Genomic DNA, 71,283 nt, shown 5'->3' with positions numbered 1-71,283 from the left:
GAGATCATTCCAGAGGGCTGGAGCTGCAACAGAGAAGGCTCTCCCCCGGGGGGTCGCCAGCCGACATTGGCTGGCGGATGGAATCCGGAGGAGACCTAACCTGTAGTAGAAGGAGAAGCTGAGCCTGGAGGGCGGAGTCAAGTGAGTAATCAGCCTAGAGCAGGGGTTTCCAAACTTAGGAACTTTAAGACTTGTGGACTTCAACTCCCAGAATTCCCCAGCCTGGGGAATTCTAGGAGTTGAAGTCCACAAGTCTTAATGTTCCCAAGCTCTCACAAACAATAAAAGTCCCACCCTCTTGAATGCCATTGACCCTTAAGTGCTGCCCATTGGTTGGCTAGATTCTTGTGTATGGGCATGAGTAATAAAGCAGCTTATCTGTGTTGGATCTCATTCTTTGCACCCGATACCAGTTCATACTTTGAAAACCACTGATCTAGGATAAGTTCCCAATGGAAGTCATTGATACTGGCTTCAGTTTGAAGCCAGGAGCTTGGAGCTGGAGGGAATTGAATGTGAGATCAGGCGAGGATGTGTAAATATCTGCATTTATAGATATTGCATTGGTGGATAAACATAGGGTGAAAAAAAAACAGGGATGTAAGCAGCTGCCTCCCCCTCATCCCCTCCCCAGGTTTATTTTCTCCTTCCTTCCATCAAAAGGAATGCTATTCTATAAATAGAAATAACATAAAAAGCAAGACTCTTGGGGAATACTGTGATGCAGTTTTAATGAAAGGTGCCTCTGCTCTAGGCAATCACACCATGGATGAATTTTTAAGGTCCTTTCAGGTCACATCAAACATTCCCCAGAGCTTACAGGGGGTCTGTTGGGCTTCTGCTGGCCTAGTCAGTGGAGCAAGCTAGTTGTAGCTTCTTCAGGAAGACCTGGTTAAACAGCCTGCGGAGGTCACGGGAGTCCAGAGGAGGGCACATTGAGATCATCTGCACTTAAGATGACCTTTTTTTTTCTTTTTTTAAAAAAAAGCTTTTTATTTTTCCATTTTCATAACATATAAATCACATGTATACTATTACATAGCCAACATCCTATTTGTATTATTAAATGTTTATATCAATTCATCTTACCATCAACTCCCAAAAACAATTATTGGCTCTTCTGTTCTCCATACACCATATTTGTACCTTACCCATCACTTTCTTCTCCCTCTCTCCTCCCGCTCCCTACCTCCTTTCTTCCCTCTGTCATCCTTCTCTTCTCTACTTCCCCTTCCTCTCTCCTTCTCCTCTCTCCCCTTTCCACTCCTCCTTTCTCTCCTCCTCTTCCCCCCTCCTCTCTCCTATCCCTTTCTTCTTCCCTTACCTCTCTCCTCTACTTCACACTCTTCATCTCATTTACTTGGTGTATTTCAGCTTCTGAGCAAGCTCCATTTTATGTTGATGGTATTTATCATTCCTTTTCAACATACATATCTAATGTTGACATATATCTTCCTCCCCAAAGGTGCTTTTTTCAAAAGGCAGCTGGAATTTCTTTGGTTTTTCTTTGAAGGCGTTTCACTTCTCATCCAAGAAGTTTCAGAGCTGAAGAAGCTTCTTGGATGTGAAGCAAAACATCTTCAAGAGAAAAATCAGCAAGTCCAGTTGCCCCTTGTAAAAAAGTACCTTTGGGACTTAAGAGTGGGGTGTTTGAAGTGATGAAAGAAATGTCCTTCTGGGTTCGGCTCCAAGTGGGGAAAAAGACACTGGAGACATGGAGGCTGCTTGGAAAGATGGTTTATTGTTGGACAGGACCACATGGCTTGAGCCCTGACCAGAAAAGGTGATCAGATGCTTCATTGTTGGTGGAGAAGAAGAGAAGGGCTGAAGGAGGAGCTTGCTAGGCTTTTTATAACCTGTTTAGTCCCACCTCTCTGTTTCCTGTTCCTGTGTAAGAAATGTCTTCTGATTGGTTGTCAGACTCCCATAGGGCCATGCAGGGGCAACTCTCTGGGCTGTGTTTTGAATCCAGGTTTAGTTGAGTTCTCAGATGCCATGTGGTCAGTTGAGTAAAGGGCCAATATTATCATGCCTTTACTCCCATCCCCCCCTGGGGCTGCAGTGGAGAAGTCTTTATTATGTAAAAGGGACTAGCTTGGCCTTCTTAATGGCCCATTAACAGTGGGGATGGGCAGGAAGCTACAGGCAGCTATTCTGTCTTTTAAAACATGTTTCTTTCTTTTCATATCCAGAGAAATATTCTGCCTTTTCAATATTTCCTAGGATATTTCATTTTTCTGGGAGAGGGCTGGTGATAACTTCCCACAGAAGAAAGTGTTTTTTCTTTGCCCAGGGGAATAAGGTTTCTGCTGAGATTTGGAGGCACCTAACCTGTTGTCATTGCAAAGATTTTTTTTCTCTCCCAAGTCATGGGCTACTTGGGCTAGCCTGGTTGGAGCCCCCTCCTCTGGGTGTGAGATAACAACAGAGCAATAACAGAATAATAGAGTTGGAAGGGACCTTGGAGGTCTTCTAGTCCAACCCCCTACTCCATCAGGAGACCCTATACTATTACAGACAAATGGCTGTCACATCCTTTTCTTAAAAAAAATCCAGTGATGGAGCATTCACAACTTCCGAAAGCAACCCATTCCACTGGTGAATTGTTCTCACAGTCAGGAAGTTTCTATTTAGTTCTAGGTTGCTTCTCTCCTTGATTAGTTTCCATCCATGGTTTCTGGTCTTCTGGTGATTTGGAAAATAGGTTGACCTCCTCTTCTTTGGGGCAGCCCCTCAAATATTGGAACACTGCTACCATATCACCCCCTTTTCACTAGACTAAAGGTAAAGGTTCCCTTTGCATATATCTGCTACTCGTTCCCGACTCTAGAGGGCGATGCTCATCTCTGTTTCAAAGCCAAAGAGCCAGCGCTGTCCAAAGACGTCTCTGTGGTCATGTGACTGGCATGACTAAATGCCGAAGGTGCATGTAATGCACACAGAACACTGCTACCTTCCCACCAAAGGTGGTTCCTATTTTTCTACTTGCATTTTTACATGCTTTCGAACTGCTAGGTTGGCAGAAGCTGGGACAAGGAATGGAAGCTCACTCCTTTATGCGGCGCTAGGGATTCGAACCGCCGAACTGCCAACCTTTCTGGTCGACAAGTTCAGCGTCTTAGCCACTGAACCACGGCGTCCCTATTCACTAGACCAGTAGTTCCCACACTTGGCAACTTTAAGACTTGTGGACTTCAACTCCCAGCAGAGCTGGCTGGAGAATTCTGGGAGTTGAAGTCCACAAGTCTTAAAGTTGCCAAGTTTGGGAACCACTGCACTAGACTAAACATACCCAGTTCCTGCAACCTTTCTTCCTATGTTTTAGCCTCCAGGCCCCTAATCATCTTTGCTGCTCTTCTCTGCACTTAAAACATCTCCCAACTTCCAGGTTCTCTATCTTCTTTCTCTTTGTTTCGTTGGTCTGGATTAGAGGTTGTTTCCGGTCAGGGTGTCATTATATTCTCTGATGTATCCTGAGCCGCCTAGAGTCATTTTGAAGTCAGAACCCATCAAGTCAATAAGTGAAATCAAAGGACAAACATGGGGACATGTTGTCATCGTGGCTTGTACTGACAGCTTAAGTCTGAATCTCCTGGAGCTGTGTTTGTGATACTGCCTGTGCCTCCCGCTAAGCTGCGGTTTGCATAGGCAGGTACCGTATTTGTCGGATTATAAGACGCACCGGAGTATAAGACTCACCGGGGTTTCGAAGAGGTAAATTAAAAATAAAAAAGTCTTTGCGCTCTGCAGGCCTCCCAAACCCTCTGCACACCTCGTTTTTTGCAAAAGCTTTGGGAGGCTTGTAGAGTGCTCGTGGGGAGATCGGAGGGGCAAAAAACAAGCAAAACAACCCGTTTTTTGCTCATTTTTGCCCCTACCCAGCCCCCAGGAGCACTTTGCAAGCCTCCCAAATCCTCTGCACCAGTGGTGGGTTCCGGATCCTGTTGCAACCAGGCGTCCACCACAGAACATGTGCAGTACGCATGCACACATGTGCACATGCTTATTTACTGCCCGTGATGCTCCAGCTTCGCGGGGCATCGCGCAGGCACCGTATGCTCTGGCTGACTTAGGGCCAATTACCAGGAGACTGGGAGTTTTAGTTCCCCTTTAGGCATGAAAGCTATCTGGGTGACTTTGGGCCAATTACCAGGAGACTGGGAGTTCTAGTTCTGCTTTAGGTATGAAAGCCAACTGGGTGACTTTGGGCTAATTACCAGGAGACTGGGAGTTCTAGTTCTGCTTTAGGCATGAAAGCCAACTGGGTGACTTTGGGCCAATTACCAGGAGACTGAGAGTTCTAGTTCTGCTTTAGGCATTGAAGCCAACTGGGTGACTTTGGGCCAATTACCAGGAGACTGGGAGTTCTAGTTCTGCTTTAGGCATGAAAGCCATCTGGGTGACTTTGGGCCAATTACCAGGAGACTGGGAGTTCTAGTTCTGCTTTAGGCATGAAAGCCAACTGGGTGACTTTGGGCTGATTACCAGGAGACTGGGAATTTTAGTTCTGCTTTAGGCATTGAAAGCCATCTAGGTGACTTTGGGCCATGCGGAAGCCCCAAACAGCTTAAATACAGGTAAGGAGCGCAATTGGGCGGAGAACCGTAATGGAACAGTACCTGGTGCTTCCAGCAGGCACTGGGGCGTACCGGTTGTATCCCACCCCTGCTCTGCACGTCTAATTTTGCAAATGGGGGGGGTCAGTAGCCCAAAAATGCTGTCTTCAGTGTATAAGACACACCCAGATTTTTACCCTCTTTTTTTGGGGGGGGGGAAGGTGTGTCCTACTCCAAAAAATATGGTATTTTTTTGAATAAGTTGTATTAGACCGGTTTGCAGAACATGCTGAAATCTCGGTTTGCACACTGAATTACAATGACCGCTGTGCCACCAATGAGCTAAAGTCTTAGCAGGAAAGGACCAGAAGGCGCTTGGTGAAGATCAAACCTGGGAGATGCTGGAAAATGTCTTAAAAGGTTGGGGGAAATCAGAAAAGCAGGGTTTAAAATTCACAAATGTTTGCAGAGGGGACGGAGATGCAGCAGGCAGGCACCTCCGTGGTGGGAGAGAACATCCACCCATCTTAAAGTTCCCAAGTTTAAAAAAAAATACTGTTATCTTCAGGGTCCGCTTTTCAAATCATTGAACACCACTTTGCATAGTCAGCTGCATCTTCAGGGCTCAGGCCCGCAGTTTGCATGTCTTTGTTGACGGTGTCTCGCTATCTCTGTTTTGGGTGCTCACAAGGTCGTTGGCCATTGACTTCTAATTGGTATGCAGTCTTGGCCACGGTGGAAGGTGCTGCTCTCAGGACATATCCATACCAGCAGAGCTGGCCTTCTCTCATCTTCTCTGTAATTGGGGCCACCGCAAAATGCTGCCCAATGGTGCCATTTGTGATGTGGTCAACAAGGGAGATGCCCGGTATCCAATGGCGCATTTGCATTCCCATGGCATGGAGAAGAACTCTCACTCTCTGTTGTTGCTGCCCAGCATTCAGTGCCATGCAGTTTGACAGGGAGGATGGTTGCCTTGTAAAGCTTAGATTTAAGACGGGTTGGCATTCGTCTGTGTCAGGATTGGAAAATACTGGTATAACAAGGGAGCCAACTGTATTTTACAGATCACAATTAAGCAAATCATACTTCATCCTCATTAACACCTCCTTGGTATAGATCAGGGCTGTCCAAACTTGGCAACTTTAAGTCTTGTGGACTTCAACTCCCAGAATTCTTCAGCCAGCCAAAATCCTAATTTGTTTCCCCAACAGACTTCCCACTTCACAAAATGTTGCTGATCTGTTCCCACATTCTTTTACTCATCATTCTTTTACTTCAGACATCACGAAAAGTTAAGCCCAAGCTGGCTTGTAGCAATCTTTTCAAAACACATCCGATAGAGGTGTATGTTTTTGATTAATATCTTACGGTAAGTGCCACCTTCCTAATGTCTTAATTCATGTTTTTGGGATTTTCAAAACAGTGAATCTCTTCCTGACTGGGAAAATCGAGAGTGCGGTCCCTTCCTTAGGTAAGATAAATTTCCCTTTAATTATCATTTATGTTTCATAGTCTTCCTGGTGTGACTCGTAAGCCCGGATAAGTATCGTGTTAAGAAAAAGATGGGCCCTTTCCAAATAAGTGAAAACGTATCGCATAAAGAGCATGGATCAAAAGATAATGCTGAGATGTTCTCTGAAAGACTTTCAATGGTGGTATTCAGCCAGTTTGGACTGGTTCAGGAGAATTGGTAGTGGCGACCTGCCCACCCGCTTCGGCGCTATGCCGTCCTATTTAGTCACGTTTTCTAAGCCGCATTCAAGCGAGCGCGCCAGAGGTGGGTTCCTACCAGTTCGCACCTATTCAGTAGAACCGGTTCGTCAAATCTACCGAACCGGTTAGAAGAGGTTCCACCAGTGGACCCGGAAAGCAGGCCACACCTACAGAAGAGGTTCCAAAATTTTTTGAAACCCACCACTGGTCCTTGGATATGATTATTCTACACTATCATGCTCATATTTATAAAACTCAGTGCCTCTGTGAAAGGTAAGGATGACTCCTGCGTTTGTGGTACAATCAGAACATTGCGTGTGTTGAAGTTGTTTTAACGCAAACCCAAGATGCCTTTTAAAAAACAAGTTTACATCCTATTCTTATGCATGCCAGTGCTGTGTGGGAGGTAATTTAAGGTGGTTCTGACAAGTGTCGTCGGCATCTTCATATCCGGTCACATGGGCGGCAAGCCACTCCCATCCGGTCACATGGGCAGCAAGCCACTCCCACAAAGGAGGCCACACCCACAGAGTAGGTTCGAACAGTTTTTGAAACCCACCACTGGAGCGCGCTCACAAATTCGGTGTGCAGTGAACCAGTGGTAAAAGTATGTGAAAGCCACCTCTGATGACTTCCTTAACATTTCACTCATCATATGGTCAATCGCATCTTCTTATCCTGCCTGGGGTTCAGAAACAACAACTTCCCCTGCTTTCAAAACTTACTTTGGAAAGTAAAACGTGTGTCGGTTTAGGACAGTGTTTCTTAACCTTAGCAGCTTTAAGATGGGTGGACTTCAACTCCCAGAATTCCACAGCCAGCAAAGCTGGCTGTGGAATTCTGGGAGTTGCAGTCCACTCATCTTAAAGCTGCTAAGGTTAAGAAACATGGGTTTAGGAGGAAAGTGAAAAAAATCAATTGCCTCTTAGGATCAGCTGATCTCTCTCTCTCTCTTTTTTAATGGCACTTAGCTTTGCTTCTAAATTCTGCCTGACGATGAGGAAACTTCTTAACCGATGTTTTTGCACGTCATGTTCATTTCTTTGGCTCGCCTTGTGCAAAAAAACACACAAAAAAACCCTTTCCTTTTGGCAGACCTATTTAGGGTATTGATTGTGTCCTAGGAAAAAATCCTGTCCCAGCGCATTTCAGCCAGGCGAGTTTAGTAAAGTAGAAGGAACAGGAATTGATAAGGCAAAGACCAACCCCATGGTGTTTCTTCCCCGAATGGGCAAATGCTGTGGTTTTAACCGTCTGTTTCTGATGCTACCTCCCACAGCTGCTTGCAGTGGAAAACCAGAGCAGCACATGGAACGGCGCGGGGTCATATATAGTCCTTCCTGGCCACTCAACTATCTCCCGGCTATGAACTGCAGCTGGTACATCCAAGGAGATCGCGGCGATGTCATCACTATTAGGTGCGTTGTATGATTTCTTCTTTCTTTCTTTTTTTCTTTTTTTCTTTCTTTCTTTTTTCTTTCTTTCTATATCTCTATCTATCTATCTTTCTATTTTTCTATCTTTCTCTCTCTCTCTCTCTCTCTCTCTATCTATCATCTATCTATCTATCTATCTATCTATCTATCTATATCTATCTATCATCTATCTATCTATCTTTCTATCTATTATCTATCTATCTATCTATCTATCTATCTATCTATCTATCTATCTATCTATCTATCTATCTATCATCTACAGTATCTATCTATCTATATCTATCTATCATCTATCTATCTATCTATCTATCTATCTATCTATCTATCTATCTATCTTTCTATCTATTATCTATCTATCTATCTATCTATATCTATCTATCATCTATCTATCTATCTATCTTTCTATCTATTATCTATCTATCTATCTATCTATCTATCTATCTATCTATCTATATCTATCTATCATCTATCTATCTATCTATCTTTCTATCTATTATCTATCTATCTATCTATCATCTACAGTATCTATCTATCTATCTATCTATCTTTCTATCTATTATCTATCTATCTATCTATCTATCATCTACAGTATCTATCTATCTATCTATCTATCTATCTATCTATCTATCTATCTATCTATCTTTCTATCTATTATCTATCTATCTATCTATCTATCTATATCTATCTATCATCTATCTATCTATCTATCTATCTATCTATCTATCTATCTATCTATCTATCTATATCTATCTATCATCTATCTATCTATCTATCTATCTATCTATCTTTCTATCTATTATCTATCTATCTATCTATCTATCTATCTATCTATCTATCTATCTATCATCTACAGTATCTATCTATCTATCTATCTATCTATCTATCTATCTATCTATCTATCTATCTATCTATCTATCTATCTACTGTATTTTTGTAGTATAAGACGCACCAAGGTTTTGAAGAGGCAAATTTAAAAAAAAGTAGGTAGGTAGATAGAGAAATAGAGAGAGATAGAGAGATAGAGAAATACAGTAGGTAGGGAGGAAGAGGGAGTGTAGGTAGGTAGGTAGGTAGAGGGATAGAGAGAGAGAAAGAGAGAGAGAGAAATACAGTAGATAGGTAGGGAGAGAGAGAGAGTAGGTAGGTTGGTAGGTAGAGGGATAAAAAGAAAGAGAGGCAGAGAAATACTGTAGATAGATAGGGAGAGAGGGAGTAGGTAGTTGGTAGGTAGGTGGTTGTGTTCATGCAATTGGTTGTACTTAAAGAAGTGAACAAAACACACATCTCTGAAGTTCTTGAGAAGGTTAGGAGGCCAAGTGCCATCCCTTCCAAAGGTCACCAATCTCTGATGTTGCTTTTCCTTCATTTGTATGTCTTCTTTTTTTTTCTCCATCTTTTTGTCTTGATAGTTTTAAGAACTTTGATGTGGAGGACTCTCCCAAATGTTCCATAGACTGGTTGATGATGGGTCCTTCTTCCAAAGGGGAGGAGTACAAAGTCTGTGGATCTTTTATCCCTCCTTCGTTCATCTCTGCCAGGGACCACATCTGGATCTTTTTCCACTCAGATCCATCAAGTTCAGCGCAGGCTCAGGGATTTCGCCTTTCTTACATTCGAGGTAACATCTGCTCTGTTGGTTCATTTCATTTCTGGACATCATGTCTGTGTGAGAGATTAATTCCATGTCATCCTTGCAAAGATACTGGGCAGGCTTTCTGATGAGGAGCCAAGGTGGCGCAGTGGTTAGGGTGCAGTACTGCAGGCCACTTCAGCTGACTGTTATCTGCAGTTCAGCGGTTCTAATCTCACCAGCTCAAGGTTGACTCAGCCTACCATCCTTCCGAGGTGGGTGAAATGAGGACCCAGACTGTGGGGGTGATATGCTGACTCTGTAAACCGCTTAGAGAGGGCTGAAAGCCCTATGAAGCGGTATATAAGTCTAACTGCTATTGCTATTGCTATGAAGAGAGAACAACAAACTGGAATAAGCTAACACACCTTAGAGTAAACCAGACATAAACACACATCTCTTGGATCCATCGCCAACACAATTTTCACTGTGACCTAGTTCACACTGCGATGTACGTGTGTCTTGATTTCGGCTCAGCACATTGCATGAACATAGATAGCCAGGAAGGTTTGCGGACTACATTTAAAGTTCTTGTAGTACAAGTATAGCCTTTATTGTCATTGTACATCATGTATACAACGAAATTGGTCTTAGTCTCCCGGGTGAAATCCATGACAAAAAAAAAAAAAAATGAACAACATAAATAGTATAAAGAATAATCCCTATGCAAGTAATTAGAAAAGAAAAAGAAAGAAAAAGAAAAACTAGTCAGATAGAAATTATTTTTAAATAGTTTATTTATGGCTTGCTTCATTAAATAAACACATTTTTGTGCAACAAACAATATCGACCGACCATGGCTTAATGTGATGTGTGAACCCAGCCATACTCCTGTCATCTCTCGTGGCTTTTGTCAATTTCTGTGGGTGATGTTTCTGTATAACAAAACTATCAAGTGATTTATGAGTAGAGTTGGGTAGGCTAAGAGATAGAACCGTGGGGAGAATATTTTGCTTGGAGCAAGTTGGGAGCGGAAGGTTGCGCTTGGCAAGATAGAATTTCAGTGTTGTGTTATGTTGCTGTTTTAGTGAGTCTGATCCTCTTCATATGGATACTGCTAGTGGAGAGACCAGCATACAATATTGGGCTGCGGTTTAGTTGTGGAAGCTTTAAAAAAATGAAAGAAGGCAACAATAAACTTGTTTCGTTGGCAAGAAACCTGCCAAGATGGGTCTATCAAGTAGCACTGAGTTCAGTGAAACTTTTACCTTTAATATCAGGATAGCAACCAGAGATCACTCTATACTTACACTCCATACAGTTCATACACTCTATAGCTCTAATCCCACTTTAGGAATGCAAGCCATCTGGCTGACTTAGGGCCAATTACCAGGAGACTGGGAGTTTTAGTTCCACTTTAGGCATGAAAGCCATCTGGGTGACTTTGGGCCAATTAACAGGAGACTGGGAGTTTTAGTTCCGCTTTAGGCATGAAAGCCATCTGGCTGACTTAGGGCCAATTACCAGGAGACTGGGAGTTCTAGTTCTGCGTTAGGCATGAAAGCCAACTGGGTGACTTTGGGCCGATTACCAGGAGACTGGGAGTTTTAGTTCTGCTTTAGGCATTGAAAGTCATCTGGGTGACTTTGGGCCAATTACCATGAGACTGGGAGTTCTAGTTCTGCTTTAGGCATTGAAAGCCAGCTGGGTGACTTTGGGCCAATTACCAGGAGACTGGGAGTTCTAGTTCTGCTTTAGGCATGAAAGCCAACTGGGTGACTTTGGGCCGATTACCAGGAGACTGGGAGTTTTAGTTCTGCTTTAGGCATTGAAAGCCATCTGGCTGACTTAGGGCCGATTACCAGGAGACTGGGAGTTTTAGTTCTGCTTTAGGCATGGAAAGTCATCTGGGTGACTTTGGGCCAATTACCAGGAGACTGGGAGTTCTAGTTCTGCTTTAGGCATTGAAAGCCAGCTAAGTGACTTTGGGCCAATTGCGGGGCGACTGGGAGTTCTTGTCCTGTCTTAGTTATGAAAAACAACTGGGTGATTTTGGACCAGTCACCAGGAGACTGGGAGCTCTAGTTCTGCTTTAGGCATGAAACCCACCTGGGTGACTTTGGGCTTACAAAATAAGAAAGGCAGGTGGGAAAAAATGTCTAATGACTAATGATAAATGACTAATGCTTGCAGCAGAAGTTCCTAACTCTTCTCCCTTACTTCGCAGGAAAGGTTGGCCAAGCCAGCTGCCAATCGGACGAATTCCGCTGCCTCAATGGCAAATGCATCCCCATCACTTGGAAGTGCAATTCCATGGACGAATGTGGGGACAACTCCGACGAGAAAAACTGCAGCCTCCCCCCGACGGAGCCCCAGTCCAACATCTGCCCTTCGGGGACCTTCCAGTGCAACATTCCCCATTCCACCAAGTGCTTGTTGAACGAGCTGAAATGCAACGCCGTGAAAGACTGCAGCGACGGCTCCGATGAGGAAAATTGCCCCGATCTCTCCTGCGGCAAGAAACTCAGCAATTTCTACGGCTCGTTCGCCTCGCCGGATTTCTTCCGCCTGGACCGGAATCGGGCCGACCTCTGTTGCACGTGGAAAGTGGACACGCAAGATAACCGCCACGTTCTCCTGCAGCTCAGTTTGCAGCTGGGCTACAAGGATTACGTGAAGGTGTACGACGGCTTAGAGGAGAAAGCCGACAAGCTGATGGAGACGCTCTCGTATCGGAACAATAAGCACTCGGTCAGCCTGGAGTCCGCCAAGGGGCAGATGACCATCTTGTACTATGCCTGGTCGAAAAGCACCGGGCACGGGTTCAACGCGACCTATCAAGTCAAAGGGTATTGCCTTCCGTGGGAGCACCCGTGCGGGGACGAGGAAGAGTGTTACTCCGATAAGCAGCACTGTGACGGGTGGTGGCATTGCGCCAACGGTAAGGACGAGGAGAATTGTCCCGCCTGCCAGAAGAACGAGTACCCCTGCGAGGGGAATAGCGGGCTGTGCTACTCCTTGCTCGACCGTTGTAACAACCAGAAGAACTGCCCCAACGGGTCGGACGAGAAGAACTGTTTTGTGTGCCAGCCGGGGAACTTCCATTGCGGCACCAACCTCTGCATTTTTGAGACCTGGCGTTGTGACGGCCAGGAGGATTGCCAAGATGGCAGCGATGAGCACAACTGTTTGGTGATCGTGCCCCGGAAGGTCATCACGGCCGCGCTGATCGGGAGCCTGGTCTGTGGGCTGCTGCTGGTGATCGCCTTGGGTTGTGCCTTCAAGCTGTACTCCCTGAGGAGCAGGGAATACCGGTGAGGAGAAGAGGGCGCTGTTGGGACTGTGTTCTGACCCAGCTCCCCAAACACGACAAACCCTCTGAAGTTAACTTTATTAGGAGCGCCCTCAGCCCCGGCAAACAGTTTCTCTCTCACAGCAGGCTAACAAGTCCCTCTGGACGGAAGATGAATAGTTGTCTTCCACATCTATTCGTCTCCACCCCCTGCCTTTTATCCCAAGGGTGGGGCTTTGCTAGCAGTGATGGCTCTTCCGTCCCAAGGACCGGCCCATAGATTTCCACTGTTCTCCTCTCCTCTGCCTTCTGCGCATCTGCGTTTCAGGCACTGGACCCAGCTTTTTCTCCTCTTCCTCATCAGCCACCTCCAGACCTGGGGGCTGTTGACTCTCCAACTGAGGGTTGACAGATGGCCCAGACTCCGCCTCTGTCTCTCTCTCTCGTTCTCTGACAGCTTCATTCCCTCTTCCCCTCAGAGCTCTCAGGTTGCCTTGATTCTCCCACATCTCCTCCTCCTCTGATTTGGCTGCTGGAAGGGCTGGCTGCCAGCAGGCCACAACAGAATGTTTTTAGGGGGAGGCGAAGGCCAATCCCAGTGGGGTGAGAAGGTCCCTCAAGTAACCTGGACCCAGGCCGTGTGATCATGTGACCTTGGGGTGCTGCAAGAATTACAAATACATGCCTTCTGCCAGTTGCCTGATTTTTTTTATTGCGTCACTGTTGGGAATGCTATGACCGTCCCATGTGTGAGGACTAGTCATAAGTCAGGTGTTTTTTTAAGTGACCTTGTAACTTGGAATGCTCCCCAAGCCAGTGTTTCTCAACCTTGGCAACTTGAAGATGTCTGGACTTCAACTCCCAGAATTCCCCAGCCAGCATTCGCTGGCTGGGGAATTCTGGGAGTTGAAGTCCAGACATCTTCAAGTTGCCAAGGTTGAGAAACACTGCCCTAAGCAAATGGTTGTAAATCAAGGACTTCCTGTAGATGGAAAGAAGCAAGAAGCGATCCACTTCCCCACACTTGATGTTACCTGGTCAGTTTCTCTCCTCCGTCCCTCATTTTTCCTTTGATCCCATTTCCAGGGCATTTGAAACCCAGATGACTCGCTTGGAGGCGGAGTTCGTAAGGCGCGAAGCTCCTCCTTCTTACGGGCAACTGATCGCACAAGGCCTCATTCCACCCGTGGAAGACTTCCCTGTTTATAATGCATCCCAGGTAAGGCCTTCTAAGAATAGAGTAGAGCAGAGCAGAGCAGAGCAGAATAGAATAGAATAGAATAGAATAGAATAGAATAAAGAAAATAAGAATAAAGCTGGAAGAGACCTTGGAGTTCTTCTAGTCCAGCCCCCTACTCAAGCAGGAGAACCTATATCATCCCCAATAAGTGACTATCCAGTCTTTTTTTAAACCTCCATTGATGGAGCACCCCAGTGGTGGGTTTCAAAAATTTTTCAAACCTACTCTGTGGGTGTGGCCTCTTTTGTGGGAGTGGCTTGCCAGCCATGTGACCTGGTGGGAGTGGCTTGCCGGCCATGTGTTTTCTTTCTCTCTCTTTCTCTCTCTTTCCTTCCTTTTGTCTCTGTCCCTTTTTCTTTTTTATTTATTTCTTCCTTTCTTTTTCTTTTTCTCTCTGTGTGAGTCTGTGTGTGTGTGTGTGTGTGTGTGTGTGTGTGTGAGTGGTGGGTTTCAAAAATTTTTGGAACCTCTTCTATAGGTGTGGCCTGCTTTCCGGATCCATTGGTGGAACCTCTTCTAACCGGTTCGGTAGATTTGACGAACCGGTTCTACCGAATAGGTGTGAACTGGTAGGAATCCACCTCTGGAGCACCCACAATTTCTGGAGGCAAGCTGTTCCCTTGGTTAATTGTCCTTAACTCTTAGGAAGTTTCTCCTTAATTCCAGGTTGCTTCACTCTTTGATTAGTTTCCAACCATTATTTCTTGTCCTGTTCTCCGGTGCTTTGGAGAATAATTTGAGCCTCCTCTCTTTTGTGGCAGCCTCACTAATACTGGAATACTGCTATCATGTCACTCCCAGCACTTTTCTCTAGATTTGCAAGACCCAAAATCTGCAGTGGTTCCTCATATGTTTTAGTCTCCAGGCCTTTGATGATCTTAGTTGCTCTTCTCTGAACTGTTTCCAAATTCTCAACATCTTTTAAGTAGTACGGTGACCAAAACTGGTTGCGGTACTCCAGGTGTGGTCTTACTTGTCTCTGGCGTGGCACGACAAAACCGTGCTCGTCAAAATAGCGGTGATAAAACCGCGTCGCTAAAGCCGCGACGTCATCACCGGGCGTCATCACCACCGCGACAACAGCGTGGCGACAGAAGGGCACTTTAAAACAGCACGGTGGCAGAAAGCCGATTTAAATTAAGGTAAGGGTTAGGATTAGGTTTAGGGGTTTGCTTTAGGGTTAGGTTTAGGGTTAGGGTTAGGGTGCTGAGTGCTTTGGAAGGCGCGGATTTGCCCTCCGCGATTATGTCATCGCGGTAGGGTCGCGTTTTTCCTTAGCGCTTCGAACGGCGTGGATTTGCCCTCCGCACTTATGTCGGCGCGGATAAGGGCTTCGCGGTTTTGTGGTGGAACCATCTCTGGAGCTGTCCCTCCATTCCTTGCAATGTGAGTCCAGAGTGAAATTGATACGACCTTCCTTTTCTAACAACGGTACAGGTAGTCCTCGAGACTTAAACCCATTCGTTTGGCGACCATTCGAAGTTACTGTGACTTTACCAAATGTGACTTTTCTGTCCTTAAAAAAAAAAATCCCATTGCGACAGGATCAAAATTCAGATACTTGGCAACTGACTCATTCATGACGATCACGTGACTTCTTTTGCAACCTTCTGACGAGCAGAGACAATCCACTTAACGACCTTGTAACTTTAACAATCGCAGCAGTGGTGGATTTCCATTTTTTTTTACTACAGGTTTGCTTGTGCGCGTGCATGTGTGTGCGCTGGGCGGGTGGGCGGAGCCTCCCGCCGCCGCCATCACCAGTTTGGGGGCCGAACAGGGAGCAACCCGCCTCTGAGTTGCAGTGATTCACTTCACAAGAAAGATTATAAAAGGGGGCAAAACTCACAGCAGAAATTTGGGGCTCAATTGTGATTGTAAATTGAGGCCTGTCTGTAAATCAGAGGTTTGCAAAGCCTTAGATTAACAGATTAACAAATGAGTTGGAAGGGACTTTGTAGGTCATCTAGTCCAATCCCCCGCCCAAGCAGGAGACCCTACACCATTTCTGACAGATGGAAGTCCAGTCTTTTCTTTTTTTTATATATATAATTTTTTTTATTACATAGACAACACATACACATAACAATAATAATAAAAACAAAACAAAACACACACACACACACACAAAAACCATCATCACATACAGCATGTCGTTTGGTTACAGGTGTTTTAACATTTATCATTCTTATACATTTATTATTTCATTTAATAGGTTATAATATACAGTTTGGGTTGCTTTGTTTACCATCCCTTCCTCCTGTTGTAACACCACCTTATTTTCCCTTTTTTCTCCCTCCCTCCCTTCTCTACTTTCATCCTTCCTCCTCTCCTTTCCCTTTCTTCTTCCTGTACCTTTCTCCTACTCCTGCTCTTCCTCTTCCCCTTCCTACCCTCTCTCCTCCTCTTTCTCTCCTTTCCATCCTCCTCTCCTTACCTCTTTCTTTTCACCCTCTCTCCCTTCTCTACTTCCTTCCTTCCTTCTCTCCTTCCCCTTCCTTCTTCCCTTGCCTCTCCTTTGCTCCTGCTCTTCCTCTTTCCCTTCCTACCCTCTCTCCTTCCTTTTCTCTCCCTTCCATCTTCCTTTCCTTTCCCTTTCCTTTCTCCCCCTCTCCCTTCTCTACTTTCCTCCTTCCTCCTCTCCTTCCCCTTCCTTCTTCCTGTACCTTTCTCCTACTCCTGCTCTTCCTCTTCCCCTTCCTACCCCTCTGTCCTCCTCTTTCTCTCCTTTCCATCCTCCTCTCCTTACCTCTTTCTTTTCACCCTCTCTCCCTTCTCTACTTTTTTCCTTCCTCCTCTCCTTCCCCTTCCTTCTTCCCTTACCTCTCCTTTGCTCCTGCTCTTCCTCTTTCTCTTCCTACCCTCTCTCCCGAAGTCCAGTTTTTTCTTGAAAGCCTCCAGAGATGAAGCTCCCACAACTTCCGAACGCAACTTCTGTTCCATGGGTTGATTGTTCTCCCTGTCACAAAACTTCTCGTTGTTGTTTTTTTGAGAATTTTTTTTATTGTTTTAGTTAAACAAAAAGATAAAAAAATATCATCTTTCGTTACATCTTGTTGAAAGCGTATCGATTGGTTACAAATATATTCTGTGCGTTTCTCCCACAATCCTTACATATGCTTTATTCAAATCAGGTTGTACCTTTTAAGTCAAGAAAGAAAAGTTATGTATTTTACTATCCCTGTACCATAATTCTTATTTAATTACCATTTTTTAAACATGTTTTTATCAAGAATCATTTATATTAAAAGACACAACCACCTACTGGCATTCATTTGCAATTTCAATAGATCTCCAATAACATTGTACCTTTATAACATATTCTAAAATTAATTCGGTTAAGTAAGATATATAAGCGTTCCCTCCCCCCCCCCCGTAACACACCTGTATGTATCATTAAATATTGTCCATTAACATTTCATTGTTATTATTATAGTTAACTAAAAGTTATTTACTGTTTATCTCACCTCTCCTCTCCAGGCCAAAACTTCTCCTTATTTTGAGGTTGAATCAAAATTAGAGTTTTGACGAAACTCCCTAAGGAAAATATTTGATTTTTTTTTCTTTTTTAAAATCTTTGCAGGCTTCCGTGCTGCAGAACATCCGAACGGCCATGAGGCGGCAAATGAGGCGCCATTCCTCGAGGCGCGGCTCTTCCCGCCAACGTTTGGGTAGACTCTGGAACAGATTCTTTCACAGGCCGCGAGCGAGAGGCCAGGTTCCCCTCTTGCACACCGCCCGCACCTCCCAGACGGTCCTGGGGGACGGGATCCTGAACTGCACAGATGGGGCACCTGCGGAGAGCCTCCCAGCCTCTCCCGAAGAGGGTTGCGGCCCACCCGGAGGGGTTTCCGAACCTGGCAACAGCTCCTCAGCCTTGGAGGCAGAAGCAACGGAAGTCCCGTCCACCGAGAGTGTGCCTAGCCCTTGCCCAGTTGCTCTGCCAGATGCTGAGGGCCAGCACAGCTGCATGGCTGAAGATGCCCCGGAGGGAAGACTCGCACAAGCCGCTAAAGCTGATTCAGGAAGGACATTTAGGGACCCTCTGCTGGAAAGAGTGACAGAAATTCACCAATGGGGACGGGTGTCACGTGGCAGGACAGCTGGAGATGGCAGACATTCTCAGCTGCTGAGGGAAGAGCTGCGTCATTCAGTGCCATTAAAAAACTGGGAGTCCGGGTATCCGGAAAGCCACGGAGCCCTCCCTCTTCAGGGGGAACGCCAGCCCAATGGCGACCCACACTCCTGTCACGAAGAACCTTTTGGCATTCACCCTCCTCGTTGCCATTCCATGGAAGTGCCAATAGCCGCCTCCCCGCTCCGCGCCCCTGAAAGGACCCCCAGTGACGACGAGTCTTTGTTGGTGTGCTGAAGGGTCGTATTCGCAGGCAGACGCACCACCGCCAGGCAAATGGCGCAGGTCCCATTATCCACGTCCTAGGTGCAGTGACACCACAGGGCACGTCACCTTGCTAGCTCCCTGGTGCGCGTGCCACAGTAGGACTCCCCGCCCTGAGCTCGGGCGCACCACCGCCAGGCAAATGGCGCAGGTCCCATTATCCACGTCCTAGGTGCAGTGACACCACGGGGCACGTCACCTTGCTAGCTCCCTGGTGCGCGTGCCACAGTAGGAGTCCCCGCCCTGAGCTCGGGTGCACCACCACCAGGCAAATGGCGCAGGTCCCATTATTCATGTCCTAGATGCAGTGACACCACGGGGCACGTCGCCTTGCTAGCTCCCTGGCGCGCGTGCCACAGTAGGACTCCCCGCCCTCTGCCGACACCCCCCACTTCTCCTTTGTTTCTTTCTTTACAGCATGTCTGCCTTCGCAAAGAATAACTTAGATACAGCTGGAGGGAAAGATTCTTCACAGCCTTTCTCTCTCCCCCTCTTTCAGTTATAATTGTGCCAAGATGGATAGAGGATAGATACAATGGTTGTCTCGCTGTAAAAAAGTAAGGAGGATGACCTTGACAGAGGTAGGATAGATTTGTTACCAAAGCAACCAGAGGAGAAAGCATGGATTACCGTATTTTTTGGACTATAAGACGCACTGCAGTATAAGACACATCAAGATTTTGAAGAGGTAAATTTATGCAGATAGTTTGAGAGGCTGGCAAAGTGCTCCTGGAGGCTGGGGAGGGCAAAAAACGGGCTTGCAAAAAAATGGGGCGTGTAGAGAGTTTGGAAGGCCCGCAGAGTACTCCTGGGGGCCTGGGAGGGCAAAAACACCCCCGTTTTTTGTGAAAAATGGGCCCATTTTCACTTTTCACTCGTTTTTGTCCTCCCCAGCCAACAGCCAATAAATTGAAAGATGGCAAGCAACATGATTCCAGTAATAAGTTGGGAGAGATAGATTCTAGTAAGGAAGAGAAGAATAATAGTAATACAGTCTTAGTAAATTATTTGATAGTGTTGTGGAAATTAGTTGTTAAGCAGAGTGATGGCATTCGGGGAAAAACAGTCCTTGTGTCTAGTTGTTCTGGTGTGCAGTGCTCTATAGCGTCGCTTTGAGGGTAGGAGTGGAAACAATTTATGTCCAGGATGTGAGGGGTCTGTAAATATTTTCACAGCCCTCTTTTTGACTTGTGTACTATACAGATCCTCAATGGAAGGCAGGTTGGTATACACACACACACACACACACACACACACTCACACAAGCTTATTTGGTCTAATACTGATTTTAAAAAACTGCAATGTTATTTTCACAGGCTTTATGGCAAGGTTGTCTGAGCATTTAACTAGGCTAAGAGAATGGTCCCTTCTTTTAATTTGTACCTGCTCATCTTTAGAAGATGTAAGAGATGCACTGTGGATGCTAACTATTTTAGCAATATCAAGGATGGGTGGCAGTTGAGAAACACTTTGCAAGCCTCCCAAACCCTCTGCATGTTCATTTTTATGAAAAATGGGATGCGTGGGGGGCAGGGTTTGGGAAGACCAAAAATGCTGTATTAAGTGTATAAGATGCACTCAGATTTTCACCCTCTTTTTTGGGTTGAAAAGGTGCGTCTTATACTCTCAAAATACGGTAAGTCCAAAACAAGCAGGAAGAATGCCGAACCGGCGCAGACACTTTCCTAATTCTCCTGAGTATAAGAAGGAGGGTGGGGGAAGTCCAGCGCAATCAGACTTACAAGATTCCATTATTATAGCCAATCTCAATAAAAATACCATATTTTTCAGAGTATAAGACACACCTTTTTCCCTCAAAAAAGAGGCTGAAAATCTAGGTGCGTCTTATACACTGAATATGGCATTTCTTTGCCTCCAGAAATCCCGCTCCCTTCACCAAAATGGCTGTGCGTAGCCTTTAGGAGACTCTCAGAGTGATCCTGGGGGCTGGGGAGGGCAGAAATGAGCGAAAAACGGGCCACTTTTTGCTCAATTTCCCCCCCAGCCCCCAGGAGCACTGTAAACTTCCTAAAGGCTATGCATGGCCATTTTGGGGGTGGGGAAGGGCCCGTTTTCACAAAAAACGGGTCATTTTTCAGAGATCTGCAGAGTGCAAAAACTTTTTTAAAAATGTGCCTCTTCAAAATCTTGGTGCTATTCTCCGGTGCGTCTTATACTCGAAAAAAATACGGTAGCCTTAGCGTTGCTGTGGAGTTGATTCATGGTCTGTACTCCCTGATGGGTTGGACGCTGCCTGGGTAGTTCCATGTGCTGTGTGAAAGCTGTTGAGACCACAGCTTTGATGGCGTATCCTGTATGAACCTAGTCAGTTGTGGTTTATTCAATAGACCGTGCTTAACTCACAGCAGAAAGTCAGCTTTAGGAATTAGAGCTGGAAAGTTGACAATCCCACCTGTGCTCCTCTGGTTCATTTTACTACATATTTGTGGCTCAAGAGTGGACATGTCCAAAGTTTACTGAGGTCCTTTGGCCCTTTGGTTGTATTGAATGTAAGGCTGGGTTTGATACCCTCGGATAAGTAAGTCTATCCATGGGTAAAGAGGAACCATACGTGGCCCACTGTTAAGAAAGAGGTCATTTATGGTAGTAGTGAAGTCTTCAGGGATGTCAAACTCAAGGTGCTTAGATCTGGTCCACAGGACCGTCCTGGAAACAGCAAAAGACCAACCCGTGGTGTCTCTGCCAGCAAAAACGGAACTCACATGGCCCTCCTGAACTCTGTTTTTGGCTGCAATGGCTTCCTGCAGCCCTGTGCCAGTGAAAACAGAGCTCAGGAGGGCTGTGTGTGGCCCTCCCGAGCTCCATTTTCGGCTGCAATGGCCTCCTGCAGCCTCTGCCAGTGAAAACGGAGCTCGGGAGGTCTGCAGGACATTGAGATGGCCACGGCCACCCCACCATACCCACTGACCCCCCCAAGGTCAAACACAACCCTGATACGGCCCTTAATGAAATCGAGTTTGACACCCCTGTTCTAGATCATCAGAACGTAAGCGGTGTCTTGTTGGCTTGGACACCTGGTCCATCTATTTCAACAGTCTGTTGTCACGTTGACCAGCCAACTGCCGGCAAAGTCCACTAACTTCATAGAACAAGAGTCGGCAATCTTAAACACTCAAAGAGCCACAAAGGTCCTAACCGGAAGCCCCCCCCTCCATTCAATTCTGAAGCCGACCAGAATTCCGGTTTCCCCACCATAGAGTCTCTTCCTAGTGTGGCGTCCTTTTTCCTCTACCTGTCCTAACCGAAAGCCCTATCAATTGTGGAGCTGACCAGCGACAGGGAGCCGCAGCAGAGGGATGAAAGAGCCACATGCGGCTCCAGAGCCACAGGTTGGTGATCCCTGTCCTAGCAAATGGCCTTCAGAGATAGCCTCATTGCCATTAAGGCTAGAGAGCTGTTGATCCCCCAACACTTCCATGAATGGGTCCAACCCTTTTTGGAAGCCACCTGAGCATCACCATTTCTGACCGTTGCTGCAATTCTTCCACTATTTTCATTATTACCCGGGTGGGTGGGGACACACACACACACACTTTCCTTGTCCCTTGACTTTCCAAACTGCACCTGTTCTCCCGGGAAAAGAGGAACTCAGAGTGATTCCCCCCCAACTCTTGCAGGTTCACAGAAGTAATCCCAACTCAACACAGTTCCATCTGCCTTTGACCCCTGGATACATGGCTGCAAGGCGAAACCACTGCTGCGAATTAGTCCTGTCAATGGTTTGTACCTGTCTGTAAAATGGGTTCCCTCTGCTTCTAGAGATATAAACGTTTCTACGACCTAGTCAGAAGCTGTACGAGACATGGCTAGCTGAGAAGAGCCAGCACAGGGCCTGCGCTGTTATTACTTGGAACTGCTTAAGTGAAAAATCCAATTATTGCCAGTTTATAATATTGGTCGACACTGGGTAAACGATGGTATGGGGAAACCAAGCCCTTGGAGCTGCAATTCTTTTATTTCTTTAAAAAGAAAAAAAAAGTAATAAAGCTTCACCCACTTGCTTGTCTGTTCCTTTCGTGATAAAAGTCAAGAAAACGAACTGATTGTCTGATACATAAACGGCAGAGTATTGCTTTGATTAGCTGCTAGGCCACTATGATGATAAGCCAACTTTTGGGGATAGTGGGTTGGATCAAACGTGATGTTCAGTAACAATAGTAATGTTGGGTGTGACGCTTCAACTTTTCAATTTCGGCGTTTTAATCTTGTACCTTGCATCCCCTTTGATCTCTCTGGGGTTGTTTTTGTGTGTGAAAAGAGGCCAATTTAAAACATTGAGAAAGTTTGACCATTTCTGGTTTTGCATTTGAGTTCTGTCAACTGTTTATAGCAACATCACACCTATCCTCCGCGAGCTGCACTGGCTGCCCATTGGTCTCCAAACACGATTCAAGGTGCTGGTTATCACCTTTAAAGCCCTACATGGCCTAGGACCTGGGTACCTACGAGACCATCTCCTGCCACACACCTCCCTTAGACCTATAAGATCACACAGGATGGGCCTTCTCCGGGTGCCTTCAGCAGGACAATGCCGGCTGGCGCCGCCGAGGAGTAGGGCCTTCTCTGTTGCCGCTCCAGCCATATGGAATGAGCTGCCCCCGGAGATCCGGGCCCTCCCCACTCTCATGGCCTTTCACATAGCCATTAAAACCTGGCTTTTCCGGCAGGCCTTCTGATTGGGTGTTTGTTGCGTTCCTTTTTAACTTCTTGTGTCCTATTGTTTTTAAGTTCCTTTAATTTCTTTTATTCTGTAAGCTGCCCGGAGTCTTTCGGGATTGGGCGGCATAGAAATCAAATCAATTCAATTCAACAGCATTTAGACTTATATACCGCTTCACAGTGCTTTTACAGCCCTCTCTAAGCGGTTTACAGAGTTACCCCCTCAACAAGCTGGGTCCTCATATTACCCACCTCGGAAGGATGGAAGGCTGAGTCAACCTTGAGCCTGGTGGGATTTGAACTGCTGGCAGCCGGCAGTTAGCAGAAGTAGCCTGCAGTACTGCATTCTAACCACTGCGCCACCGAGGCTCTTATGAGGTTTTTCTGATGTTCATTGGAGGAAAAACTCAGCAAATGCAGGGGTACTGGTCTTTAAAGAATGGCCAAACTCTTGGTTCTATAAATTGGGTTACGTTAATCCTATAAATGTGTGCTTTCACTCTCTGACTTTAATGGACCAGTCACTTCTGCCTTCCTATCCAAGATACAAAATTGGAGGCTTCATTAGAGAAGAGGTAAAGTTTCCCCTTGCACATAAGTACTGGTCATTCCCAACTCTAGGGGGCAGTGCTCATCTCTGTTTCAAAGCTGAAGAGCCAGCGCTGTCCGAAGATGTTCCTGTGTCATGTGGCCGGCATGATTCAACGCCGAAGGCGCACGGAGCACTGTTACCTTCCCACTAAAGGTGGTCCCTATTTTTCTACTTGCATTTTACATGCTAGATTGGCAGAAGCCGGAGCAAGTAATGGGAGCTCACTCTGTTAAGCGGCACTAGGGATTCGAACCGCCGAACTGCCGACCTTTCTGATCGACAAGCTCAGATCTTAGCCACTGCGTCTCTATGCAGTAGAGTGTGTGTTAAAATCCTTGGATGCAATCCTCAGGGACCTTCAAATGTAATTTTGAAGAGATGGAGAAAATACTTTACACCAAAGGAGAGAGTTTAGCAATGTTTAGCAACGTTTTTCAGGTACTGGATATATTGTATGATTTTGCATGATGATGTGTGCCTATTATGTAATGATGATGATTGATGATGGTAATTTAAACATTGCCAGAATCTGGAAAGAGGGCAAACCGTCTAATCCTTCTCTTCATTAGATTAGGCATACCCAGTTTCTGCAACCATTCATCATATGATTTAGCCTCCAGGCTCCTCCTCCATCAATTTAGTGGCGCTTCTCTGCACTCTTTCTAAGTCTACTTATTTTTTTATCATGGTGATCAGAATTGGACACAATATTAACAGATTAACAGTGTTGGATGGGACCCTGTAGGTCATCTAATCCAACCCCCACTCCCAGCCTAAGCAGGAGACACTACACCATTACTGACAGATGGCAGTCCAGTCTCATCAAGTATGGTCTCACTAGTGCTGTGTAAAGCGGTATTTCGTACTGTGGTGTGAAGTTCTGCAGTGGGTCTTAATCCATTCAGTGGTCTGCAGACCCATGGAGGGGTGGGGGGGCAATGTCTTCACTGAGCTTTGTGAAGGTATTGTGGCCCGTCAGCAGAGTCAGACAGTGAGGAGGTTGGGGAGGAACATGGGCCAGTCCTGGAGTCTGGGGAAGGCTCTGAAGAGGGCTCTGTGTCGGAGGCAGAGATATGGCTAGGGCTGTCTGACGGTTATCAGCTGCCTTTGGAGTCAGTGAGGCAGAAGAACAGCTGGAGCCTGTTCCCAGTGTGTGCATGCACAGAGTTGCCAGATAAAGGGAACAGCTAAAGAACAGGGGTCGACTTGGGAGTAAGGCCACAGGTGGACGATGTATGACCCCTCCAGAGGAAATAAAAGAGGAGCGAAAGGGGAGTGGAGTTTGCAGGAGACAATTAACTCTGTCTGAAAGATATTGGCCTGGCTACTTTCCAAGCCTGATAAAAGTCGGTAATTGTGAACTATTTTGAAAAAGTCGGAAAGACTATGCTGGAGAAGAATTTATCATAAATTAAATAAAGGGTTTATCGGGATGACGACTCGGCTTCATGCTGCTGGGGAAGCCTAGGTCAGAACAGAAACCTTGAAAAAATGTTATGATTTAAGGTGTTTCGTGGCCATAGTCTGTGGCCACAAAATATATTTAAAGGGGTTCATGGTGAAAAAAAAGCTTGAGAACCACTGAAGTACTGTGTAAAGCAGGGGTAACCAACCTTTCGGATCTCAGGGACCACTAAATCCATAATTTTACATCCTGCAGACCACTAACATAATCTGCCTAATGACCGGCTGGTTGAGCGTGGAAATGGTCATGTGACTAGATGGGCGTGGCCAACTCGATGTCATGTCAAGGGGCGCCTTGCCAACCTCTTCATAACTCCTTGCCTGCCTCACCTGGGCTCCTTAGGGCCCCAACAGGAAGCAGTTGCTGGAGATAATCAGCCACCATGAGAAAGAGTTGGCAAAACAGCTCAGTTCAAATTGGATCTGAACGAGAAGGAGGCTCAGCAGAAGCACATCACTGAGGACTACGAGCATAGGCTGTCCAAGCAGAGGGAAGACTTGTGGGAGTGCAAGGCCAGGTACCGGCACCTGGAGATGGACTGAAATGTGGGCTCAGTGGGCTGAGATGGTCAGCCAGTTCCAGGCCATGATGCAGTCTCACTGGAGCAAGGCCCTCTGGCTCTTCTCCACCAGCGGCGCTTCCCTCCAGCCTTCGCCCAAAGCCCCCCACCAGGAGGCTTAATCAGACCCCAAGTCGGAATTTCTGACCCCCCTCTGACCCCCACAAAAAGACCCCAAAGGGGGAGACTCTCTGCAGCAACACAAAGATTCATTGTACGTATCCGGACCAGGGGCCGTAGTTTGAAGACCCCCCGATTTAGTGCAATTTAAAAAATGCAAATAATTTTTCTGCAGACCACCAAAATTTTCTCGCGGACCACCAGTTGGTGACCGCTGGTGGAAAGGACAGTAATAACCAGCCATGGTGTTTCCTTAAAGATGTGTTCGATTTTCTGAGAAGATACAGAGCAAGAGGAGAGGCCCTCCTTTGGGAATTTTGCAGAAACTTTACAAAAGCTTTTATGCCTTTTATAAGAGGTGGCTGGTAACTTCAACTTGCATGTGGAATGGCATCATGGAAAAAAAAAACCCAACCCACTGAGCTCATTTTACTTTTATTTTCTTCCTTTTCAGGACAAAGAGCTAAACACTTAGGTGTCTCCTAGAGTGGGTCCTCGTTTCTTTAAAAAAGAAATTAAAAAAAAAAAGGCTCCCAAATCAAGATTCTTTCCTCTCCCGAGTCAAAAAAAAAATGCCATAATGTAAACAAAATCTACTTATTCTGTAAAAAGTATCATTGTTTTTTTTTTTAAGGTCTTTTGATTTCTTGAGAGGGATAATCGGTGAAAGGTAGATCGTCTTCAGGAGATCCCTTCTGAGGGTAGACAACAAAACAGATCTTCTGGCCCCAGTAGGTTAAAGATTCTGGAAAAAAAGATCAAAGAACTAGGTGATCATACTCATCTTGAGACTGGACCGGGCATGATTAACTGGGAAGGCATTTGAACTTAACGGAAGAATAAGAGCATGAGAGTTGGGAGGGACCTTGGAGGTCTTTGTGGCATGACAAAACCGCGCTAGTCAAAATCGCGGTGATAAAATCATCACCGCCGCGACAACAGCGCGGCAACAGAAGGGCGCTTTAAAACGGCGCCGTGGCAGAAAGCTGACTTCAATTAAGGTAAGGGTTAGGAATAGGTTTAGGGGGTTGTTTTAGGGTTAGGTTTAGGGTTAGGTTTAGGGTTAGGGTTAGGTTTAGGGTTAGGTTTAGGGTTAGGTTTAGGGTTAGGTTTAGGGTACTGAGTGCTTGGGAATGCGCGATTTTTGCCCTCCGCGATTATGTCATCGCGGTAGGGTTGCGTTTTTCCTTAGCGCTTAGAACGGTGCGAATTAGTCTTCGCGCTTATGTCTCCGCGGATAAGGGCTTCGCGGATTTGTGGTGGAACCGGAGGTCTTCTAGTCCAACCCCCTGCTCAAGAAGGAAACCCTATTCCATTTCAGACAAATGGTTGTCCAACCTCTTCTTAAAAGCTTCCAGCAATGGAGCATCCACAACTTTTGTGGGGAGGTTATCCCACTGATTAATTGTTCTTACTGTCGAGAAAGTCATTCCTAGTTTTAGGTTAGATCTCTCCTTGATTAATTTCCATCCAATGCTTCTAGTACTGCCTTCTGGTGCTTTGGACAATAAGTTGACCCCCTCGTCTTTGTGGCAGCCCCTCAAACATTGGAACACTGCTATCATATCACACCTTAGTCTTTCTTTTTCAACATCTGCTTTGCATACAGAAGACCCAAGAGTTCAGTCCTGTGCCTAGAACGTAACGTTAGACATTTGGGCCTGGCCCACATTTTAATCCAGCGGTTTGTTTTTTCCCAGATTCTTCTGGATTATGCAAACAATGGACACCCTTCCCTCTCTCTTCCACCATTCTCCTCAAAACTAGCTTTTGGCTAGATGTTACCATAAATGTGAACTATGAAGCCCCCCCCCCAAGTCTTGATAAGGAGATCGTTCATCAATTGAGAAACTTCTCTGATTAGGGTAACCAGAAAATGAGATGAATTTTTCCATTCTGACCTCGTCTAAGGCAGATTTCTGCACGTCTATAATAATATGAGTCACACGAGGAAGGACCTGGGCAGAGGTGGGTTCCTACCAGTTCGCACCAGTTCGGTAGAACTGGTTCGTCAAATCTACCGAACCGGTTAGAAGAGGTTCCACCAGTGGACCCGGAAAGCAGGTTCCAAAAATTTTTGAAACCCACCACTGACACACACAGACAGACAGACTCACACAGAGAGAGAAAGAGAAAGAAAGGAAGAAAGAAACAAATAAAAAAAGAAAAAAGAAAGAAAAAGAGAGAAAGATGAAAGAAAAAAAGGAAAAAGGGACAGAGAGACAAAAGGAAGGAAATAGAGAGAGAAAGAAAGAGAGAGAGAGAGAGAGAGAGAGAGAAAACACATGGCCAGCAAGCCACTCCCAACAGGTCACATGGCCAGCAAGCCACTCCCACAAAGGAGGCCACACCCACAGAGTAGGTTCGAAAATGTTTTGAAACCCACCACTGGATCTGGGCAACCAATCTTGAGTTAATGAGTCGATTATCTTGTAATCCATGGATAATACTGGATGCTGCCTCCAATGTTGTTTTTATTTTTTTTCTTACCTGTTACTCTATTTACACACTTTGGTTTGTTTTTCCAGTACACGCCAAGAAAAAACACTGGCACTCCAGTTAAGATGATAATCAGTCCAATGCCACAGACCACTGGCTCAGAATAAAAACTGAAGATTAAGAGAAAGGCCCAAAAGATCAGGTAAGTGATTGGAACCAGGAGGTTTACCTAAGAGGAAAGAAAATATTGGAACGGTACAGAGACACTTGTCGTTTTTGCCCTAAGTCCCTGATAGACAACATTGGACCATCACTCAGCTAGATTACCAAGAGCTTCTGCCTTGGCTAATCCAAATTCCACACTTATGGACAACACCACACCACATTGGTATCCATGATGGCCATGGGCATGTAGATCTGGAGATGGTGGAGACTGTAGTCCTAATTGTTTAAAGCTCACCAGGATCAGGAACATAAGTGTTATGGCCCACCAGCGGCCAGCAGAGCTGGCAGCAGAGTCGGACAGTGAGGAGGCTGGGTAGGAGCATGGGCCAGTCCTGGAGGCTGGGGAAGGTTCAGATGAGGGCTCTGCATTGGAGGCAGAGAGGGGGCTAAGGCCATCTGGCAGTGATCAGGAGCCTACGGAGCTAGACAGCAGTGAGGCAGAGGAACAGCTAGAGCCTGTTCCCAGAGTGCGCATGCGCAGAACTGCCAGAAGAAAAGAACAACTCGGAAATCAGGGTTGACTTGGGAGTAAAGCCACAAGTGGAAGGTGATTGGCCCCTCCCATAGGAAATAAAAGAGGAGCGAAAGGGCAGGGGGCTTTTGCAGGAAAACATTCCTTCATTCGGTCGTTAGATTCATTTCAGGAGTGTGAAGATCTGTCCATGAATCTCAAGAGACTCTGTGCCCAGTCTTTCTTTGCACAGCACCTCATTTGGAAAATATTTACATGGCAGCTTTCCAAGTTAGATAAGGTCTGTCATCATAATTACCCCTTTGAATGACTGTTTGCCAGGCCTTTGCTGAATGTGAATGAGAGGAATTCACGTTCATTTAATAAAAGGGGTTTTATCAGGACCAGGACTCTTGCCTCGTGCTTTTTGGGGAATCCTAGATCAGAAGAGTAAGCTCATCTCTATTGTTTCTTAATTCATGGGCATACCTAACTGTTCTGACCCCCCCCTCGTTCCACACTAAAGCACTCCAAGCCAAAGATACTTTACAGAATTTATTAATAGACAGACAGGTCCTTGGCAGCAAACCGGCACAGATAAGCCGTGGCAGCAATCTAGCCTGCCAAGCTCACAATACTGTTCTCCAACATTAGTTAATGCATTGACTTCTGCAAAAGGGGTGTGCACACAAGCATTCCTTTTATAGTCTGGAGAGGAGCCTAATTACCCCCAGCTGAGTGCAATTACCTCCTGTAACTGCGTAATTGTTCCTTACGCCTATTAGCTCTCCGGTGCCGAGCATTTAGGAACAACTCTCTTGGCTCCTCCCCACTGCTGACGTCCAGATCACACTCCCTTGTCTCCTCCCCACTGGTCCAAGGCTCAAGCGCCTCCTGATGGCCAACCAGCCTCTCTGTGCCCTGCTCGGAGTCGGAACCCTGTCCAGGGTCCTCCACATCCTCCAAAGCCGACTCATAGGGCCCCTCGCTGTCAGAATCTGGTGGCAGCTCCAACGGCTCCTGCTGGGCCACAACACCTAACAATCTGGCAAGTGAAGGTGGAGTAATTTGACATCAGAGCCTCCAAGCTGTTTTAACAAGGGAGGGTTATAAACGCAAGTCGTTTGTTTCAATGCCGTCCTAATGTCAAACGGTTGCTAAACGAATCTTTGTAAGCCGAGGACAACCAGTAGAGACCAAAGAGCAGAATTAAAATCAGACTGCCCCACTATTTGTCACCTTGATGGGTCTGAAGATCTGAGGCTTCTTCCATCGTAGCACAAGCAGGCCTATTATTGTCACTCCGTAGCAGAGGTAGTTGATGAAGGAGACGTAGTTAATTAACGTGTAGGTGTCTCCAACCAGCATGATGACCACAGTAGTTAGGCACTGGGAGTGGGGAGAGAAAAAGGACGTAGTGTATTCTTTAAGTTGAGAATTTCTGGAAGAAGCAAAGGCAAAAACTTCCTCCAGTTAAAAATGCAGACTTCAAAGGAGGAGTGGGCACACAATACAAGGAGTAGAGGACACGAAGAAGCTTATCCATTCAAATAGCTTAAGCCAGAATTTCCAATCTTGAGATTTGTGGACTTCCACTCCCAGAGTTACCCAGCCAGCCACTCTGGGTGTTGAAGTCCACAAGTCTTAGCAATAGCAATAGCAGTTAGACTTATATACCGCTTCATAGGGCTTTCAGCCCTCTCTAAGCAGTTTAAAGAGTCAGCATATCGCCCCCACAGTCTGGGTCCTCATTTCACCCACCTCGGAAGGATGGAAGGCTGAGTCAACCTTGAGCCGGTGAGATTTGAACCGCCGAACTGCAGATAGCAGTCAGCTGAAGTGGCCTGCAGTACTGCACTCTAATCACTGCGCCACCTCGGCTCTAAGTCTTAAAGTTGCCAAGGCTGGAAACCCCTGGCTTAAGCGGTTGCAAAGATGACAGAGCCACAGCTAGGATCAAACAGGCTAAGGAGACGCTACAAATGAAGAATGGTATATATAGAGTTTGTACTTTCCCATCCATCTGCAGATATATGCAGCCGAAGAGCCAGCGCTGTCCGAAGATGTCTCCGTGGTCATGGGGCCGGCATGACTAAATGCCGAAGGCGCACGGAACAAGATGGTTCCTATTTTTCTGCTTGCATTTTTACATGCTTTTGAACTGCTAGGTTGGCAGAAGTTGGGACAAGTAACGGGAGCTCAATCCGTTATGTGGCGTTTGGGATTTGAACTGCAGAACTGCCAACCTTTCTGATCGACAAGCTCAGTGTTTTAACCATTGGGTGACCACGTACCCTATATATGTATGTGTACACAGAAACACAGACACACACACACACAGAGGAGTTGGAAGTCAAATATTTCTCTTTTCTTTTTCCCCCTTTAACCTACACTTCTTTCTCTTCCCCTTCCCCATTTTCCCAACGAGTTGCACTTTTTTTTTTTTGTATTTTATATCTCGATGATGAAATTAATAAAAGAAACCAAAATGTGACTGGCATACTATAACAAATTGTTGTTTGTAAGATTAGCTGCCAATGGAGTCATACACTATTTCAACTATCGTTTACGTCAACTCTCTCTTCCCTTCTTTTCACATCTGCCTCGGGATCTCTCGGCTTCCAACATCTGCAACCTGAACCTGTCTCTTTATCTAGTGATTTTTGCTGCGCTAAAAGTAATACAGATATACTTTGGCTACCACTGAGCTCAGCATGCTGATATTCCAAAATGTATTTCATTGGTAGTCAGTTAAATCAGGGGTCGGCAACCTTAAACACTCGAAGAGCTACAAAAGCCCTAACCGAAAGTCCCCCATTCAATTCTGGAGCCAACCAGAAGTCTGGTTCCCCCCACCATAGAATCTCCTCCTAGCACGGCATCCTTTTTTCTCTGCCGACCGGAAGTCCAGTTCCCCCACCATAGTCTCCTCCTAGCATGGTGTCGTTTTTCCTCTACATATCCTAACCAAAATCCCTAACCCTAACCCTATCAATTGTGGAGCAGATTGGCAACAGTGAGCCGCAGCAGAGGGATGAAAGAGCCACATGCGGCTCCAGCTGACCCTTGAGTTAAACCAATAGTCTTTCCATTAACTATGTCAATCGATTCTACAGGAACAGAAACACCTACACAGACGAGGAGAGCTGGAATTGGGGTGCAATGTTTGACATGGATCATGGCCAGGAGACTCGGCAAGTGGCCTTCTCGGGCACCGGAGAAACACAGCCTAAAAAAAAAAGAGAAGAAGAAAACACTTCTGAGCCTATTTTATTTTAGCTCCTTTCAACAAACACAAAATTTAACTTCCTTCTGACGGCAGAAGATACAGAAACCCAATGGGGAATATTTAACACTTGAAGAAAAAAAAAGATTCAGTTTGTTACTTAAGAGTGGCAAGTGACAAAAATAGGTATTTCACACCTCCAGTGTTGTGTTTAGAGGGACAGTGTCTTCCCACATTCTGGTACTTTCCAGGTGTGATGGATTTCAGGTTTGGATGACCACTCCACTGATGGATAAAGTGGAAGAGGAGAACATAGATGTTGGCTATTGGGGTGAGTTAGGAGGAGAAGAAAAATCAACGATTTCTTAGATGCTTCTCAATGATGTGACATTTCTCCCAAGTTGTTGAATTTCTGGATCCCTTCCCCTGTCCTGCACAAACTCTCTGATGAAATAACTACTGAGAATGGTTAGTCCAAAATCCAGGATCCCCAAGAATGAATGGGATTTGAATGTCCAGTCCTGGGCATCTATTAAAAACCACTGTGATGTCATAGGATACGATTGAGATAAAGCCCACATAATTGGTGACATAATATGATGTACATGACATCACTCAGGCCTGATCTGGAAGCCCATAGTAGCAATAGCACTTAGACTTATATACCGCTTCACAGTGCTTTTACAACCCTCTCTAAGCGGTTTACAGAGTCAGCCTATTGCCCCCAACAATCTGGGTCCTCATTTTACCCACCTCGGAAGGATGGAAGGCTGAGTCAACCTTGAGCCGGTGAGATTTGAACTGCTGAACTGCAGCTAGCAGTCAGCTGAAGTAGCCTGCAGTACAGCACTCTAACCACTGTGCCACCTTGGCTCCATAAGATTAATATTCTGTTACACTAAGTATTTTCAAAAGAAGTGGATCCAGACCAAATTAACACCTAATTAAATATGTCTATGGGGACTCTCAGTCATCCAGGTCCTGGTTGTCCCAACGGTGCTTTTCTTGGAAGATCTTTCGCTTCTCATCCCAGAAGGAGGATTTAGACTCCTTGCAGACAGCTGGCCATTTGCATTCTAAAAGAAGAAACCCTTCCATTCCCCACCACCAGAGGTGGGTTCCTACCAGTTCGCACCTATTCGGTAGAACCGGTTCATCAAATCTACCGAACCGGTTTAGAAGAGGTTCCACCAGTGGACCCGGAAAGCAGGCCATACCTACAGAAGAGGTTCCAAAATTTTTTGAAACCCACAACTGACACACACACAGAGAGAGAGAGACAGATAGACTGACTGACAGACAGAGAGAGAGAGAGAAGGAGAAAGAAAGGAAGAAAGAAAGAAAGAAAGAAAGAAAGAAAGAAAGAAAAAAGAAAGAAAAAAGAAAGAAAAAGAGTGAGAGAGAGATGAAAGAAAAAAAGAAAAAAGGGACAGAGAGATAAAAGGAAGGAAAGAGAGAGAGAGAGAGAGAGAGAGAGAGAACACATGGCTGGCAAGCCACTCCCACCAGGTCACATGGCCGGCAAGCCACTCCCACAAAGGAGGCCACACCCACAGAGTGGGTTCCAAAAAATTTTGAAACCCACCATTGACACACACACACACACACACACACAAACACACAGACAGATAGACAGACAGACAGACAGACTGACACAGAGAGAGAGAGAGAAAGAGAAAGAAAGGAAGAAAGAAAGAAAGAAAAAAGAAAGAAAAAGAGTGAGAGAGAGATGAAAGGAAAAAAGAAAAAAGGGACAGAGAGACAAAAGGAAGGAGAGAGAGAGAGAGAGAGAGAGAGAGAGAGAGAGAGAGAGAGAGAGAGAGAGAGAAAACACATGGCCGGCAAGCCACTCCCACCAGGTCACATGGCCGGCAAGCCACTCCCACAAAGGAGGCCACACCCACAGAGTAGGTTCCAAAATTTTTTGAAACCCACCACTGCTCACCACCCAGTCAGAGTTGAAGAAGCTTCTTGGATGAGAAGTGAAACGTCTTCAAAGAAAAATCAGAAACTCCAGTTGCCTCTTGAAAAAGCACCTTTGAGACTAATCCAATGTGCTGATCCAACAGTGGCCCCCAAGTTTTTGCTCTGAACAGTTCACACAAACAGTATCACTGCCCTGATCAGGTTAACCCACTTACAGCCAACTGGTAATGTATATGATCTCTGATACGAAATATATAGCTATTCTCAACCGGCTTACACTGTGCTGATTACTTGTGGATGACAATCGTATCCTCTATAAATTTGTCAAATTTCTTTCTAAAACGGCTCAAAACTCCCTATGGGGACAGCACACCCAATCTTACATTCATATTGTCCATAACATCTTAATTGCAGAATTCGCTCCACAGAGATTCCTTGCAACTTCATGCCAGAACAGCTATTTGCATGGCTGGCTGCCATGGCCCAAAACTCTGTTCAGCATGAAACACACCAGAACACTCCCACTAGGAAAGCTGTTTTCCCCTCCCTCTTCCCAAAATAAAGAAACAAATTAAAAAATGCTCAGGAGAAATAAGCAAACAAAGAAATAAATCGTACTTTATCTAACCTTGAGGAGGTAAAAAGGTATCCATTTATTCCTCCAAATGTAGACAAGGCCACAGACACTGGCATAACCCAGGAAAAATAGCCCAGTAACTTCTCACCAAATGTCTAAAGCAACGAAAGTCAGGAGGAGGGATGGAAATGAAACATAAATTGCAACGCACCAAACAGAAAGCCAAAAAATAAAATAAAAATATGAATAATTTTTTCAATGAATCCCAAACTCAAGTCAAATTCCGGGGTACGTTTTACTTACTACCGCCACAGCATTGGAAGACAGGAGTTCTTGGGGTGACATGGCCGTGAAATAGGCAACATTGGTGAAGGTGTATACAAAGGTCACCAGGGGAATGGAGATAAATATGGCGCGGGGTAGATTCCTAATTTCCAAAACAAAAATGAGGGAAGGGGGGATTGGATAAGCATTGATAAGCAAGGCCCAAGAAACAATACCCAATATGGACATCAGAGGTGGCTTCCTACCAGTTCGCACCTATTCGGTAGAACCGGTTCGTCAAATCTACCGAACCGGTTAGAAGAGGTCCCACCAGTGGACCCGGAAAGCAGGCCACACCTACAGAAGAGGTTCCAAAAATTTTTGAAACCCACCACTGGTCCTTGGATATGATTATTCTACACTATCATGCTCATATTTATAAACCTCAGTGCCTCTGTGAAAGGTAAGGATGACTACTGCGTTTGTGGTGCAATCAGAACATTGCGTGTGTTGAAGTTGTTTTAACGCAAACCAAAGATGCCTTGTAAAAAACAAGTTTACCTCATATTCTTATGCATGCCAGTGCTGTGTGTGAGGTAATTTAAGATGGTTCTGACAAGTGTCGTCGGCATCTTCATATCCGGTCCCATGGGCGGCAAGCCACTCCCATCCGGTCACATGGGTGGCAAGCCATTCCCACAAAGGAGGCCACACTCACAGAGTAGGTTCGAACAATTTTTGAAACCCACCACTGATGGACATGGACTATGACCAACAAGCAAATTAGGTAGAATGTGATCACATCGTAGCCAACGGTAAGTTGCGTGAACGTTAGGCCAAATCACATCCACAAATGTACATGCAGAAAAAGGTGAATCACCAGAGCACAGGTTGGCATTCTTATAGAACAATTTCTATCTCTTCTTTCTAATGCTGCTGTAGATCAGTAGATGGCTAACAGTAGGTTAAATCAGTCAACATTTTACCATGGTTGATCATATTGCCTAGAAGCTTGAAAATTGGGCAGTTTTAAGATGCTACTCTCGTTAAGCATAATGAAGATTGAAAACCCAGATGCTGAACATTAGCCTTGGCAGAAGTTAGCAGGGAGTTGTTCTGAGCAGTGTAACTCCCTACACAACTAGTTTTCTAAGCTAGGGATGTCCAACCTTGGCAACTTTAAGAACAGTGGACTTCAACTCCCAGACTTTAATGTGGAAGTCGGCTTGTTCAACTCCCAACTTTTAAGACCTGTGGACTTCAACTCCCAGAATTTTCCAGCCAAGGTTGGACACCCCTGTTCTAAGCCTTTCCCCACCTTATCTAGCTTTCCTCTTTTTTCCTACTGGTATCACCTCATCTTCTTTCCTCAAACAATAAGGAAACCGATCACTGGGATCCAATGGACAGCAACTTGATCTTTCTCCAAACCTTGGCCAAAGTGCAGAGGAACACTTACCTGCGTGGATCAACCAGTTCTTCTGTCACGTAATTTAGGAAATTCCACCCACTGAATGCAAAGGAGCCTTGGAGAAAGGCTAGTGCCAAATGTCCCACGGACGGGGTCATCCAGAAGCTGAAGGCATTGCTTGGTATCAATGCTTCATAGTTTTCTACAAGGAGAGCAGACTTCAGTGAGGGCATCGTCAGTTCACACAAACACATCATGTACTGTAGGGTCAAAAAAAAGTCAAGATGGCAGCTGGTCCTGAGTGATTGAAATTCCATCCCTTTTTAGATTAGAATAACAGCGTTGGAAGGGACCGTGGAGGTCTTCTAGTCCAACTCATGGTTAGGCAGGAAACCTTACACTACTTCAGACAAATGGTTATCCAACATCTTCTTAAAAACTTCCAGTGTTGGAGCATTCACAACTTTTGGAGGCAAGTTGTTCCACTGATTAATTGTTCTCACCAGAGGTGGGTTCCTACCAGTTCGCACCTATTCGGTAGAACCGGTTCGTCAAATCTACCGAACCGGTTAGAAGAGGTTCCACCAGTGGACCCGGAAAGCAGGCCACACCTACAGAAGAGGTTCCAAATTTTTTTGAAACCCACCATTAGTCCTTGGATATCATTATTCTACACTTTCATGCTCATATTTATAAAACTCAGTGCCTCTGTGAAAGGTAAGGATGACTACTGCGTTTGTGGTGCAATCAGAACATTGTGTGTGTTAAGTGGTTAAATGCAGCACTGCAGGCTACTTCAGCTGACTGCAGTTCTGCAGTTCGGCTGTTCAAATCTCACCAGCTCAAGGTTGACTCAGCCTTCCATCCTTCCAAGGTGGGTGAAATGAGGACCCAGACTGTGGGGGCGATATGCTGACTCTGTAAACCGCTTAGAGAGGGCTGAAAGCCCTATGAAGCAGTATATAAGTCTAACTGCTATTGCTATTGCTATTCTCACTGAAGAGGTTTACTCACAGAACTGAAGTAGTGAAAGCTCTTCAAGGAAAAACAAAGTCCAGTTGACTTTCGAAAGAAGCACTTATGGGACATCTTCCCAAAAACTAATTTATCAAACGATGAGCTTTTCCATCACACAATTGTCCTGTCCCTTTTGTGGGAATGAAGGTAGAATGATCAACAGATGTGCATTGAGGACATAAATTGCTCCCAATAGTTGATTATATCTGACATTGACTGCCCAAGGTAGGCGTTGGAGCCCACCACGAAGCTTATCACAGATGTTTTCAAATATCGCTCACTGTTGTGGCCCGCCAGTGCACAGTGGAGCTGACAGTAGATTCAGACAGTGAGGAGGTTGGGGAGGAACATGGGCCAGTCCTGGAGTCTGGGGAAGACTCTGATGAGGGCTCTGCGTCAGAGGCAGAGAGGGGCCAGTTATCAGCTGCCTTCGGAGTCAGACATCAGTGAGGCAGACAAACAGCTGGAGCCTGTTCCCAGTGTGTGCATGCACAGAGTTGCCAGACAAAGGCAACAGCTAAGGAACAAGGGTCGACTTGGGAGTAAGGCCACAGGTGGACGGTGAATGGCCCCTCCCATAGGGAATAAAAGAGGAGCGAAAGGGGAGTGGAGTTTGCAGGAGGCAATTAGTTCATTCCTGCATTCTTGCCAAGTATTGCGGTGTCTGAAAGATATCGGCCGGCCATTCTCCAAGCCTGATAAAGGTCGGTAATTGTGAACTATCTTGAAAGTCTGTGGGCCGAGACTTTGCTGGAGATGAATTCACTGTAAATTAAATAAAAGGGATTTATCGCAACAAGGACTCAGCTTCGTGCTGCTGGGGAAACCTACATCAGAACACTCGCTTGAAAAACAGTGGGATGTGAGAGTTTTCTAAAAAGTATTGGGTTTCATGTAGACCATTTAAACACCGGGTTTTTTTTGGTATCAGTACCTTTGAAGATTTGCACAAAGCCAACAGTTATGATAAGACCCAAAGCCAAGAGTTTTCCTGCGGTGAAGATGTCCTGGATTCGTGTGGCCCACCGAACGCTGGAGCTGTTCACCCAAGTCAACAGTGCTAGAGATCAGAAAGCAGAGTTCAGTTCCTCAAAATGGAAAGCAAAAACAGGGATATCTGTAGGGAGGAGTAAAAAAAAGTCAAGATGGCAGCTGCAACTACACGGTTGAAAGCCTGCCCTTTAGGTAAATGCATGTAAATAAGGAGTGTGGTTTTGGTCCCACAGTCACAGTTGCCACCTTGATTTTTTTTTTCTTCCCTGCAAATACACTTCAGCAAAAGTCACATCTATGTGCAGGCTTGAGCATCCCTATGTACTTCTAATTATGATCTTAATACACTTCAGCAAAGGTCACATGAGCCAGGGTGGCACAGTAGTTAGAATGCAGTACTGCAAGCTACTTCTGCTGACTGCCTGAAATTTGGCAGTTCAAAGGGATAGGGAGGAGGGAATAGAGAAACAGAATACTTTCTCCTGGGAACCAAGAACATTCTCACAGGTGGCCAGGGAGAGGAAGAGCGATGTTGCCTGGCAACCGGATGGCACCTTGATTGGACCATGTGACTGACTGCTTGGAAAAGGGGGAAACTTTTACTTTTAATTAGGTGAAAACCGCGGGAATATTCAGAGCCAGTTTTCACCAGCTTATGCCAATATGACATGTCCAATAAAACAATTCTTTGAGGAACCTACTTGTCTCAGAACTCTGTTTATTATGGATGTATTACTTGGCGTGACCCGACAAATGAGCGCCCGACAACAGCGTGCCGTCAAAACCGCGGCAATACAACCGCGACATTGACAGCGTGCCCACAAAGGCGCGCCGACAAAAGAGCGCCGACGGAAGCGCGATTAGGTTTAAGGTAAGGGTTATGGTAAGGTGTTAGGTTTAGGTTTAGGTTTAGGGTTAGGTTTAGGGTTAGGGTTAGGTTCAGGGTTAGGTTCAGGGTTAGGTTCAGGGTTAGGTTTAGGGTTAGGTTTAGGGTTAGGTTTAGGGTTAGGTTTAGGGTTAGGTTTAGGGTTAGGTTTAGGATTAGGTTTAGAGCGTGCTTCTGCGGCGCGCTGTTGTCGACGTGCTTCTGTCGGCGCGCTGTTGTCGGCGCGCTTCTGCACTGATTCGTCGGTGCTATTTTGAACTCGCAGTTTTCCCACTGCGGTTTCGTCAGCGCGCTTTCGTCGAGCTCGCATTTGTTGGTGAACCATTACTTGGAACACTGACAATAAACCGACTCTGAGGCAAGTGAGTTCCTTTGATAGCTCTGAGCCCAATGATAGCCTTAGAAGATAAAGAAAACCAATGAGAAATCCATACTTACATAAACACACCATGGAGAGGACTCGTGAAGCTTTGTAGGGTGGGATGCAATTGGGAAATACTGGCTGTAGCACATAGTTGGAAAAGGTCAGTGCAATAACAGCCAGGCTGGTTGGGTACATGATAAGGACTGCACTCCATAGCAGGAGAAATCTGCAACCAATAGAAACATTTCAAGATATCTCGTTGAGACTAGATTGCTGGGCAGAACATCATGTACGGGGCCAAGTATTATAGAGAGAGACTGAGAGGAAAGGAGTAGAGGGGGATTCTGTTTCTCATTTGATTTCAACTCACTGTATGAAGAAGGGCAGTCAAAGCCAGGAGGCCGAGTTAAGTGAGTCATCAGCAGAGGTGGGTTCCTACCAGTTCACACCTATTCGGTAGAACCGGTTCGTCAAATCTACCAATCCGGTTAGAAGAGGTTCCACCAGTGGACCCGGAAAGCAGGTCACACACCTACAGAAGAGGTTCCAAATTTTTTTGAAACCCATCACTGGTCCTTGGATATGATTATTCTACACTATCGTGCTCATATTTATAAAACTCAGTGCCTCTGTGAAAGGTAAGGATGACTACTGCGTTTGTGGTGCAATCAGAACATTGCGTGTGTTGAAGTTGTTTTAACGCAAACCAAAGATGCCTTTTAAAAAACAAGTTTACATCATATTCTTATGCATGCCAGTGCTGTGTGTGAGGTAATTTAAGGTGGTTTTGACAAGTGTCGTCGGCATCTTCATATCTGGTCACATGGGCGGCAAGCCACTCCCATCCGGTCACATGGGCAGCAAGCCACTCCCACAAAGGAGGCCACACCCACAGAGTAGGTTCGAACAATTTTTGAAACCCACCACTGGTCATCAGCCTAGAGTCCTTATGCTCCCACAGTCAACATTCAACTCCTCTCGAATTCCCCTGATTCTTATCTAGCGTCAATTCAGTGCTGAATGTAGTCGACTAGATTTTTATGTACAGAATTGAGCAATAAATTCACTGCAACCTTGGCATCGCATTGTCCTGATTCTTCACACCTGGTGCTGTGTTTTCCACTGTTTAAATGGGGATTTTGAACACTCCATAAGGCTACTGAAAAACAACATGGCAGAGCAACCCGTGAGGGACATGTTCTCAAAAGGCATCAGAAAAGATCATTTGCTAGGACCGAGTAACAGGGGCTAACCCCTGGAGACCACTGGACTGGGAGGCCAATGGGAGAGGTAATGTAGTGTTGTAATTGTACACTCCACATCTGGTCATCTGACTGCAGTGGATTCTGCAGTGACCCCCTGACCTCCTTTTCCTCTGCCCGCTGTTGCAATTGGATCATTTCTCTAGATAGATCACATGCCTGTGGTTATTGATAAGAGATTCCTACGTTTCCAATTGTTGCCACATTTGCTCCTTGCAGTAATAAACAACGGTACCTCACTAAAATGTCTATGCCTTCCACCTTTGGAACTGCATCTGGACTCAAGGCGGCGGAAGTGATATTCCCTTATGTGTTTCAATCAACGAGAGCCGAGGTGGCGCAGTGGTTAGGGTGCAGTACTGCAGGCCACTTCAGCTGACTGTTATCTGCAGTTCAGCGGTTCTAATCTCACCGGCTCAAGGTTGACTCAGCCTTCCATCCTTCCGAGGTGGGTGAAATGAGGACCCTGACTGTAGGGGCGATATGCTGACTCTGTAAACCGCTTAGAGAGGGCTGAAAGCCCTATGAAGCGGTATATAAGTCTAACTGCTATTGCTATTGCTATTGCTCTAATGGTCAGCCGAAAGGTGGACCACAGTTAAACTATTCCTTCCATTGTCCATCACAGCAAAACAATATATACCAGCATTTCTCTTTGGGAATTTGCTATTGCAAGGTTTTCCGAAATGGTGTAGGGTTTCTTGCTTGGGCCGGGGGGGGGGGGGGGTTAGACTGGAAGACCTCCAAGGTCCCTTCTAACTCTGTTATTCTGCAGGAGTCAATCTGGGTCGGTCACCAGGACCAGCGGTTTTGTCTTCTGAGCTTTCGGGCTTGTGATGGAGCCCATCTTCACAGAATGTCTCTCCAGTGGCTAACAGAAGTTATCTGAGTATGGATTCCAGAATGAGTCTGAAAGCTCGGAAGACAAAACCTCTGGTCCCAGATTGGATCCTGTAACAATCCTGGGACTCATATATTAACCTTCATTCATGTGTTATTCTGTAAGATGTGATGGTGAAGGCCAGTAACAATAACATTTTTCAAAATGGCCATCAGATCATTAGTATTTCTTATACAGTAATTAACACGCTCTGATGCTAACGAGTTCTACTCCCCCTCCCCACCCAAAAAGAATTCTGTTCCAACTGCCAGTTGCCTTATATTAACACGCTCTGATGCTAAGGAGTTAGACATTCTACTTCCCCTCCCCATCTGAAAAGAACTCTGTTCCAACTGCCAGTTGCCTCACATTCCATTACCTCAGTTCAAACTGGTGGACAATCCACTCCTTCATTCAGGAGCGGTTTGGGGCTCCTTGCAGTAATAAACATCGGTATCTCACTAAAGTGTCTATGCCTTCCACCTTTGGAACTGCGTCTGGACTCAAGGCGGCGGGAGCGATATTCCCTTATGTGTTCCAATCAACAACCACCACTGAGCCAAGGGATTGTGTCCCAAATTCCTCCTGCATAGTCCGATCACATAGCCCGATCCAGCTAGTCTGTTAATATTAGTGGAACTTCCTTATTCAGAGGCAGTAACCCATGAATAATAAATAAACCACCAGGTTTTCCCATTTATTATTCCTGGAGCAAGTCGCCTAACATTAGCATAGTTGCCCCCAAGTTACACATTTTCTGAGCTCCGTTACAAATCAAATGGAAAAGTTTCCCCCCTTTTTATTAGAGCCCATGTTTCTCTGGACCACTTATTTCGAAGTTTGAAAAGATGATTTATATTTCTGAAGCGTTTAGAAACCCGCAAAGCCCATTTAACTGGGAGAAAATGCTCGTGTACCCTAAGAGCAACTACAGCTCTCGCCGAAAATAGATTTGAGTCTTGCACTGCAAGAAAAACACGGCCCTGTAAAGAAAAGCAAGATTAAGGGATCTCCCATTTGAATTATGTTTGGCTGAAGGGTGGAGTTAATTCCTCCATAAAGCTGAATTTTCAAATGCTGCAGATTTCAGGTTTTATATCTCCGTTTAATACCCTTGATTCGGTCCCTTCCTTTGCTGCAATAAACATTGATTTCTAGACAGGTCTGAGCTTTGGAATTTATCAGATGTTGCAGGAATAAAACCTTCCTTTTGGTTGCGTTTGTCATTTAATCCCGGAGCTTGCAAGCAATCTTCCCCAAAGGCAATTTGGCTTATTGTGCCCCTATAAATACAAGTTAGGTCCTGCTTATCTATCAGCACAGACCTGCCCTCCCTTCCTCTACAAATCCAATCTTTATGCAGATGTTTTCTGCTTGTCTGCACAAAACCAGCGCGCCGATTCTGCTGTAGCCATCTTTCACAGTCCATCAGATAGCAATTCAATATATGTTCTTGTTTTAAAGATGGATGCCAGGGGATGCTACTGAATTATGGGCCATAATAAGTTTGGTTGAAAGCTTGGGTTCTCAGCTGGAGAACTCTGATGCTGGCGTCCCTCAAAAATTGTGGTGAAATTGGAATTTAAGTTTGAAAGAAGAGAGGAATAGTTCATATACCACTGGTTCAAATGCCTCTTACAGATGCCTCTACTCAGAGTAAAGGTTAGTCAGTTTTTTTTTGCCATATAGTCACGTTAAATTGCAGCTCAGAAAATTTATTGCTCAAGCCTATACCCTAGAATCTAGTCAACTAAAGATCAATAGTAAATTTTTGCCAGATAAGGGTGAACGGAATTCAAGAGGAGTTGGAATTGGACCATTTGTGGGAACGTAACGATTCCAGGCTGATGATTCACTTAACTCCATCTCTCCCCACCTTTCCTACATATGGGAATCCTTTAAGAAAATCAACAGAGGATACAATATAAGACACTGCAATGTATTTATTTCATAATAATTGTGAATTTGGGGGGGGGGAGGTCTTCCTTAGTTTTGTTCCCATGTCAACAACCCCATGAAAGAGATGGCTTTTGGAGGAGATGTTTGAAGCCACCAGTGGGTTCCAAGGTCAAATGAGGACTCAATCCCAAATCAGTTCCTAGTTCTATATGAGAAATATTATGCTTCACAGGCATGTTGTGGCTCAGACCTGCTCAGTGAGAAGAACAAAGGAAATACAATGCGCAGCTGTGATTTTAAACCCTTGGGTGACAACATTGCTCTCCACCCTGATCCCGAAGACACACTTACCCAGCTAATCCACCGAAAATCTCAGTGACGTAGGAATAGTCGCCTCCTGATTTAGGGATGGTAACTCCTAATTCAGCGTAACAGAGGGACCCAAGTGCTGAGATCCCACCTCCAAGTATCCATATTATGAGAGCGAGTCCCACAGACCCAGAATGCTCAAGAACTCCTTTGGGTGAAATAAAGATGCCAGAACCAATAATATTACCTAAAAGAGACAAAAGGTGAAAAGATATCGTTAATATTTGCAGTCTGCACCAAGTAGACCTTGTTTGACCCCCAAAAAGCAGATCTTGTCTGACCAAGTAAAATCATTTACTTGGACAAGAGACCATCTTGGAAGATGTCAATGACATTGCAGCCAAGAAAACAATAACGGATGAAAAACAGCAGTTGCAGGAATTGGATATGTCTAATTCAGGGGTTGACAACCTTAAACACTCAAAGAGCCACAAAGGTCCTAACCGGAAGCCCCTCTTTCAATTCTGGAGCTGACCAGAAGTGCGGTTCCCCCACCATAGAGTCTCCTCCTAACGCGGTATCCTTTTACCTCAGGGACGTGCAGTCAGGGGAGGCAGGGGAGGCAGGGCCTCACCACTGTCATCATGAAAAGAAAAATTAAAAGGAAAAAGGCTGAGGTAGTTGCTGCCAGAGACACAGTGGATGACTCTGCTTGGTGCTTAACTGTTTAAAAAAGCCTCTAAAAAGTGTCCTCTACAGGAGGAGGTGGGAAAACCACGTGCCTCATTTAGTCTGACTTTATGATCACTCGAGCAGAGTTAAGCAAGGGTTAAAAGCCGAAAAATTCCTTATGTAGATGAGGCACGTAGTTCTCTCGCCTCCTCCTGTAGAGGGCACTTTTTAGAGGCTTTTTTTAAAACAGTTAAGCAGAGTCATCCATTGGGGACTCTGGCAGTAGCTAGCCCAGCCTGACCTCAGCAGCTCTTGCCTTTTTCCTTTTACCTTTTTACATTTTCATCATGGCAGACAAGAGCAGAGTTGAAATCCTCTGGGACACAGCTGGAAAAGGTATGTGGGTCGGAGGGAGGAGTTCAAAATTATTGTAATTTGTAAGTAATTTTTATTGTAAGTAATGTGTGTGTGTGTGTGTGTTTGTTTGTTTCTTTACTTCACTCAAACAAACACTCTCTCAATTTGAAAGCTGCACCGGGGCTTCGGGGGGCTTTTGGAAAGCCTCTCCCCCCCGAAGCCCCGCCGCTGGCAGACATAGGACAGCTTTTGCCCACTTGCCTCACCAGCCATAAACCTCACTGCACGTCACTGCCTGTCCTAACTGAAAGCCTTATCAATTGCGGATCCGACCAGTGCTGCAGGGAGCTGCAGCAGAGGGATGAAAAAGCCACATGCGGCTCCAGAGCTGTGGGTTGCTGGCCCCTCGTCTAGTTAAAGAAGGAGTAGAGGTGACATTATAGCAATGTTCCAATATTTGAAAGGCTGCCACAAAGAAGAGGGGGAAGGTCAACCTATTTTCCAAAGCAACAGAAGGCAAGGCAAGAAAGCGTGGATGGAAACTAATTAAGGAGAGAAGTAACTTAGAACTGAGGAGAAATTTCCCAACAGTGAGAATAATTAACCAGTTACAACTTGCCCTCAGAAGCTGTAACTACGCCACCACTGGAGGTTTTTAAAAACAGACTTGGCAGCCACTTCTCTGGCATGGCATAAGGTCTCCTGTTTGAGCAGGGGATTGGACTTGAAGACCTCCAAGGTCCCTTCCAATTCTTGCTACTCTGTTAAGTCTGTGTTGCATCCTGATTAGCACTTGAGTTTGACACAAGGAAGGCTTGACTTCCAATTTCATTTCTTTATAGGATTTTGTGGGCCAAATTCACATGTAACGGCAGGCCAGATTGGTTGAAAAAAAATCCTTCCACTCCCCCCCCCCCATGTGTCAAAAAGAAATAAACGCATGTGCCTACAACTATCAAAAGGTTGTCTGCCTCTTAGTGTAATGTGTAACCTATTATGTTTATCTCATTTCACGGCTGCGTCTGTTCTTGGTCATCATTTGTGCCAGCAACACCCTTCTAAAACTTGGCAAGTTCATATGCCTTAGACATTATCCTGAGCCAATAAAGGATTCTGCTCATTTGCTTGCAGGCTCCATGTAAGACCTTCAATTATATGCAAGTGTTAGACTGAATTATTTCCCCTTCAGCGTGTTAGAGATGAAAATAGGATTAGGTTGGCAACCTATTCGTCTTTTACTTAGGGCAAGTAAAAACCCGGTGTTTCCAAAAACCACTTTTTCTAAACTATTTGAAGAAGAATAAACAAATATCATACGGGATCACTAAGCCACCTCCCCCCCTAAAACCTGGATCCATGAAACTAAAATGTGTAAGAAATCCAAATTATTAAAGTAATAATTTTAAAAAACTCAAAACCCAAGACCACCGGTGGTGGCATTCTAGCAATAGCAATAGCAGTTAGACTTATATACCGCTTCATAGGGCTTTCAGCCCTCTCTAAGCGGTTTACAGAGTCAGCATATTGCCCCCAAAGTCTGGGTCCTCATTTCACCCACCTTGGAAGGATGGAAGGCTGAGTCAACCTTGAGCCGGTGAGATTAGAACCGCTGAACTGCAGATAACAGTCAGCTGAAGTGGCCTGCAGTACTGCACCCTAAGCACTGCGCCACCTCGGCTCATTCTACTGGTTCAGGCAAACTGGTCTGTAGTGGAAATTGCGGGTGGCCACGCCCACCACCCCAGCTCTACCGCATCCCATTTAGGCCCTTTTTTAGGCAAAGCAGATACACGGAAGGCGGAGCGCATGGGTGGATGCGCTCATATTTGTGAGCCAGTAGAGAAGGTAAGTGATTACCACCCCTGAGGAGCAGAGTTATTTAAATACAATTTAAGCCGTGGTGAGAACACTATTTAGAAATAAGCTGAGGGTTAGATCATTCTTCCAATCAAAACCTTTTAAAAACTGAGTTTCCAAGTCTTGCTTAAAAGCCAGAGTTAAGGAATGAAACGTCTTTGGAGCCACCATGGAAAAGACCCTGTCAATAATTCCCATAAATAGATTTGGGTAACAGATGTTACAGCTCAAGTTCATAAAAATATAAGATAAAGGTTCCCCTCGCACACATGTGCTAGTTGTTCCTAACTCCAGGGGGTGATGTTCACCTCCATTTCTAAGCCGAGGAGCCAGTGCTGTCTGAAGACATCTCAGTGATCATGTGGCCGGCATGACTAAACGCCAAAGGTACATGGTATGCTGTTACCTTCCCATCAAAGGTGGTCCCTATTTTTCTACTTGCATTTTTTACTTGCTTTCGAACTGCAAGGTTGGCAAAAGCTGGGACAAGTAACGGGAGCTCACTCCATTATGGATAGGGATTCGAACCGCTGAACTGCCATCCTTTCTGATCGACAAGCTCAGCGCCTTAGCCACTGAGCCACCACGTCCCTCATAAAAATATAAGTGACCCTTAAATGTATATATTCTTTATACCATTGTCTGTGAAGTACAATTGATGGCCATCGCAAACGACTGATAACCACTGATGCTTTTTGAAAGGAAATCCCAGGTCAGCAATAAATAAGAAAATACTCAACACAATCCACTATTCCTGCTCTCCCCCAAGGACAAAACAATGTACAATCAGAACTACATCAAGGAGACCATAAAAAAGGGTTCTAAAGAGAATTTTAATCTTGTAGCTAAATGACTTCTTTGACAAAGACATTAGGCCCGGCCAAAGGAGAGTCTAATTAACATTCAGAAGAACTTTCTCAAAGGAAGACGGTCACCTTGGTCAGAATGCTAAACTAGTCAGAGAAAACCTGACATTTCCAGAGCGTAGGGCAAGGGCAGCAATGCGGAATAAGTAGGATTCTGAAAACAGAAACAAGAGATGGACCAACTGGTTCGGATGTTTCTTTTCAAGGTCATGGGTTATTCAAGGAGATGCTAAGGAAGCATGGGAAGACTTGGCTAACCCAGTGGTCGGCATCCTTAAACACTCAAAGAGCCATTTGGACCCGTTTCCCGCAGAAAAGAAAACACCGGGAGCCACAAAACCTTTCCCGTGCCCGACTATTTCCTGAGCGCCCACAGAACTACTGTATGTATTTGAATTAAAAGTTCGGTTTTCTTTTGAAACTTTTCTTTTCTTGGATTTCTCCGTGGTTGGCCTACCAGGGGGGTCAAAAAACTCAATAAATCATGTGACGGCGGGTGTTGCACATTGGAGGTTGTGACACATATTTAGAGTGACAGGGAGCCGCAGCAGAGGGATGAAAGAGCCACATGCGGCTCCAGAGCCATGGGTTATTAACCCCTGGGCTAACCCAACAACGGTCTTTTAGTAAAATCGTATTATTGTTGAAGCTAAGTGAAAAATATGCAATCTCCTTTTCTAATTTTATTTGTATTCTGTTTGTTGCCCCTAGGGCAGCAACTCCTAATTGGAGGGGAAAAAAATCAGTTGAGAGTCACTCAACAGGAGAAAGTCAAACATCAAAGGCAGCAAGAAGATAAGCAGAAAAATTATGATGATTCTGAGCCTTCGCAATGAAAAGCTGGCAGGTTCACCATCTTTCATGTATTGCTAAAGAGAGAACGCTAGGTCAAAAGAATGAAGCATCTTTGACCATCTTCTAGTGGCTGGTTGACATGGTTTCATTAATTATGGTTATTGAAGAAACCACACTTGGTCTACATGCTTGCTAAGCCATTTATCATGGGTAGCAGAGGTGGGTTCCTACCAGTTCGCACCAGTTCGGTAGAATCAGTTCGTCAAATCTACCGAACCGGTTAGAGGAGGTTCCACCAGTGGACCCGGAAAGCAGGCCACACCTACAGAAGAGGTTCCAAAAATTTTTGAAACCCACCACTGACAGACATACAGACACACACACACACACACACAGAGAGAGAGACAGAGAGATAGACAGACAGAGTCACACAGAGAGAGAAAGAGGAAGAGAAAGAAAGGAAGAAATAAATAAAGAAAAAAGAAAAAAAGAAAAAAAGAAAGAAAAAGTGAGAGAGAGATGAAAGAAAAAAAGGAAAAATGGACAGAGAGCCAAAAGGAAGGAGAGGGAGAGGGAGAGGGAGAGGGAGAGAGAGAGAGAGAGAGAGAGAGAGAGAGAGAGAACACATGGCCGGCAAGCCATTCCCACCAGGTCACATGGCCGGCAAGCCACTCCCACAAAGGAGGCCACACCCACAGAGTAGGTTCGATAATTTTTTGAAACCCACCACTAATGGGTAACCACAAAGAAACTGTGCTATGGCTTAGCAGGATGCATGGCTATAGTACAATGAAAAGGTTAGTATTTTCCTGAGGAACATCAAGTTGAACAATGAAGCTTTTGAACAGCAGCAAGGAAACCCAATTGTTGTTGTTAATTGCAAAGTTGTGTCCGACCCATTGCGACCCCATGTCCTCTACCATCCTCTGAAGTCCATTTAAACTCACGCCAACTGCTTCGGTGACTCCATCCAGCCACCTCATTCTCTGCCATCCCTTTCTTCTTTTGCACTCAATCTTTCCCAGCATTAGGCCCTTCTCCAGTGAGTCCTTCCTTCTCATTAAGTGGCCCATATTCCACATGAAACAGAGATATTTGAGGCTAAGTTTCCATCTTCTAAATAAGATTGATTGATTATCAAAATGGTGTCAACTATTACCAACTATAAATAAGCCTGTCTATTCCTAAATATAATTCCTAGGAAAATGGAATCTAATGTTTGTTATGGCTTGATGTTGATAAAAAATTAGTTGACATAAGCTGCTAAGCTAGCACCCAAAATCATAGTATAATTGGAGTTTGCAAACTATGCTTGTCCTAAGCCACTCTTTGCCATGACAAACCATAGCTCCACCTTAGATATTGAAGAATTTTGAGCAGGCAAGAAATGTGTCAGACATTATAAAGCAGTGTTTCTCGACCTTGGCCACTTGAAGATGTCTGGACTTCAACTCCCAGAATTCCCCAGCCAGCATCTTCAAGTAGCCAAGGTTGAGAAACACTGTTATAAAGCCTATATAGCTTTAGACACATTTGTTCATTTGTTTTAATCAGAATTTAGCTTTGTATCCCCAACAGTCTCCGTTGTTGATTATAACTGACTGACCAACCAAAAATAAAGCAAAAATCTTTTCTTTCCTCAAAAATACTTCGCTAATGTTCTCCATGGCCAAGATAGGTGGGTATGGGTAGAACTGGCAAACACAGCAGTTGGACATATTTGATCTTAAAGAAAGCCCTTTTTGTTCCCAATGATTTTGAGAAACTCCATGGTAAATCATCCCAGACCCAGTCATTCATCTGACAGCATGACCCTCTGTAACACTGCCAAGGTGAAAAAGACCTTAGATAATCTCTCACATGCCCGATTGTCCTATACAGTATAGCCACTTACAATTAATATAATTAGAACTTTAGAAAAAACAATTGCTACCAACCTGCCTTCCATTGAGGACCTGTATACTGCACGAGTCAAAAAGAGGACTGTGACCCCCCCCCCCCATCCTGGGCATAAATGGTTTCAACTCCTACCCTCAAAACGAGGCTATAGGGCACTGCACACCAAGACAACTAGACACAAGGACAGTTTTTTCCTGAATGCCATCACTCTAGTTAACAACTAAATCCCACAACACTGTCAAACTGTTTACTAAGTCTACATTACTATCAGAGGTGGGTTCCTGCCACTTTGCACCAGTTCGGTAGAACCGGTTCGTCAAATCTACCGAACCGGTTAGAAGAGGTTCTACCAGTGGACCCGGAAAGCAGGCCACACCTACAGAAGAGGTTCCAAAAAATTTTTGAAACCCACCTCCCTCCCTCTCTCTCTCTCTCTCTCTCTCCCTCTCTCTCTCTCTCTCTCTCTCTCTCACACACACACACACACACACACAGATAGACAGACTCACACAGAGAGAAAGAGAAAGAAAGGAAGAAATAAAGAAAGAAAAAAAGAAAGAAAAGTGAGAGAGAGATGAAAGAAAAAAAGGAAAAAGGGACAGAGAGACAAAAGGAGGGGGAGAGAGAGAGGGGGGGGGAAGAAAACACATGGCGGGCAAGCCACTCCCACCAGGTCACATGGCCGGCAAGCCACTCCCACAAAGGAGGCCACACCCACAGAGTAGATTCGAAAAGTTTTTGAAACCCACCACTGATTACTATTAATCTTCTCATCGTTCCTATCACCCATTTCCTCCCACTTATGCCTGTAACTTTGTGGCTTGTATCCTTATGATTTATATTGATATTGCTTGTTTCCTAATTGCTTATTTGTACCCTGTGACTATCATTAAGTGTTGTACCTTATGATTCGTGATGAATGTATCTTTTCTTTTTATGGACACTGAGACCATCTGCACCAAATTCCTCGTGTGTCCAATCACACTTGGCCAATTCTAATAAGAGGTTTCAGCGAGTGATACTTGGTTGGGGAAAAGAGAACATAACTAGCTTTAGTTTAGTGGGTCTCATGCTCTTTAGTTTCATTGAATAAGCATGGGATATTTTTTTTAAATTAAGACATCCTTCAGCTACAGCTTGGAATGATGGCCTTCGCCCTGGTGAATTCTGAAGCATTTTCACCGCAGTATTTAAAATGTAACTTATACCATATCAGGCAGCTAAATAGTGTGTCTTTTCTGTCAGGAAAAAACAAACCTCACTGAGCAAACCTATTCACATGCTAAAGTTTGGGACACAGGACGATGGCAGAGAAGGGCGAGAATGTGTTCTTTGTGGCGATTCAACAATAACTAATACAGTGTTTCTCAACCTTGGCAACTTGAAGATGTCCGGACTTCAACTCCCAGAATTCCCCAGCCAGCATTCGCTGGCTGGGGAATTCTGGGAGTTGAAGTCCGGACATCTTCAAGTTGCCAAGGTTGAGAAACACTGAACTAATATTTGATAAGTACATTCAAACTTGCAGCCTGGTCCATTGTGAGGGAAGAGATGAATTGTAGTGCAGTAAATCTGGTAGACTGAATTTTCCTATTTCTACATCTATAAACTGCTTTGGAAAAATCGGTTCTGGTTGAGCTCCATCCAACCAGAACTTTGGTTCTGCTAATATCCAGTTTCTGTGCCCTTGAAAACCCAGACGAAACAAAAATCAACCCCAACAATCACAGCTGGATTTCTGTATCTTTTCTTTTATATACCCTCAAAATGATGTTATAGAGCATTGCACACCAAATCAACAAGACACAAGAACAGGTTTTCCCCAAACGCCATCCCTCTGCTTAAGAGCTAATTCTCATAACACTGTCAAATAATATACTATAGTCTTTACTAAGACTGTATTACTATTATTCTTCTCATCCTTCCTAGTACCTATCTCTTCCCATTTATGACTGTAACCATGTTGCTTGTATCTTTACAATTTAAATTGTTTTATTTGTTTCCTAGTACAATTTGATTGCTTATTCGTAACCTATGACTATCACTAAGTGTTGTATCTTATGATTCTTGATGAATGTATTCTATTTTATTTTTCTTTATGTACACTGAGAGCATATGCTCCAAAGACAAATTCCTTGTGTGTCCAATCACACTTGGCCAATAACGAATTCTATTCTATTCTATTCTATTCTATTCTATTCCATTCCTCTTCTCTTCTCTTCTCTTCTATTCTACACAGTTCTTAAATAACACCTTTCTTTTGCTATAGGTCATCGTTCATTCTTCTGTTAGAAACACGTATGTTCTGGGATGTGTGTTTGAAGCTTCTTCCGAATCCTCTGCCTTTTCTTCTGTTTCTGACATCCTGCTGCGCGCATCTTGCCAACATTGGGTGATGCGGCTTGCATTTTATTAGGAGGTTTTTTAAAAAAAAGTTGCACAGCCTAGTCAAGGCGGGATTCAGTCTGGACAGTTATGCAAGGGAGTTTCTTGAGTTCAACTGGAAAAAGCAATCACCCAGTCAGGTTTGGCAAACTAAAATAGAATTACCTTTCAGCTAGTCACAAATGAGAGTGAACAAATCTATTGTCAATGCCTCCCCCCCTTTTTAAAAAAACTTAAATCAGTGGTAATCTCCCTGGAATCTATCCTTCCCTGTTTTAATTATTTTGCAATTTATTTTAAAAACACTGCTCTTACGAAAAAGGACTCATGGTGTAAATACTGGGAAAAGAAGCATGACTACACAAAACAGAATCCTTCTTCCAGTGTTTTTAAAAAATTTAAAACTTAGCAAGGTATAAAAGAGGAGGCTGTAAGTCATCTTAAAAAAAAAATAGAACACTCTTGTTTAGCTTCTGGAAAATTACCAACCATGAACTGAAACATTACTCAGAGGACTTCTATGCTTGCTAAATTGGTAAACTAATCATCATCATATATATTTTTTAAAAGAATCAACACAGGTTCGAGGATCTCTAGCTACATACTTGAGCTGGAAGGAAATAGAGCAGAGAAGATCTGTGGAAACTGGGGAGTGGTAGGACAAGTTTAAAGTTCTCAAAGTGTTGCATGACAACTGCGGGCATCCTTCACTAGGGACTGCTGACAGTTGTAGGCCAGTAACATCTAAAAGGTTTGCCACTCCTGGTTTACGCTAAAGATGTGTTGCAGAGGTGGCATTCAGCAGGTTCAGACCAGTTCTGGAGAACCAGTAGCGGAAATATTGAGTAGTTCGGAGAACTGGTAAATACCACCTCTGACTGGCTCCGCCCCTATCTATTCTCTGCCTCCCGAGTCCCAGTTGATCGGGAGGGAATGGGGATTTTGCAGTCGTGACCCGACAAATGCGTGCCCGACAACAGTGCGCCAACAAAACCACGGTGATAAAACCGCGATGTCAACAGCGTGCCCACAAAGGCGCGCCGACAAAAGAGCACCAACATAAGCGCGATTAGGGTTAAGGTAAGGGTTAGGGTTAGAGTTAGGGTTAGGGTTAGGTTCAGGGTTAGGTTCAGGGTTAGGTTTAGGGTTAGGTTCAGGGTTATGTTCAGGGTTAGGGTTAGGTTTAGGTTTAGAGCACACTTTTGTCGGTGTGCTGTTGTCAGCGCGCTCTGCGCTCATTCGTCGGCGCGATTTCAAACTTGCGGTTTTCTCACCGCGGTTTCGTTGGCGCGCATTTGTCGGTGAACGCTTTACAGTAACCTTCCCTCGCCACCCCACCAAGACACGCCCACCAAGACACACCATGCCCACCAAGCCACGCCCACAGAACAGGTAGTAAATTTTTTTGAATCCCACCACTGATATGATGCCTCTTTAGGATATCAATAGCCTCGTGTAATATTGCAGAATATGGTGATGGGGAACTTGGGCAGGAGAAAAGGAGAAAGCAGTTGTGGAAGGGAGAAGAAGGAAGACAGCAGTAGCTTCCCCTAAAAGTGAAAGTGAAAGCAGGCCAAGGTGCTTTGCATGGGGCAGATGGTCAAAGAAGAACCCTTCCCATAAAGTCAACAACAGGCCCCATCTGTTGTCATCCTGTGGTCAGATGTTTTTATTTTATTTCATGTGAGGGATGCACTCACAACCATACCTTGAAAACTACGTTTTGTGGGCTAATGTAATGTGGTTTGTTCAGCAGAGACGGGTAAAAACAAAACCTGCCTAGTGTAATTAATCATTTTTAGGAAACTAATGATGCAAAATGTGGAACTAGAACTCACAATCTCCCAGTTTCTAGCCGAAGAAGTCCCAAACATTATCAGAGCAAAGATAGGGGAAAAATTAGTGCCGATAAAAGAGAATCTTTATAGCCCAGGATTAAACTGATCTCCTTGATGGTCTCTCAGCTTGGTGGTTTTCTTGCAGACGTTATATTACCCAGTTAGGTAAAATCCATGCACTGATGATGTTACCTAGTTTGGTAATGAAACGTCTGCAAGAAAATATCACGCTCAGAGAGCACTACAAATTAGTACCTTCAAAAATACACCCCCAAAGTGTGTCTATAGCGCCTTTTCCTCTGTACCTGCTTCAATTCCAATGGGCTCCCAAAGAAACACCCTTCTTCCAAAGACTTCAGGTCTTTGTTATTAGTTGTGAAGTCGTTGCTACCCCATCAACAACATCCCATCAGGCCTTCCTGTCTACCATCCTCTGGAGTCTATTAAAGCTCACGCCAACTGCTTCGGTGATTCCATCTAGCCACCTCCTTCTCTGTCATCCCCTTCTTCTTTTGCCCTCTACCTTTCCCAGCATGAGGCTCTTCTCCAGTGAGTCCTTCCTTCTCATTAGTTGGCCAAAGTATTGGAGTTTCCTCTTCAGGATCTGGCCTTCTAAAGAGCAGTCAGGGTTGATCTCCTCTAGGACTGACTGGTTTGATGGCCTTGCAGTCCAAGGGACGCGCAGGAGCCTTCTCCAGCACCAGAGTTCAAAGGCCTCCATTCTTTGGTGCTCAGCCTTCCTTATGGTCCAACTTTCACAGCCATCCATTGCAACTGGGAAAACCATAGCCTTGACTATACACACTTTTGTTGGCAGGGTGATGTCTCTGCTTTTTAGTCTGCTGTCTAGATTTGCCATAGCTTTCCTCCCCAGGAGCAAGCGTCTTTTAATTTCTTGGCTGCTGTCCCCATCTGCAATGATCTTGGAGTCCAGGAAAATAAAATCTGTCACTACCTCCATTTCTTCCCTTAGGTAGGAAGACCTCAGGTAGGAACTTGTAAAATCCTTGGCTTTATACAAGGATGTACAGTACTTGATGGTCTGATTTCTGAAATTCAAGTTCAACCTTCAAGCACTGAGCTAGAAAGCCAAAATACTGCCAGCTGCCGCTGTGCTTTTCAATCACATGGGCAACATGAGATTAATTAGTCTTAAGTCCAAATTTATTAATTTCCTCCAAGGCTTCACCTGGGGCCAGCTGGCTTTGATTCCTTCCAGTTGCAGGGGCATTTGAGGGTACTCAAAAGTGTTCTTTCCAAGGTCTTAATTTTTTTTTATAGGGCACCTAACCATTGGCGTGATTCAAATAATTTAACCACTGGTTCTCTGCCCTAGTGATTTCTTACAACAACCAGTTCACCAAACTGTTCAGAAAGTTAACAACTGGTTCTCCCAAAGTGGTGCAAATTGGCTGAATCCCACCACTATACCTAACCCAGTAACCAAGATCTGTAATGAGGCAGGGGGAAATTGTATATAATTTTCCCCAAGGTTTTTTATTTTTTATACAAATATTATAGGAACAAAAAGTTGTCCAGGTCTTTTCTTTTTCATCCTCTCATTTACATAGTCCTTTTTACATCATAGTTTCGTTTTCACTTTCAGCCAAATTATTCTCTTCCATTATTTTTCATCTTTGCCATTATTTTTTTCTTGGTACATAAACAATATCTTCAATTGCCCCTTCAAAGTTACACCACATTTTCATTTCTTATTTTATCCATTGGTATATTTTGCTGTAAACAGCATACATCCTCTTAATTCAATTTAAGCATAGAGAGCATTTCTTTCAATTTTTTTCTACAATTAACAATATACTATCATTTCTTTATTTCTTAACAAGTTATATAACAATAACAACCTTACTACTATTCTCTTTAGTCTACTAATGTAACTCTTTTACCCTTTCTTCCTGTTTTTAACCATTTTCTCTTGGGCTCTCAAAAAGTCCAGTTTTAATTCTTTTCCTTCTTCTGTAGCTATTGCATTTTCTAACAGTGTGCCTGGAACTTTTGTACCAGATATTTTCACCTAGAGGACAAACAAGCTGTTTCTACAAGAAGCCAAAGTGCTTAAGCCTGCCAGGTTATGAGCAAGATGACCCCTATGGATTCACACAAGACATATCACACTTTTCTAACTATAAGAAAGTCAGACCTTGAAATATACGATACGAGCTTTACGAATAGATTTCATGTTGGCTAGGAATTTGGAATGTGACCTTCTTTTACAGCCCTGGTTTGGGATGATGGTGGCGGCATTGCCAATAAATCCCTGGGCATGGCTAGAAGTATAGGTAGTCCTCGACGTACGACCACAATTGAGCCCAATAGTTATGTCGCTAAGTGAAGCATTTGTTTAAGTGAATTTTGGCACCTTTTATGACTTTTCTTGCCACTGTTGTTAAGTGAATCCCTGTTTGTTAAATTAGTCAAACTGTTGTTAAGGGGATCTGGCTTCCCCATTGACTTTGCTCATCAGAAGTTCGCAAAAGAGGACCACATGACCTTGGGACACTGCAACCATCATAAATATGAGTCAATTGCTTAAATATGAGTCAATTGCATAAATATGAGTCAATGCCATAAATATGAGTCAATTGCTTAAATATGAGTCAATTGCATAAGCATGAGTCAATTGCATAAACATGAGTCAATTGCCAAGCATCTGAATTTTGGCCACGTGGCCATGGGGGCGCTACAACAGTCATAAGTGTGAAAACTGGTCATGGGCCACCTTTTTCAGTGCTGTTGTAACTTTGAATGGTCACTAAACGAATTGTTATAAGTCGAGGACTACCTGCATGTGATTCTACCAAGCAATAAAGGACTCAGATTGTAAGGATCTGCTTGGAACTGAAAGATCTAATGCAGACATTCACCTGCTTCTGAAGCAGAGTGAAACTGAGAACGTGGCTATAACCAGCCTTTGTACTGTTTGCCAGAAGATCTGAGACAGAGATTTAAATGTCACAGATTCACCGTAGATGCTCCTAGATGTCAACAAACAGCTGGCAGGAGCCTCTCTGGGTGATCTTGTCTTCCCTGTTGTTTTCATTCTGTTGATGGACACCATCGTAAAGCTAGTTTGTTCGTCTCCGTGAAATTTCCCCCCCAATTTTTTTTAAAGGGGGGAATTTGAGCTGGATTGTGTCAGCAATAGATGCTGTGACTCTTTGCTTAAAGATAGGAATGCTAAAAGCATGAAAATGTGAACAGTTAAGAGCTCTAAGGCGGTGGTCACCAACTGGTGGTCTGCGAGAAAGTTTTGGTGGTCCGCAGAAAAATTATTTGCATTTTTATATTGCACTAAATCAGGAGTCCTCAAATTACGGCCCCTGGGCTGGATAGGTGCAATGAACATTTGTGTTGCTGCAGAGAGTCTCCCCCTTTGGGTTCCACCACAAATCCGCGGTAGACTAAAGCGCGCTCGACAAAAGCGCGTACGTGACGTCATCACAGCGTGACGAAAATGGCACGCTGTGAGCGGTAAATTTCAAATTAACGCGAAAACCTTACCTTAACCCCCCCAAACCTAACCCTAAACCTAACCCTAAACCTAACCCTAAACCTAACCCTAAACCTAACCCTAAGCCTAACCCTTAACCTAACGCTAAACCTAACCCTAACGCTTAACGTAACCCTAACCCTAACCCTAAACCTAACCCTTACCTTTATGTGAATCGGCTTGCTGTAATTTTATTTTAATTTTAATTTAATTTATTTTTAATTTTATTTGTCGCGCTGCTGATGACGTCACGTACGCGCTTTGATCGGGTGCGCTTTAGTGGACCGCGGTTTTGACGGGTCACACTCCTTTGGGGTCTTTTTGTGTGGATCGGAGGTTGGGGGGGGGAGAAATTCCAACTTGGGGTCTGTTTCAGCCTCCGGGTGTGGGGCTTTGGGTGAAGGCTGGAGGGAAGTGCCACTGGTGGCGAAGAGCCGGAGGACCTTGTTTTAGTGGGACAGCCTCATGGTCTGGAACTGGCTGACCATCTCAGTCCAGTAAGCCTCCAGGCCCTGGCACCTGGCCTTGCACTCCTGCAGGTCTTCCCTCTGCTTGGAAAGCCTATCCTGGTAAAGTCCTTCTGCTGAGCCTTCTTCTCGGTCAAATCCAATTTGAACTGAGCCAGCTGTTTTGCTAACTCATTCTCATGCTGGCTGCTTATCTCCAATAACTGCTTCCTGTTGGGGCCCTAAGGAGCCCGGGCAGGCAGTGGAGGAGTGGCTGGGAGGGGAGGGGCGAGAAGAGACCGGCGAGACACTCCTTGACATGAGTGACATCAAGCTGGCCACGCCCACCCAATCACGTGACCACCTAGCCATTCTCACCCAGCTGGTCATTAGGCAGATCGTATTACCGTGTTTCCCTGAAAATACAACATGTCCTCATAATACAGCCATGTCACATTTTTCTGGTGGGCAAAAATATAAGCCCCCCCCCACATATAAGCCCCCTGGAAAAAACCCCACCTCTGGCCAGGCAGAGGCTGCTCACCAACCTAGCAGTATCCCGAAGGTGCCAAGCTGCGTCAGCGCCTGTTCGCCGCCGCCTGGTTCCCGCGGCTTGGCGCCTTCCAAATGCCAGTGAATGGCGCTCTGCACAGCTGGAGAGGGGGGTTGCGCGAGCGGCTATTCCGCTCTCGCTCACCCGCCTCCCAGCTCACGATGCATGGCCCAGCTCTCATTACGGAGCCAGGGCACCTCTGCTGCCGCCGCCATCCCAGCCTGGCTTTTTCCGCGCCTTCCAAACCGAGTCTTTCAGCAGTGGCCACTCTGGGCGCACGCTCTATGGTTGTACGCTCTGCCAGCAGCTGGCCCACAACCATAGAGCTTGCGCCCAGAGCGGCCACTGCTGAAAGACTTGGTTTAGAAGGCACCGAAAAAGCCAGGCTGGGATGGCGGCGGTAGTGGAGATGCCCTGGCTCTGTATTGAGAGCTGGGCCATGCCTCGTGAGCTGGCAGGCGGGTGAGCCGCAGAATAGCCACTCATGCAACCCCCCTCTCCAGCCGTGCAGAGCGCCATTCACTGGCATTTGGAGGGCACTAAGCCGCGGGAGCCGGGCGGTGGCAAACAGGCGTTCACGTGGCTTGGCGATATCCCTAGGTCAGTGAATGGCACTGTGGCCAGCTGCAAAGGGGGTTTGCCGGGTGGCTGCTCGTGAGCGTGGTGTTTCATGGCTATTGTGTTGCGCTGCTGCGACAGCGCAACACAGCCATTCACCCATGAGGCTGTGCCCGGCTCTTTGAGAGCCCGCTCGCAAGGGAGCATCTGCCCGGCGACCCCAAAACAATAAACCCTCCCCCCATAATAAAGTCCAAGCCACATTTTGTACGTAAAAAGAAAATAAGACCCTGTCGTATTTTCGGGGAAACACGGTAGTAGTCTTTGGGATTTAAAATTATGAATTTAGTGGTCCCTGAGGTCTGAAAGTTTGGGGCCCCCAAACTTTGCACAGTCACATTGAGAAATCTGGGCCACAGTTCGATTTATTGTTCTAAATCTACCAGATCTGGTAGCGTTAAGTGCAATTTAAGGAAATAATAAGCATTCGAAGATGATGTTGAGGGACAACTGCACTTTTAAGAAAGTTCTCTTCCGCCATCAATATATTTTGCATCTTTACTCATGCATGCACATAAAAAAAAAAAGAACACAGACTTGTTCTGTAATTTGGCCAGTTCCATATCTTATGATAGGATCTGGATTTATCTTAAATGAACACAGATTTCAAACTAGTAGGTTCTTGAGAAAACCACAAGGCTCAAATTCGACATGCTTAAGGAAGTCAGCCGAAAGGCTAAGCTCTCATCTCTAAAAACACCCCTGCACAACAAATGATGATTCATCTGTTGTAACAATTTGGTGACAAAAAAAGGAAGGCTTTTAGAATTTAGAACCCTCGATGAATATTTTCAACAAGGTAGGAGTGGAAAAGAGGGCTTAAGATTAGTAATAAAGTAATAAGTAATTAGTAATTAGTAATAAAGGTAATGATCACACATATGTGCTAGTCATTCCTGACTCTAGGGGGCAGTGCTCATCTCCGTTTCAAAGCCGAAGAGCCAGCGCTGTCCGAAGACGTCTCGGTGGTCATGTGGCCGGCATGACTCAACACCAAAGGTGCATGGAACGCTGTTACCTTCCCACCAAAGGTGGTTCCTATTTTTCTACTTGCATTTTTACCTGCTTTCGAACTGCTAGGTTGGCAGAAGCTGGGACAAGTCACGGGAGCTCACTCCGTTACGCGGCACTAGGGATTCGAATCGCTGAACTGCCGACCTTTCGATCGTCAAGCTCAGTGTCTTAGCCATTGAGCCACGGTGTCTCTCAAGATTAGTAATAATAAAAAGCTTATGTTCTATTTCTTAGTGGAACATCCATCCAACTCAACAGATGTGGCTTTTGTAACATCTGTGCTTTAAAAAAACAACACTAAGAAGCATGAACCTGGCTGAAAATTCAGGGTGCGTTGGATTTTCTTTCATGTCTCGTTTCCTAGCTATTAAGGGGGTGATAGTTTTCTCTTTCAACTCACATGTATGTATCCTAAATCTATCGTGGGTGTATTTCAAGACACACCCAAGATGGCAATCCAGTAACAATAGCTAACAATGTAGGAATTGTGAGGTCCTCGGTGCTTTCCTAGCATGGTGGTTTTCTAGCAGACGTTTCATTAGCAAATTAGGAATGTCATCCGTGGTGTATCAGTGCACTGATGATGTTAACTAGTTTGGTAATGAAACGTCTGCAAGAAAGCCACCAAGCTCAGAGGGCACCAAGAGCCCAAAGTAAGACCCTGAGTGACAAATATTCTCTTCTAGTCTGCACACATGAGCTCTGTGAAACTTTTTCTACTTCCACCCCCCTCACCTTGCTTGTCAAAAGAGGCCCTCTGAAATGGCTTTCTGTCCATGTTTTATGATGTACTCTGCCTAGAGTCATTTCAAAATAGAGAGTCAAAGAAAAAATAATGATTAATAACAGTTGTATAATAGCCTTTGAACTATGGTACGGGAGAAGACTCCTGTGAGTCCCTTGGACTGCAAGGTGATCAAACCGGTCAGTCCTAGAGGAGATCAACCCTGACTGCTCTTTCGAAGGCCAGATCCTGAAGAGGAAACTCAAATCCTTTGGCCACCTAATGAGAAGGAAGGACTCACTGGAGAAGAGCCTCATGCTGGGAAATACTGAAGGCAAAAGAAGAAGGGGACAACAGTTTGTAGTTTGTAGTTTATTGGGATTTATATGCCGCCCTTTTCCCTGAGGGGACTCAGGGCGGCTTACAACCACAGGGGGGGGGGGAGGGGGGTGCAAGGTCAAAAACAAAACAATATGTGAACAAAGAAAAAATAGTAAAACACAACTTTCATTCAACAATCAAACACTCGGGCGGGTGAATTGGAAGCCTATCCCCAGGCCTGCTGGGAGAGCCAGATCTTGAGGGCTGCGCGGAAGGTCTGGATAGTGGTGAGGGTACGGATCTCCATGGGGAGCTCGTTCCACAGGGTCGGAGCAGCAACAGAAAAGGCTCTCCTCCGTGTGGTCAGAGAATGAGGTGGCTGGATGGAGTCACTGAAGCACTAGGAGTGAGCTTAAATGGACTCCAGAGGATGGTAGAGAACAGGAAGGCCTGGAGGAATATTGTCCATGGGGTTGCGATGGGTCGGACACGACTTTGCAACTAACAACAAAGACCAAATCAACTTGGAAAGCCTTGGGCTTCCATTCGGTAGGATATGACTAGCATCCCATTCCAGATCTGAAAAAAAAGGCTATTTCCCCCCCCCCCCCCATTGATTGAAAGAGGTTGTAACTAACATTCTCTAAACTAAACACTAGCCTACATTTCTCCACTTAAAACAAAGGGGAAAAAAAAACCACGAACGGTTCAATGCAAACTTTTCTTCTCCTTCAGGACTGGCAATGTTTTTACTCCCAAATATGTCATTGGGGCTCTGTGACTGCTTGTTTGGTATTTAGGGTCAAGATTTTTCTTGAATGGTAGGTGAAGATTAGCCATGGCAGGGAGACCTAGGAGTGGATTAACCAAATTGTTTTGTTTACCCTCAAGGGCTTAATTAGGAACACTGTGGTGTATATTGTTCCGTTCTCCTCTTTCCTTTGGCCAAGAAAATTCTAATTGGAGCTCATTATTATTTTTCACATGGACTTCAATTTTATTTTTGACCTTTTGGAACCTCACAGGTGACCTAGGGAAGAGACCTTAGAGCAGTGGTCTCCAACCTTGGCAACTTTAAGACCTGTGGACTTCAACTCCCAGAGTTCCTCAGCCAGCTTTGCAAAGCTGGCTGAGGAACTCTGGGAGTTGAAGTCCACAGGTCTTAAAGTTGCCAAGGTTGGAGACCACTGCCTTAAAGGACTGGAGATCTTTTGAAAGATGTGATACTTTGCAACCGACATCCAGTCAAGACCCGAGATAGCATCATCCTTCCCAAAAGGTAAGGTAAAAGTAAAGGTTCCCCTCACATATATGTGCTAGTTGTTCCTGACTCTAGGGGGCAGTGCTCATCTCTGTTTCAAGCCTGAAGAGCTGGCCCTGTCTGAAGACGTCTCCATGGTCATGTGGCTGGCATGACTCAATGCCAAAGGCGCACGGAACGCTGTTCCCTTCCCACCAAAGGTGGTTCCTATTTTTCTACTTGCATCTTAACTGCTAGGTTTGCAGAAGCTGGGACAAGTAACAGGACTAAAACTCCCAAGAGCACAAAATATCATGGTGTGGAAGATGACTCTGGATGATAGGACCTGCCCTTCAATGTACCTTGGGAGACAGGATGTGCTTAAAGGATCACTGCACATGTTGTGGCCCACCAGCTGCCAGTGGAGCTGCTGGCAGACTCGGATGATGAGGCGGTTGGGGAGGAACTTGGGCCAGTTCTGGAGTCTGGGGAAGGCTCTGATGGATGCTCTGCGTCGGAAGCCAGAGCCATCTGACATTTCCCAGCTACCTTCGGAGTCGGAGATAAGTGGGGAGGAAGAACAGCTGGGGCCTGTTCCAGATGGGCATTTTCATGGAGCTGTTAGGGGAGGAGAACAACTGAGGATAAGGAATCAACTCGAGAAGAAAGGCACATGTGGATGCTGAATGGTCCCACCTTGGCTGGGGAATAAATAGGAGGAAAGGAGAGTGGTGGTCATAGGAGACAACAGTTCGTATTTCTTTCAGATTTGCTTATCGTGGTTCAGAGACTGCTAGCCAGAACTTAATTTACAGCTTTTCAGCTGGAAGCTCCCTGCCTGGCAAGTTTCCCAAGGAATGGATAAGGTCTGTTACTGCAGTTAACCCTTTGAAGGATTATTGCCTGGACTTTTCGGTGTGTGAATGCCAGTAATTCACAGTAGATAAATAAAGAGGGCTTTTTTGGGACAAAGAGTCCGTTTCTTGGTTCTGCGAAGGCTGGGTCAGAACACACAGCCAGAGACCTAGGTTCAAATCACAAAGGAGCATGCTTCATAATCTGATCTTGGCGTCCACTCTCTTTCTCTCTGTCTCTTCCTCTTCTCCTAACCCACTGGAGAGGTTAGCAATAGCAGTTAGACTTATATACCGCTTCATAGGGCTTTCAGCCCTCTCTAAGCGGTTTACAGAGTCAGCATATCGCCCCCACAGTCTGGGTCTTCATTTCACCCACCTCGGAAGGATGGAAGGCTGAGTCAACCTTGAGCCGGTGAGATTTGAACTGCTGAACTGCAGATAACAGTCAGCTGAAGTGGCCAGCAGTACTGCACTCTAACCACTGTGCCACCTTGGCTCTTGTTGTTAGGTGGACAAGGCATAAAGAAGGAGAAGACGCACCCGGAGGTTTTTTGGGGGGAAAAGAGTAGGCTTCAGATTGACTCAATAAAAACTGCATCACAATGAATTCACAGGCACACATGTCTATTTATTTCCCTGAGGCTTAAAATAACAGCCTAGTTTTCTACAGGAGCTTACCCAAAGACAATGAAAACACCGTGTGTTGGTGGGCTGCCTTGGAAAAAGCCCTAAACTGCTGTCACAAAAATCCACACACACACACACACACACACACACACACACATCCAGGCTGGCAAAAACATTGTTGGTGGCATTTACATAATTGGAATGATCAATCAAAGCAGGGCTCTCTCCCAAAACTGTCCCTCTGAAAGAGCTGCCCGTTTTCCAGACGCCTCCCAAGATTTTTTTTTTTTAAAAAGCAAAACAAGTCTCAGATTCTTAGTTAATTTGCCCCCCTCCCCCCCGGAGACCGCCACAACCTTTTCACTCATTAGTGGTGCTCGTGTGATAGATTTAAAGAGGATTAACTGAAGTGGGGCTCACTCACTTTGCCAAACTTTCTGGCCTTCCACATCTAAATCCACTGGCTTGGTGTGCACAACAGGAGTGGCTAAAACGTGGTGGACAAACTGCAGTTCAGAGGGTTGTGTGAACACAGTTACTGCTTTGAGACCTTCTGTTTGCCTACCCCCCCCCCCCCATCCCAATATCTGTCTTCACAAATCGAAGCATTATTAATCCAGGAGTTTGCTAAATAAATAAATCTGCATTCATAAATAGGAAATATTAACAGGGCAAAAAGGCACTTGAGGATCTCCAAAAGCTACTTAAGCAGGATTGACTGCAGGAAGTTGTTAAGTGCCCCCCAAAACCCACTGGAGGACTGAGCCATGTGAGAAATGGCTCTTATCTCCAGGAACCAATGTGGCTGCCCATGGTTTGGATGGAATTTATTGGAACTCTTTCAACTCCTACCCTCAAAACGACGATATGGGGCACTGCACACCAAGACAACTAGACACAAGGATAGTTTTTTCCCCGAACGCCATCACTCTGCTAAACAAATAATTCCTTCATCACTGTCAAACCATTCACTAAGTCTGCATTACTATTACTATTAATCTTCTCATTGTTCCTATCACCCATCTCCTCCCACTTATGACTGTATGACTGCAACTTTATTGCTTGTATCCTTATGATTTATGTTGATATTTTTCCTGATTGCTTATTTGTACCCTATGACTATCATTAAGTGTTGTACCTTATTATTCTTGACAAATGTATCTTTTATTTTTATGTCCACTGAGAGCATCTGCACCAAAGACAAATTCCTTGTGTGTCCAATCACACTTGGCCAATAAAGAATTGAATTCTGTTCTGTTCTGTTCTGTTCTGTTCTGTTCTGTTCTATTCTATTCTATTCTATTCTATTCTATTCTATTCTATTCTATTCTAGGCTCAATTGTGGCCATAAGTTGAGGACTACCAGTATGCAAGCTGCCAAGAAACGGAAAGAAACGTAAAGGGAGGAGGAGTGGGGACCTGGCTTGGTAGCCAATATTCCCCCTTCCAAATTTGTCCCCCTGAAGAACGGTTACAGGAACTGGGCATGGCTAGTCCAGTGAAGAGAAGGACCAGGGGAGACATGATAGCATCCTTCCAATCTTTGAGGGTCTGCCACAGAGAGAAAGGGGTCAAGCTATTTTCCAAAGCACCTGAAGGCCAGACAAGGAACAATGGATGGAAACCGAACAAGGAGAGATTCAACCTGGAAATAAGGAGGAACTTTCTGACAGTGAGAACAATCAACCCATGGAACAGAAGTTGCCTTCAGAAGTTGTGGGGGCTTCGTCACTTGGGACTTTCAAGAAGACACTGGACTGCCATTTGTCAGAAATGCTGTAGGGTCTCCTGCTTGGGCAGGGGGAGGGGTTGGACTAGATGACCTACAAGGTCCCTTATAATTGTTCACAAATGTATCTTGTATTTTATGTACACTTGGGAGCATCTGCACCAAGGACAAATTCCTTGTGTGTCCAATCACATTTTTCCAATAAAGAATTCTATTCTATTCTATTCTATTCTAGTCTATTCTATTCTATTCTTCCAACTCTGTTAAAGTGTAAGAAGAGAAAAGAAGGAGGGGTTTTTTTCCTCCTCCAAGCAGCCTCGCCTCTCCCTTGTCCCCCTCCTCTTTTAAAGGACCGCGCACCACCAAGAGCAACTTTCCAAGCCGGGGGAGACCCCCCTCCCTAGGGGGTGATGTTAGGGGGGTCTCCCCCTCTACCCCCTCCTCACCTATGATGATGGCACAGGCGCTGACCAAGCCGATCTCCTTCTTGAGCGCCACTCGCTCCGTGTCGCCGCTGTCCGGGCTGGGCGCTTGCGGGGCGGTGGGGCTGTTGCCAGGCGGGGGCGACTGAGGAGCCGGCTGCTGAGCCGCGATGCTCTTCCGGAGAGTCCGCTGCTGGTTCTCCCCAGCCATCGCCTCCTGCCCGGCCGCTGGTGCGGATCTGGCGCTTGGGCTTCGCCGGGTTCAGCTGGAGAGCTGGGGGAGCGGAGGCGCATGCGCGGCTCTGGCCCCATCGTCCCGGCCAGGGACTTTACTGGACTTCGGGTGTGCTGGGAGGGGGGCGCCTTGAGGGAGGGGGGTTTCCGTCTCTGGGGCTGGGGAGCTTCGGGGACGAGAGGGGCTCGTGGAAGACGGGCGAGACCCCTCCTTTCCCTCCCAGGAAGCCGCCCCGCCGGTCGCAGCATCCTGCTACCCCCCCCCTTGCCAAGGGGGATGGCCCGCTGGCGTTGGGGATGTTCCGGTCCAAAAGGGGAGACGAGCTCCGGTCCCTCTCACTTCGACCGGGGAGGGGGGGGCGGTGTTTGCAGGGGAGTCGGGCAGCACTTGCTTCAGGATCGAGCCCAAAAGAATGGGCAAACTCTTCATGACTCATCCTTCCATCCTTCCGAGGTGGGTAAAATGAGGACCCAGATTGTTGGGGGCAATATGCTGACTCTGTAAACCGCTTAGAGAGGGCTGAAAGCCCTATGAAGCGGTATATAAGTCTACTGCTATTGCTATTGCTATCACGCGCGGAGAGGCAGAGAAGAAGAAGCAGCAAAAATGCCCTACATTAAACCAGGGATTTCTACCAAATTCATAATTCATTGTTTGTCTTTTCTTGGGGGGGGGAGGGGGGTGTAATTTCCTGGCTGATGATTGATGGAGATTGCAATCATCCAGGTTGTTCCAAAGGAGTTTTTTCTTTCCTTCCTTCCTTCCTTCCATCCTTCCTTCCTTCCTTCCTTCCTTCCTTCCTTCCTTCCTTCCTCCTTTCTTTTCTTTTCTTCTTTTCTTTTCTTTTCTTTTCTTCTCTCTCTCTCTTTTCTTTCTTTCTTTCTTTCTTTCTTTCTTTCTTTCTTTCTTTCTTTCTTTCTTTCTTTCCTTCCTTCCTTCCTTCCTTCTTTCTTTTCAAAAAGCAACTCGACTTCATTGGGGTTATTTCCTTCCTTTGAAAACTAAAACATGTTCAGTTCTTCAGAACAGAAGGAGCTTCTTGGATGAGAAGTGAAACATTTTCAACGAAAAAAACACCAAGAAGAAGGTCCAGTTGGAGGGGAAAGGCACCTTTGGGGCTTCCTGGCTGATGAAAGGTGGCGGGAGGAAGCTAATGCAATCCTAAATTGCATTAACAGAGGGATCAAATCAACATTAAGGAGGTACTAATACCACTCTATAAAGCATTAGTAAGACCACACCTAGAGTACTCCATCCAGTTTTGCTCACCACACTATAAAAAAGATGTTGAGACTCTAGAAAGAGCGCAGAGAAGAGCAGCAAAGATGATGAGAGGATTGGAGACCAAAACATACAAGGAATTGCAGGAACTGGGCATGGCTAGTCTAGTGAAGAGAAGGACCAGGGGAGACATGATAGCAGTCTTCCAATATTTGAGGGGCTGCCACAAAGAAGAGGGGGTCAACTTATTTTCCAAAGCACCTGAAGGCAGGACAAGAAACAAGGAGAGAAGCAATCTGGAATTAAAGAGAAACTCTATAGCACTGAGAACAATGAAAGTGGAACAGCTTGCAATCAGAAGGTTGTGTGGATGCTCCATCACTGGAGGTTTGGAAGAAGAGACTGGACAGTCACTTGTCTGAAGTGCTATGGGGGTCTCCTGCTTGAGCAGGGAGTCGGACTAGAACTTAGAAGACCCTGCAAAAGCTCCCTTCCAGCTCAGTTTCGATTGATTGAAAAGACCCAGAAACTGAACAGAGACAGATGCAGAGTTCTTCGCTGAAGGGGAAATAATCAAATGACCAGTTGGGATATCTGACTTCATAACAATACTTGCAACAAATAAAGAAATAAATCCTGAAATTGCAATGGATTCCAAGCTGAATATGGATCAGCATGAGCTGGCTGCTAAAACAAAAAAAAAATAAAAAAAAATGGGCATTTTTAGTTTGCAACTGTGAAAATAGAGTCCTCCAAATTTAGGGAGTCTTTATTCCCTTCTCTTCTGGGTCGGTCCAATGAATCTTGAATCCTGTGTTGTCTGGTTTGAACTTTAGGAAAAGGTGAGAGGAACTAGGAAAAAGCTCGAGCAAAGGGGCTTGGAAACTGAAGGAATTACGCATATTTTAAGGAGCCAAAGAAAAACATCTGATTTGCGAAGAGGGTGGTACAGGGCTACACCACTGAACAAATATAATCAAGCTGTGTGGGAGGGACAGTTAAAAAAGAGACAAGTCCTAATCGAGAAAAGTGTTTGATTCTGCTTTCATGGCTTCTATGAAAAATGGCTTCTTGAGCAGTGATGTGCGGTGAGGTTTATGGCTGGTGTGGCAAGCAGGCAAAAGCTGCCCTTTGTCGGACACAGTGGCAGGGCGTTCGGACGCCCCGGCGGCGTGTCCGCCATAGAGGAAAAACTTCCTTAGACCAACAGAAGGCTTTAAAAGCAGAGAGGACCTATGGAAAGCTTCAAAGAATCAATGCTGGATGGAACCAAAGCCGCCCTGCCACCCCGGCGCTAGAGGCAAAAGCTGCCCTGATGCTATGTCCAAAAGCCCTGCCGGCCTCTATGTCCGACATAAAAAATAAAGTGCCAGCCCGTGCGCCAGCAGAGGCGGGTAAAACACACACACACACAAATTACTTACAATAATACAATTACTTACAAATTACATTAATTTTGAATTCCTCCCCCTCCCTCCGACCCACATACCTTTTCCAGCTGTGTCCCAGAGGATTTCAACTCTCCTCTTGTCTGCCATGATGAAAATGTAAAAATGTAAAAGGAAAAAGGCAAGAGCTGCTGAGGTCAGGCTGGGCTAGCTGCTGCCAGAGTCCCCAATGGATGACTCTGCTTAACTGTTTAAAAAAAAGCCTCTAAAACAGTTCCCTCTACAGGAGGAGGCAAGAGAAGCAAGTGCCTCATCTACATAAGGAATTTTTCGCCTTTTAACCCTTGCTTAACTCTGCTCGAGTGATCATAAAGATAGACTAAAGCAGTGTTTTTCAACCTTTTTTGTGCAAAGGCACACTTTTTTCATGAAAAAAAACACGAGGCACACCACCATTAGAAAATGTTAAAAAAAATTAACTCTGTGCCTATATTGACTATATATAAAGTAATTTTCCCACGGCACACCTTACACTATGTCACGGCACACTAGTGTGCCGCGGCACAGTGGTTGAAAAACACTGTACTAAAGGAGGCACGTGGTTCTCCCGCCTCCTCCTGCAGAGGGCGCTTTTTCTTAGATGCTTTTTTAAACAGTTAAGCACTAAGCAGAGTCATCCACTGTGACTCTGCCAGCAACTACCTCAGCCTTTTTCCTTTTAATTTTCTTTTCTTTTCATGATAACAGTGGTGAGGCCCTGCCTCCCCTGCCTCCTCTGACTGCACGTCACTGTTCTTGAGATAATAATCAGAATAGAGCTGGAAGGGACCTTGGAGGTCTTCTAGTCCAACCCCCTGATCAAGCAGGAGATCCTGTAACATTTCAGACAAATGAATATCCGGTCTCTTCTTAAAAACCTCCAGTGATGAAGCACCCACAACCTCTGAAGGCAAACTGTTCCACTGGTTAATTGTCCTCACTGTTAGGAAGTTTCTCCTTAATTCCCTTGATTAGTTTCCATCCAATGTTTCTTGCCTTTTCTTCTGGGGCTTTGGAAAATAAGTTGAGTCCCTCTTCCTTGGGACAGCCCCTCAAATACTGGGACACTGCTATTCTGTCACCGCTAGGCCTTCTTTTCTCTAGAATAGCTATACCCAATTCCTGCAATCTTTTTTTCGTGTATTTTAGACTCCAGGCCTTTAAAGGTGCTGAATTCCTTGCTTTCATTAGCACAAGCATTTTTTCCCTACCTATTTGTGCGAACCGGCAGAGAAAAATGCTTTAAAAAGTGGGGGGAAGTTAGCCACACCCACCCGGTCACATGACCACCCCTACAAGCCACGCCCACAGAACCGGTGGCAAAAAACCCTTAGATTTGCCCACTGTACGGGGGTCTCCGTCTGCTCTACCTAGTTGGGCTGACAAACAAGCGACGGTCGAAGCTTCCAGACAAGCCCCCGAATAAGCCAGGGTCAAGTCTGGGGATCTGCACGGCAGTTCAGGGTGTTCCCTCAATCAAGCCACTCGGGACCCATCTGCCTCCCAAGCCCCCCTTTCCAAACCCAAGGCTTCCATAGTTGCCCAACAAGCTGAAGGGATATATGAATCAATATGAATCAATATTGGCTTCTGCTTATATTATTGTGATGAAAGAAATGTCCTTCTGGGTTCGGCTCCAAGTGGGGAAAAAGACACTGGAGACATGGAGGCTGCTTGGAAAGATGGTTTATTGTTGAACAGGGCCACATGGCTTGAGCCCTGAACAGAAAAGGTGATCAGATGCTTCAATGTTGGTGGAGAAGAAGAGAAGGGCTGAGGGAGGGGCTTGCTAGGCTTTTTATAACCTGTTCAGTCCCACCTCTCTGTTTCCTGTTCCTGTGTAAGAAATGTATTCTGATTGGTTGTCAGACTCCCATGGGGCCATGCACGGACAACTCTCTGGGCTGTGCTTTGAATC

The 71,283-nt window shown here is 45.3% G+C and overlaps 2 protein-coding genes across 3 annotated transcripts in view; one reads left to right on the top strand and one right to left on the bottom strand.

Annotated features, from left to right (window-relative positions):
• Nucleotides 1-19,000, top strand: part of LRP3 (LDL receptor related protein 3) — a 22,928-nt gene extending 3,928 nt beyond the window's left edge. Inside the window, exons 2-7 of one of the 2 annotated variants that reach the window (XM_032231343.1) lie at nt 5,983-6,030; nt 7,552-7,690; nt 9,118-9,326; nt 11,506-12,592; nt 13,657-13,789; nt 17,394-19,000. In XM_032231343.1, coding sequence (XP_032087234.1) covers nt 5,983-6,030; nt 7,552-7,690; nt 9,118-9,326; nt 11,506-12,592; nt 13,657-13,789; nt 17,394-18,182 — 2,405 coding nt within the window. In that variant the 3' untranslated portion in view covers nt 18,183-19,000. Of the gene's footprint in view, nt 1-5,982; nt 6,031-7,551; nt 7,691-9,117; nt 9,327-11,505; nt 12,593-13,656; nt 13,790-17,393 lie in introns of those variants that run through there. The other variant, XM_032231344.1, reaches the window with a different exon arrangement.
• Nucleotides 19,001-26,254: 7,254 nt separating this feature from the next.
• SLC7A10 (solute carrier family 7 member 10) lies at nt 26,255-66,693 on the bottom strand. The gene is made up of 11 exons (XM_032231129.1): nt 66,507-66,693; nt 43,797-44,001; nt 39,479-39,630; nt 38,096-38,221; nt 36,193-36,346; nt 34,773-34,896; nt 34,521-34,624; nt 31,873-31,969; nt 29,980-30,129; nt 28,116-28,293; nt 26,255-26,370 (listed from the first exon to the last, which is right to left on the bottom strand). The coding sequence occupies exons 1-11, from the start codon at nt 66,691-66,693 to the stop codon at nt 26,255-26,257; spliced, it is 1,593 nt and encodes a 530-aa protein (XP_032087020.1).
• Nucleotides 66,694-71,283: the final 4,590 nt, after the last annotated feature.

Source organism: Thamnophis elegans, chromosome 14 (assembly GCF_009769535.1).
Source record: "Thamnophis elegans isolate rThaEle1 chromosome 14, rThaEle1.pri, whole genome shotgun sequence".
In the NCBI taxonomy this organism is placed as follows: domain Eukaryota; kingdom Metazoa; phylum Chordata; class Lepidosauria; order Squamata; family Colubridae; genus Thamnophis; species Thamnophis elegans.
Note: the sequence above shows the minus strand (reverse complement) of the source record. Positions and strands in the feature narration are given on the sequence as shown.

Excerpts from the sequence above, each read along its gene's own strand:
- SLC7A10 (XM_032231129.1), bottom strand. The coding sequence starts at position 66,693 with ATGGCTGGGGAGAACCAGCAGCGGACTCTCCGGAAGAGCATCGCGGCT. Across the intron at positions 39,631-43,796 it reads ATTTTCGGTGGATTAGCTGG|ATTTCTCCTGCTATGGAGTG; the intron begins GTAAGTGTGTCT and ends TATTGGTTGCAG. Across the intron at positions 30,130-31,872 it reads TTCCAGCTCTCCTCGTCTGT|TGCCTAACTACTGTGGTCAT; the intron begins GTAGGTGTTTCT and ends CCCCACTCCCAG.